Source organism: Metopolophium dirhodum, chromosome 8 (assembly GCF_019925205.1).
Source record: "Metopolophium dirhodum isolate CAU chromosome 8, ASM1992520v1, whole genome shotgun sequence".
Classification (NCBI taxonomy): domain Eukaryota; kingdom Metazoa; phylum Arthropoda; class Insecta; order Hemiptera; family Aphididae; genus Metopolophium; species Metopolophium dirhodum.
The window spans coordinates 35,763,960-35,836,048 of record NC_083567.1 but is presented as its reverse complement, the minus strand read 5'-3'; the positions used below and the strand labels follow the sequence as shown (position 1 = coordinate 35,836,048).

The following is a 72,089-nucleotide window of genomic DNA, read 5'->3' as shown; positions in this document are numbered from 1 at the left end:
TATATTTGCTCGGGGTTGACCTTTTACTTTTCAGAAGGACGAGAACTTGGTAAAATTACGATATTCCTATTTACTGGCTGATATATCTATGATACATCTACACTGATAATCGTTTGGTGATCATAATAATATTCAATATAATTACTTAAGTCTATAAATTACAATGTTACTATACATAATATATAAATTAAATAAAAAATTAAAATTTATATTTCAAACTTAATTGATGTGTTTGTTACAAAAATTAAATATTTAGCAAAAAAAAAAAAAATCTACTCTGCATCTATTATGGTATTGGTATATAGGTAGGTATAATAATTTATTGCCATGATCAACTGTCATAAATAATATATATATGACCAGAACCCACAGGAAGATGTAAATTAAGTATTAACTAACTTAGTTATCGGTAACTATTGATTTTACTTAAGCAAACATCCGGACACGTTTCGTCACCGAGCGGCGAGCTTAAGTATACTACATTATTGCATATAATATAATAATGAGCTTTAAATGACATTTGTTGATGTTCATCGGATATTATTTAGATAGATTGTCTTATAATAAATAATGAATTATATATGTATAGGTATTCGAAAATAGGTAGTATAATAATGTATTAAATACAAATAACGAATAGCATGGATTTGAGATTTAAAAATAAAAATAAAAACAAACACCCATATTTTTATTTCAAGTATCAAAATCTTGTTTGTATAATACAGGGTGACTCAAAATTCTTCACCCGAATTCAAAAATTCATATTTATTTTAATATTTACAAATATATACACTACATTTTTACTAAAAGAAACTAATTTTTACTAATTTTATCGCAATGATTCTTAGATTTTCAAATTGCTTTTGTATTAGATATTAGATTATATACTCATCTAAATAAGAGCCAAGTTCAATTATTAGTATAGTGGACTAATGTAACTTTTTCGATGATATGCCCGCTTTAATTTACTTAATTCGCTTAGTTTTAGAGTCTATTATCTATCGAAAACTATCTTATAAACAGCGTGTTATACTTCTGGTTATAAATTAAAAAAAATGTTTGTCATTTGTCAAAATTAATACATTTTAAAGTTCATTATATTAAAAAAAATATGGATGTCTTTTAGATTACTGAACACTATAGATATTATGTGTATGTAATAATAATAATAGTTTAACTGCAGAAAGAAGATTTATTTTCACAAACGTATCATTATCATCAACGAAACTATAGTGAATATCCTGCAGCAGTAAACAAATGGATCATCCCATATGCGTGGTATAAACTCGTACAGGTAGATCTGTGGGGTTGCCGGAGGATGGGGTGGACCGATCAGAGCTTACATATACTATAATAATATATACACGCACAGTGTGCGTCATTGACCCGCGTACCTGGGAGCTTAAAAGCAGTTGTGGGGGGGGGGGAGAGAGGAGAGGGTCGAGTCGGTCGAACGCTGCCGTGGTGGCGATTGGGGTGGTGGTACGTACGCGTGAGCCTGCGGGGAGGGTTGACGGACGATGCTCGCCGGGACGAGCGAGGCAGACGGGACGGGACGGGACATGACGGACGGAAGTGCTACCTGTTTGTGCAGTGTCGTTGTTCGCGGTGTTGACGCGTTGATCGGCCAGCGCGCACGCGCACAACAAACACATCCATCGGATCCGTCTGGCGGCCAACTGCATCTCATGTCGTCGGCTCGTCGTGGTGATTGCCGCCGCTGCGACGTCCGCGTCGTCGGCGGGATATCGTACGGGCACGGGCGATTCGATATAAATGTAAAATTATATATTCACCTAGTCTGAGTGTAAGTTATAATACAACGTAAATTGTGGCGGTCAGTCGGCGATCTGGCCGTCAGAGCGACAATATGGGGTCAGCTCGTCAACGTGCAGAGACCTGCAGCCCCGACGTCCGGTGTTATAATATAATACAGTGGAATTGGCGGATAGGCGAATTACAAAATATATGTCGTACTAAAACAATGTGTTAGTGAACTGATAAAAATCAAACAAGACTGCTGCAGACGAGATGCGTAGCTTGCAGACAGCGCCGGAGACGTGTCGGCGAAGAACTGCTGCCGTCGGTGGCGGCGGTGTGCCGCGGAAAAGCGCGCGCACGGCTGATTCGCTGGCCGAGTGGATGCGCTTCGGAATTTCGCACCGACACCGCCGACGCTGAACCCGCTGCTGTCCCGTCGCAATAACCGGCGCGTGTACATCGTCCCGCTACCCGTCGGCGGCGAGAAAACACGAGCACGTCCGCCGAGAATATAATATAATAATTCAATAATAATCCGATAACGTTTGGCCGTGGCATACGACGCACATATTATAACTGTATAATATTATTATAATATCAGTGCTGCGACATTGTGGGGCGACAAGACGGGGAAAATACATATCGCCATGACGGTTGGCGGGAGGGGGGGGTGGGGGAGAATCGCAGACTTCTTAAATTGCGCCTATTATATACCTATAAATATAGCACAGCAGCTGTCTAATAGTGCCGGTCTAATAAGGCTCTTACAATCGAGTGTACTTGAAAATCACACACTTTTATTTTTTTGTGGAGACCGTGACGTCCCCAAAGAAGAGGTGTCCCCTAATTCAGCTATTTTTACAACTATATAGATTCTCATTTCTGGGTATATGGTAGGTACCTATACGTTTATAGTTTTCAAAATTGAATTCCAGTTATGCATTTCATTTTTTTTTCCATTTCAAATGGTTTCATCGGAAATTGTCATCAAAGCTGAAATTTATGAAAATGGAGTTTCGTTCTCATTCGTCGGGAACGTTGAATTATGTATCTTCCCACGTACTTAAACATCTGCAGCTTAACAGGTCTTATAAGAACATTCTGTTAAATTATACGGGGCGTTTAATATTATCGGTAAAAAAAACTCCTTGTGGCATAACATTATCATTTATCTCAGAGGTTTATCACAATTCTATTAAAGTTTGCCACCCCTGATCTATACCTATAGGTACATATTATATCATATACAGGCGTTAGATAATAAGGTGGATATTATTTTCTAAACTGTAATAATAAATTATGAAATAATATAGAATTATTATTATATTTTTCAATTCTATACAAAAATTAATTTAAAAAATGTTGTCCCCCTGGCCCCACCAAGTTTTTGCCATCACGCCACTGCGTATTATATAATATTATACATTTATATTTTATGATGTGAGTACCAAACAAACGTCTTTGGAAATCAACAAACCGTAATTACTATAATGTTTGCTGCTGCCTACGAGGCTACGAATTCAACACGACGTTTCGTGATAAAACAAATATAACATATGACATAATACTACTGCACTGCGTCTGAAGCTGCACCTACCACGATCACCGCATTTCGTGAACCATTGTTAACCCTATTACTTATATATGTATAATGTATATGAGTGGATGTAGGCATGTAGCGACTTCACGTTGAATTAATAATTACACTGCCGTCGTATAAAATAAAAATAATATTGCGCTGATCGACTCTTAAATCTTAACTAATTTATTTTAAAAACCTTTGCAGACTTTTTTCCCGTTAAACGGACTGATTTTAAAAGCTTTACGACGAATAAGTTGAAAACAGTAAATTCAAAAATAATTATGACTGAAAATACAGTATAATATTGTTGAAAAATATTGTTGAGATTATATTATAAATTTATATACGTCATTGTGGCCTACTTAGATATATTGTGTTACACTCATATATACTATGTACAGGGTATTCGCAAAGCATGGCATTGGTCGACCCCATTTTTCCATAAATATTTGATTTATTCAAATTCTGATTTTTGAAATTTTAAATTCTGAGTGGAACGATGAATATATTGATTTTACAATGAAGTGTGTGTTTTTTTTTATTTTTTTATTTTTTTATTTTTGTGTCTGTCATCACCTTTTAGTACAGTAAAAGTGCTAGGATTTTCTTCAACAGTAACTTTTCTGATAGGAAAGTGGATCTAGTTGGTACTTTGGGTGGTCAAAAGTAAAAATTTCCCAGTAGTTTTCAAAAGCGACGTGAAAAACAAAAGAAAAATTAAGGAAAAACGGAAGTTTTTACGTAAAATCTGTTTTCGAGAAAATCGATTTTGGTTTTTGGTGCAACTTTTAAACAAATTACCGTAAGTACATGAAGTTTCGACTGAATGTTTATATTAACATTTTCTATACACCATAACATTTTCCAAATATTTTGACTTATTTTGAACTGTTGACGGACATTTTCAGTTTCCATTTTTTTTAGTTTTTTTGCTATGGATGGCAATAAAACTTTATTTGTTAAGTAAAAAAGCTTGAAAATTTAATACAAGGCTCCTGATATATTGTTACAATAGCAGTAGAAAAATATTAAATATTCATAAGCACAATTTTTTTTATAACCATTTAAAGTTCTAATTTTGACCAACATTTATCAAATTTAAAATTTAATAATTATTTTGTAGTTAAAAATGTAAAAAAAAACTCAACTTTTATAGCTAAGGATTAAATATTTAAAACAAGGTTCTACGTAATTAGGTAAATATATAAATTACTTTATTCACAATAATATCATTTAAACACATAGTAACACGAACTACTACATAGTAGTTCGTACTTAGTAATATCATAGACTGATATCAGAATCGTTTTTCTTATACAATGATATTATATCATTAAATTCAAATTTAACACCATCCATTGCAGTGACCCACTTGTAACCTACTGTACAGCAGAGCGACACCCACTTTTTTAAGTATACATTTGAACATATCTTTAAACAAATATTTTGATTTTTATATCATTCAAAAAATTCCTAGTAGCGATTTAAATGAGAACCACCTATTTTTACTATTATAATTGTTAAGCAGATAATTGTTTTTTTTTAAATATATAAATCTGAAAAAAATTCGTTCAAGTAGTTATTAAAATGTATAGGTATATATATTAAGGATAATATTTTTAAAAACTGTAAAAGGAAAAATTGGGGTGTACAATGTACATGCTTAGGAAATCAACCTATATAGGTTAATCACCCACAAAAATTCAAAATAGCATGATATCTAAATTCAATATTCCCGGTCGTGAACTGTTTTAATAAAAGTTCAAAAATATAAATAGGTTTTCACGTTTATTTTTCTGTTTAAAATAAAAAATATATATACATACCATCATATTCAAATCCAAAGTATCCGTATAATAACGTTTAAAGTATAGAAAAACAATTGATTTTCTCCCCTCTCTCTTACCACCAAAAAATACACAAAAGTATATACAATTTTTTTATATTAAACTAAGTTAATACACTGAGTAGTAAATATACCAACCTAATTTTATTTACTGTCTCATAAAATGTATAAACTTGTGAATATAGTAAAAATAAATTTAACTGAAAGGTTAGGAATAAGTATTGTATTATAATTATTAATACATTATGCATACGGGTACAACCTCTAAAATAATAAGTTTAAAAGTTATGTACATGACCCTAATATATTACTTATACATTGAAATATTTTTAACATACTAACATATTACATTTTCAACAATTAAAAAATAGTTTATTTTTATGAAAAATTTATGTATATATAATATATAGGTATATAGGTATATTACCAACCTATTACCTATATTAAATTTAACAAAATTAAGTGAAAAAATTCGCGATATAGAAACATATTATGCATATTATGAAATACACTCCCATTGTTGTACGTTTATATTTATATATACATTTACACAGAAAAAAAATAACTAAAATTAATACATTATATTAATATTATATCTCATTTATAATCTTCATCTCAGACACTGAGAATATTAAATGTGAATAAATAAACCAAATACTTATATTCTTACTATGCATATTTCATACAATTTAAAAAAAATGTTCGAATCAAATGTTGTACTTTAATATTATCAACTATTTTGCAAATATTGAGATTAAAAATAATTAATTACATTTTTAAAGAAAACTCTTTGACTATAATAGACTTTTTCAGATTTAATTACATGCAATTAGATATATTTCAATATTAAAATATATACTTTTAAAATACTTTTTTAGGTACCAGCAAGGTACCTAACGTATAAACATATATATTATATAACTTGGTTTAATTATGATTGAAGCATACTTTATTGTTTCATTTTCAATGTTCATTCAAATTGAGATCATATATAATTATCAAATGGAAATTTAAATTTAATTTGCCAGAATACTGATGAAAAGCTATACCTATACTAGCTATAATATATTATAATGATTTAAGTACTAAAGTACATATACTTATAAAGTCAATAAAGTACCTAATGAACATTTCAAAACAATTGATTTTTAGTTTGTAGGTATGTATTTGTTATCATCAAGCTAACGATGTTATATAGGTAGTATTTGTATCATTATATGTATGTACCTAACCTATGTAAATTATTTATTTTTAGATATTCTATTTTAAGAAATAAAACATAAAATAATGTTTCATATTATAACCACAATGTTTACGAAAATTCATTAAAATACACCTCCACAATACACAAATGTAGTATGAAATACATAATATGTATATAATATTACTAAATATATATATATTATATATTATATTAATATAAACAATATAGGTAGTAGGTACTCAGCATTATATTATTCAGAAATTATTTAATGAAACTCATACCATAGAACATTATAATGTTTTATAATCTATGCTCAAACCTATAAATAATTATATATTATGTAATATTCTAGTATTCTCCAGACTTTTATATTATTTTATATGCATTTCACAAATATGTATATTGTATACGCAATTTAACAACGCCATTAAAGGTATATCATTTGGTATCAACTCGTCGGACGTTTGTTATATAAAAGTGCTGAACATATGTTTTACAACAAAAGTGTATACGTGTCAAAGGAATTTAAGTATTTACTACCCGCCCTTCTTCATTTCATGTTTACTATGATAAAAATGATTGACATTTTAATTATGTGAGTAGTATTTCAATTATTCTCAATTTGATCCTCCTTCTCAGAAAATACAGCGTAGGTTACGTTTATTTGTATTTAGTTACTTTGTACAATATATGATAGTGATTAGTATATTATATAATATATGTAGGTACTATGGTGAATAAACACTTATATACCTTTCATGATAAAAAGCTTGTAATTTAAAAGTGTTTTTTTTCACCAATATTTATTCATTATTTTTTCATTTACTTTCAAAATGTTCATATATTTAAATTCACATGCGAACATTGACATAAGTAAACACTATATAGAACACAAAAAAAATAAAAGGTTCTTCGGTAAAGTCGAACACTCAACACCTCATCGCGCATTTGCTCGTGTAAAATATCGTATTAATGCAAAAACAAATTTTTGTCATAGTATGCGTAGGTAAGCCAGCTGCAAAATGCAAAAATAGACTTATTAAAAATGTTAACTACACCAATAATTACGTACAAAAAAAACAATATATTAAATTTAAGAAATGTTATACTATAGTCTGTTTCATCGATACAATATACACAACTCGGGGAGATTATTATATTGTAGTTATATAGTAGGTACCTACTTTACAATAATTTCAAAGGGGGGACGAGGTGGCCGAGCGGTCTAACGCGACGGATTCGGCACAGCCGGTCCGAGTTCGATCCTCGACCACTGGGCGGCATTTTTCTCCGTGCAAGTCACGGTGTCCGGAGAACAAGTGCCGCCATCCCCCCACCCCGGGGCACGGCACAAACCTACGGGTGCCCCATTAGAAATTCTGCCAAACACAACACACACGTGTACCAACCTACCCAATATAAAACCTACCAAACCTACCCAATATAAAACCTACAGTGCCCTCCCCACACCCAATGGCCTATGTTGCCGCGGGTTACCCAATAAAAAAAAAAAAAAAAAAATAATTTCAAAATATACCTACTTTCAATAAGATAATAGGTCAAAGAATTTATATTTTTAGAAAATCTACTTTTTTTTATAAAATTATAGTTTACTATAAATATTTGTTTAACATGTATATAAATAAATCGCAATAAAAAATTTACTTTATAAAAAATATTATGCATATATAAGTTTACATATTATATTATACTTGTATAATGATCTCAGTAAGAAAATCTATAATATATGATTCACCAATACAAATCATAAAAAGGTGGGTAAGTGGATGTCGCTCTACTGTACATTAGGTTACAAGTGGGTCACTGTAATGGATGGTGTTAAATTTGAATTCAATGATATAATATCATTGTATAAGAAAAACGATTCTGAGCGAAAACGGTCGGTCGGCCTATGATGTTACCAAGTATATTTGATGATATTACTGTGAATAAAGTAATTTATATATAACCTATTTACGTGGAGCCTTGTTTTCAATTTTCAATCCTTAACTATAAAAGTTGAACATTTTATAAATTTTTAACTACAAAAAAATTATTTAACTTTGAATTTCATACATTTTGTTAAAATTTGAACTTTAAATGCTTATAAAAAAAAATGTTGCTTATGTATTTTTAATATTTTTCAACTGTTATTAGAACGATATATCAGGAGCCTTATATTAAATTTTCACGCTTTTTTACCCAACAAATAACATTTTATTGATATTTATAGAAAAAAAAATTAAAAAAATTGAAAACTGACAATGTCTGTAAACAGCTCAAAAAGAGTCAAATTATTTTCAACATTTTATCGTGTATAGAAAATGCTAATACAAACATTCAGTGAAATTTTCAAGTATCTATAGTCATACGTTTTTTAATTACAACAAAATAAGAAAATCGTTACATGAGAAATCAATTGAATATCAAATGTTGTAAAAATATAAATTTCAGACGCTCATAAAAATGTAATTTAAGTTTCTTGTATACAATTTTATTTTGATAAAGGTAGACAAACTTATGAGTAACCTTATATTACATTTTCAAATCTTAGATTTAAAAAGAAAATTTTTTATGAATTCTCAACTTAAAATAATTTGGTAATTTTCGTGACTTTTCCGTATTTTGTCAAGATTTGAACTTTAAATGCTTATAAATAAAAACTGTGTCTAAAGATTTTTAATTTTTTTCATCTGCCTTTGAAACAATAACCTAGGAGCCTTCTATTAAATTTTCAAGCCTTTTTATTTAACAGATAAAATTTTATTGATATTTATACAAAAAAAAAAAACTAAAAAAATGGAACCCGAAAATGTCCGTAAACAGCTCAAAATAAGTCGAAATATTTGGAAAATGTTATGGTGTATAGAAAATGCTAATATAAACATTCAGTAAAAATTTCATGTACCTATGGTCATTTGTTTTAGAACTGCACCAAAAACCAAAATCGATTTTCTCAAAAACAGATTTTGTGTAAAAATTCCCGTTTTCCTTAATTTTTCTTTTGTTTTTCACGTCGCTTTTGAAAACTACTGGGAAGTTTTTACTTTTGACCACCCAAAGTACCAACTAGATTCACTTTCCTATCAGAAAAGTTACTGTTGAAGAAAATCCAAGCACTTTTACTGTCCTAAAATGTGATGACAGACACAATAATAAAAAATAAATAAATAAATAATAAATAAAAAAAAAACACACATCATTGTAAAATCAATAATGTAAAATCGTTCCACTCAGAATCTAAAATTAGACTATTTAATATAATATTATTAAATTTTTTAAATTGACAATAGCTTATTAATTTTATACACATTGGTATTCTGTATTATAAAGTTGGTATAGTTGGTATACTATAATAACATAATTATAAAATAACAAAATAAGTTCTATATAAAATATAAATGTACCTACCTTGTGGCTTGTACACTATTATACATCGTATATGAGTACCTACTACCTAATATAGGTTTGTGTGAAGAGAAATAATATATGGCTGGAATTTAATGGTTACGGCATAATGAAATCATTATAAGACCGCATATTATATAGTTACTTACCTAACAAATAAGTAGGTATAGCGAAAACTAAAATAATGCCAATAACTTATTAGTCCTTGAAAATAAGTACAGATTTTCCAGACTATGTAAATTATATTGATTTGGATTTTGATTTTTGCCAAGAATTATGGTTAAACGTTATGGTAAGTTTTAAAACCTGACAACATCCCAAGGACAACAAACAGAGCCGAAAACTTTAACATGCAGATCAATAATCAATTTTACCCTCCTCACCTACATACTCACTAAATTAATCAAATAATAACGGAATTTCAAGTCAATGCTCATTTGAAAATTAATTTAAATTAAAGTTTATTAAACAAAGAAAATACTCGATAAATATAAAATTATTAATAAATCAACCAAAAAAAAAGTTACAAATCTAAAAAAATTATTAACTTTTTTTATGCAAGCATGTTCTTAGTATGACCTATCGTAGAAAATATACAGAAAAATAATAGAAAGTCCTAAGTCTTGTGAAGGGTGACAATTCATGTCGTATGAAAGCACATTTCAATGATTGGTAATTAGTATCAATATTATGACAATTACTGATTTATTTAATGTTATTTCTCTGTTGGTTCTTAACATTTATTGATATAAAATGCTGTAAATAAATCTTAGAGGTTATGTGCACCCTATGATTTATAAGGGAAAATATCTTTGATGAAAGGTTTCTATTGTTTAAAAATTGTGCGCAAATGAGTCGTGTTATGTAGGCAAACAAGTTTTGTCTTTTAAGCAAATGGGTGCAAAGTGGTTTTAACCAATGTAGGGTTTTTGTTTGCCCATTAATTGGGTAGGTATCTAATACACGAATTAGTATAATTTTAACATCTACACGACACTGAATTATTATTATAACTAGGTAGATGGTATTACGCAACCTAACTGCGTCCACCGTAAAAATAAAAAAAACTCATTTCGAAAACCGACGAGTAGGAAACAGATCGTATCGGAAAACGCGACGAACGACGGCCGTACAACACCATAATAATATAATGGTTATTAAACCGTATTAACGGCACGGAAAAAACGAATTTAGTTAAACGACCATAGATGTTTGCGATAAAGACGTATATTGCCATTATAGTGGGCCCCGAACACTTTTCGTGCCACGCCGGCCGCTGAGGCCTGAGGGCTGAGACAATAATATTATTAAATAAGATACCAAGTTCTACGGTAAAGCCTCCTTATAACGGACCCTTTATAAAACGGAAAATAACAAAAGTCTTGTATAATATTTTAGTTTATCTCCATAACAGAAACTCCTTCATAGTTGGTCCCGAGCGATTCGGTTATTAGGAGGGTTTACTGTATTTGCGATGTACATAATATTATGCAGGAAAAAGACCAAGCTCATGCTCAGTTCTCCGACAACCAATTTATCTGCAAAAAACAAAGTTTTTAATGATTTTTTTTTTAAACAAAATACCCAATTAGCCGAACACTTCCTGACATTCGATATATTATTATAAATACATGATTTATAATAATAATTTTAATTTTAATTATTAAACAATAATACAATCGTAATTTCTGATCTTGTATATTATCACAAGTATACGATATCACAAGTTAATGAAAATAATTAACTAGTAAAGTTAAGCATACACTAAAGCATACTTAGGACATCGTAACATTGTTACATTAATACATTATGACCTACTTTCATTATAGTTTCAATAGATAGGCAACTATAATCAATTCTTTATACTTTCAATTATTTACTGACCATCGTCCATCTTTATGACTTTGAAACTATCACAAACTTTACTTTTAAAGTTCAAATTCTGTATTTCTGTAACGCACTGTATCATGATATTTTATAACACGATCAATATTGAAATTAAATATTAATAATTAATAAATTAAAGTGTACAGTTTAGTTTTGTTATGTTGACGTTTTATAACAGACAATAGTCTCCAGGATCAAGTGAGAAATTCAACTGTGTCTTAACTTTTAATAAATAAAAAGCTGTTATTTTTAAGAAGGAATGTATTAAATATTAAAGTAGAAAGTGTTTGTTTAAGAATAAACTATTGATTATATCTACCATATTATTAGATTCTGAGCGATGCGAATTAATGTACCTATTGTATTTACAATGATATTTTCAGTTTCCAATTTTATTATTTTTTTTTCTATGGAGGTCAATAAAACTTTATTTGTGAGAATAAAAAAGCTTGAAAATTTAATACAAGGTTCCTACTATATTGTTACAATGACATTTGAAAAAAATTAAAAATCCTTGGTCACAGTATTTTCATAACCATTTAAAGTTTAAAAATTGACAAAATATGGAAAAATAACGAAAATTAGCAAATTATTTTGAGTTAAGAATTCGTAAAAATTTTCTTTTTAAATCTAAGGTTTGAAAATGTAATACAAGATTATTCATAAGTTTGTCTACCTTACCTAACTCTTTTTGAGCATTTTACGGACCATTTGAAATTTTAATTTTTTTAGTTTTTTTTCTATGAATATTAATAAAATTTTATTTGTTTGGTAAAAAAGCGTGAAAATGTAATGCAAGGCTACTGATATATTTTTACAATAGTAGTTGAAAAATATTAAAATACATAAGCAACATTTTTTTTTTAAGGATTTAAAATTCGAATTTCGACAAAATTTTTCAAATTTCAAATTTAATAATTATTTTGTAGTTAAAAATTTATAAAATGTTCAACTTTTATAGCTAAGAATTGAAAATTGAAAACAAGGCTCCACATAAATAGGTTATATATAAATTACTTTATTCACAGTAATATCATCAAATATACTTGGTAATATCATAGGCTGACTGACCGTTTTTGCTCAGAATCGTTTTTCTTATGCAATGATATTATATCATTGAATTCAAATTTAACACCATCCATTACAGTGACCCACTTGTAACCTACTGTACAGCAGAGCGACATCCACATACCCACATTTTTAAAAATTAAATCTAGACAGTTTCACAAACGTACATATAACTTTTATATACACAGATAATACATTAATATTACACATATCAAAGTTTATATTATTATAGGTATGCATTTAAAATATACAAATATCAAGGATTGTGTATTGTAATTTATATTGTACTTAATATTATAAGCAAGCTGTATGTCATTATATTTAAAAATAAATAAACGTGTAGCCATAGAAAATTATAAGTTATAATAGGTATAACCAAATTTTAATCAAAACTTGGTAATTACATTTTCGGTGAAACGAGTCTTTAATAATAAATTGTATATTCACGAGCCCCATAATTCCACTCGGATGAAACGCTTTGCCGGTTTCCTGAGAATTACCCCGAGAGCGGTGCATCAAGGTAAAATGCACATCAGTCACAACTCGCAAGCATGTATATATGTATTATATTCACAGGTTTCTCCTACTAAGACGCCTCCATACCACCGTTATTTATAATTTATTATAGTAGTTATATATCTGTACACGTAATGTAGTGTGTGATCCAAATAAAACCTTAATAAAGTAATTGCATGACCCTCCAAGTCCTTAAATTCGAATAAAAATTGCTTTAATGGTCTCTCGACACTTTAAGCGTTCCAAAAATCAGAATTATTGCATGGTTTAAACGTAAAAAATGGGTTGAAAATACTTCGATATCAATCTGTGTATTTCACAAGGACAAGAGATATATTTATGAACACCATTTTATTATATGGCCTGGCATATATTGCCATATTGGTTTGTAATTCGATATAACTTATAACTTGCAAGTTGCAACAAATATTATCTTCTTGGAAAATTTTTTTTATTAATCTCGAAATTTGTCAAAAATTTACATTTGTAAATGTACCTATAGCGGAGGGATAAGGGTGGTAGTCAATAATAATACTTGTGATAAAGATAATAAACATATAATAACGTATTTAAATGTTAAGCTTTATTTAAAAATAAATAACTCTAACTCCCCTAAAGTCATAAATCAACGCCCATTAATACAACTGTTATACGGTTTATATTTCTGTTCTTATATACTTTTTTTTTCATATTTATTTATCGTCCATACTAATAATAACTGCCATGCATACTATCTGTACCTATATAAATTATAGAATATGATATATATAATATATATATATAACTATATTTATATATACAGAGTCCAACGACCAACGTACAATTTATATTCCTCTTTAGTCTTGACAAAAACGTTTCCCTCTGTACCTTCAATGTTGCAGTAATATAATAATTTACAGAATATGTGTATATAATTATTACACCAAGGCAGTGATGAAGTTGAAATAGTTAACGACTTGGCACTTGCGGGCTATCAAAGAAACTGCGACTACATATTTTTTTTAATTTACAATACTAATAGAGCATCGACGTATCTGAGTTTCGATTAGGTCTAGGCAGGCTCACCTTCCATTTTTTAATTTATTAATGAATATATTAGAATTCTGATTTTTGGAAATTTTAAATATATTTAAAGACCATTTTGTAATTCTCAAGATTTTTTTGCTCCTTATTATAAGGAATGTTCTGTGGTGATACAAACTTCTGTTTTTCAAATGAGAACCTCCCTTTTTAACTTGTAAATTATTTAGTGGATAATTTTTTTTTTTTAATGTACCAGTAATTAATTACACCAGTTACTAATTCAAAATTCGAACGAGTGGTTTCTTAGTTATTCAATTATTTATACTAAGGATAATAGTTATAACTGTTATAAGAAATAGTTTTACAAAAATATGGTAATATTTTAAGTTATAAAATAGGTGTAATATTGGATCCAGTATTTGCTGTAGTTGGACCATGTTTATAAATTAATTATATTGATAGGTTAATATATAAATTACTAAATTTTTCAAATTACAATAGTCCCCTAATCATCCAAATCCATAATCGTGGATCTACATATCATTCTCAATAGGTGCACGAAATTAAATAAATCGAAAACTACTCATTCAAATTTTGATTTTGATACGTCAACATGTTTATTAAGAATATCCCACTAAACAATTTACAGCAGAAAGGGGGTTGTCATTTGAAAAAAAAAAGTTTGTAACTTCACAGGACATATTTTGTAGAAGGTACAAAAAAATCTCAAGAATTTTAGAATTTAGTCGGTGAGTAATTTTCGGTGAAATGTTGACTAAATATAGACTAAAATATAGAGTTGCTAATTACAATAACATAATAATATTGACTAAAATTTGATATAAAATAGGTACATTAAAATGATAATAACGGAAGGTGGCTTTTTTTTTGTAGACAATTTTTTGATATTCCTCCCTATCCCCCAACAACAGAGCTACCAGAAATTTTAATAAATATTCGTTATACAGTTTTATAATTTTTGATATGAAGTAAATTGTTCAGAAAATAGGAATCTTTAAAAATAATAACTTACATTTTTTTTTTCATAATTTAATTAAATATTAACCGATGGTCTACTTTCAAGGGTCGATAATAATTGTGCTATACTAGTAGTAAAACGTTTAAAAAATAACTGGTTTTGTTAGGACTGATTTTTGACACTAGTAAATTAACACTTTCCTTCCGGTAATTTCATTTTAAAGTATTTACCGATACTTAGCGTTGCGGTGAGTCATGACAATTATATACGTATGATTATTTTTCACATAATTTGTAACGAGTTTTTTATAATGTTCAGTTCCGTTTCGTGAGTAGTGTAACAATGGTCGGAATGAATAGGTAGTCTACATCAGCTGTCACCCAATTAACGCTGAAAAATATACATTTTCACATGTGTTTGTAAATATCATCAAATTGTATCAAGGTAAATCAAATGTAACAATAATAATATTAGTAATCAAACCTAATGACTCTTTCGCGTCGCTGTGCATCATATATAAATAAAATGTTTGTTTTGTTTAGAGGCAAACTTCAAAAAAGTAGAAAGAAAGAATAATAGATATATGTTAATTTTAATTTTTTTGTTTTTACTAACGAAATAAATATTTTTAATAGCGTTAAATGCCATTTAAGCATTTTTAAATATTAATAGAGCATGGGAAATTTTTAGAGTATACTGCAAAAGTCATATATTAATGTTTTTTATAACATGATATAAATATATATAGCTATACATAATATTATTTTTTCTATTCTAGAGTTCAAAGCTATAACTTTTTTGATTAATTTTATAAAAATTAATAAATATAATAAATACAATAAATACAAAAATAAATGTAGGTAGTTATAGTTAAATGCGAAAGTAAGACATCAAACTAAAAACCAAAAATTGATACTATATAATATAAAAAAAAATATATAACTATATAAAAAAATGTGTATGGTGTTTAACTTACCCTCTCTCTCCCCCCCCCCCCCCACAATGTACATGGTGTTTCTAGTGTTTAAGCCATATGACCATATAAAAAAACTGAATAAAATATGAAAGGCATCCCTCCACGTATTTTAAGTCTTTTTTGATCTAAATTAACTTTACTATATATTGATAGATTAACTGTACTTAGCCTGTTATATAGATACCTTAGGTTTTACTGTACAGTATATATTTTATACTGTATTATAGTATATTAGTATATCAATTGTGTGGGCGCATATATCAATTATTTACTTTTAATAGGTATATCGTATATTATTATACATTAGTGATTATTCCATTACACATTTATACATAATAATATGTACCATGCCACCACAGGGCTTATAAAATATATAATAATATATGTTATGTAGTTTCAGCTTACCGCAAACACGGTCTGTGGGTGACAACCATGGTATTGTTGTACCTACGACCTTTCTATATACATTTAAGAATAAAAATTTCCTTCGGGTCATTCGGCGATGGCATATAGGCATGGTATTGTGCATAATATGCATAGTCAACTATATGTACAATATATTATTATTATTTATTTAAATTGTACACAGTTTTCGTACGGTTAGGTTACCTACTCAATGCACTATGCACCTTACCGTACGAAAACTATGTAATAATAATGTATACGTTTACAGCTAACGTTTGTTGTTAAAAATTTAGTACTTATATATTATTACCTATGAGTACACGATTCACGAAATACCAGTATTATAATATATTATTGTACTTCCTATGTTGCATTATTGTTCCTACTACTTATTAGCAAACCTAAATAATTATAATTTCATGCACTATCAATGCTATTATAGTAATTAATTTGTGTATGAGTAATAACTAATAAGGTAGTTTGAACTAATTTTTGCAGAAAACAATAAATTCGCTTATAATATAATAATACTCATTCCATGTACCTAATATAACTAAATTTATCTGTTATTAACTATTATATATTTACATGTCAAATGCCAATACCGTAGAACAGTGTTGGTCGTTCTATAGGTAATTGTATAAATAGCTGAAAATTATTCTAAATATTTAAAAACAAAGTAACAAAAAGTTTCAAGTCCCTACAAATACTATTTCTTAAACTAAAACATTATTTTTGTTTAATATTAGTTTTTTTTTTCAAAATTTGAACTTTGTGAAGAAACATTATGCATTTCTATATTTATGATTTTTAGGTTTCTGTAAGAACAACTCATGAGGAACCTTATTGTATCAAATTATCAAACTTAACTATTAAAATTTAAAGTTGCATTTCAAAATCCTATACATTTTTAAATGATTGAGCAATATTCGGTCAATGTGGTACCTATCTACATGGCTATATTATATATAGTATAAATCATAGGTATAATGTATATTGTATATGTACATCGTTTATATTATTATAGACGTGGTGAGTTTTGTAACGTTCAAAAGCGGTCCGTATGTTAACCACATCCTATACCGTATAGGTACATCATTTGACATTTGTGTACGTAATGTGAAATCATGTTCTAATGATCGATTTTATTTTAGTGCACAAATGTGTTTTTACACTGCAAATCTCTCTGCGTATAATTTGTTGTGTAATTTATTTTTATCTTATTATATTAGTAGACGTATTTAGATCCAGACTAAAATTTAGCCACTATAATCACTATAACCTTTTAAATTTTAAAAAATTTTAATTGTTAGCAGTTGTAGCACAATTGATAACCATTAGGTAACTGAAACCGCACGACGACGTTGGAAAGTTTTCAACTTTATGGTATAACCTAGCAACATGGTATATCAAAAAAGATAACCACAGCGTTCAGCTAATTAGAACAATGAGATTTTAATTTTTAACACAACGTGTCAAATTATGAACGAGTAACTACACGATAGAGTGTACTTAAAGGCACCTTAAGTGTGGACAAGAAAACATGATATTTCACGCGAAGACGACGGCGTTACATTAATTATCAGGAAGAAAAAATTCTAAGCACATAAAAGCCCGGGTTTTGTGCGGGTCGCCTTATTATTTATTGTTATTACGTATTATATTATTATTGCGAGTGAGATAGAATCACGGGGTTTTAGCGAGAGGTTAGTGCGTGTACAACAGGTTGTAAAAACCCATTTTAGCAAAACGGTTTTGGGGTGAAGAAATTTATACACATACCTACCTACCTATAATGTTGCAGAGCGACGAAGTATAACGAAAAGCGATGTTTAGGCGACGGAGAAACTACGTCAACAGAATATTTAATTTTCGTTTCACTTCCGTCGGAATACGGTAGGTAGGTATATGTTTTCTGTATCGTAATAATTGATTTAAACCGTGCGAGTAACAACGTTTCCGCCCGGAAGTCGATCGGTGCGTCGACGAGTATTGGCAGTTATTGCCAGGGGCAAGCTTTGTATATATTTTTATTTATTATTGCTTGTACGATTTAATTTTTTCTACAAATAATAAATATCTATCGCTTTGCTTTTAGTCGCCGCTCGTCCAATTGAATATTTTCATGCACATTGGTTGTGCAGAGATCTCGCACAGTTTCTTTTCTTCCTTTTAACCACAGTTATTGTAATCAGGTAATCTCAGACCTAGTTGTTTTGTATAAATGTATCAAAATATATTGTATATTTATATCGTATTATCACGATGTATGTATAGGACCTACATTGTGGGTCCTAATGTATAATCTATCATTTTGTATACCTATTACCTGATAATATTATGTTATATAGTATATGCTATATACTATAAATTATAATACATTATCGTCATAATTAAGTCGTGTGTCGAATGTGATGGATTAGGTTTTAAATATACCACTGTGAAATATATAAATTTATAGTAGGTACCTACGTATTTTAGTATTTATAACACAAACATACTTTTTTTTAAATTTAATTGTATATAACGTCATAACGATATCTTATTTACGATGAGATGCCTTTGTTTGATAGGCTCAATAATGTTTTAATACAGATCAATGGAGGTAGGTAAACTTGTACTATTAATAGCCAACAGGTACATGTTTCACAAATCGAATAACTTTTAAAAATGTATCTATGCCGTTTTAAATTCTTCTCCACTTATATCACGTCTTTACAAATGCGATGATTTACATTTATTTAAAGTAAATAATATTCACATCACTATAAAATTATAGCAGGTAAATGCTGTGCCAAAATGAACGATTTTACATCAACTTTCCATAGGTAATAATTACTGTATTATACTATTACACACACTTATGCAATAAACATATTAGGTATAATATTTACAGTAATTCTATAGTATTCAGTTTTTAGCTCAATTTGCTTGTATAGCAATATTCATAACACACCAAAATAATATAGCACATTATACTAATAGGCACTAGGTATCTATCAGGTATAATACAATGTAGATCTATAATAAGTATCTCGATACGAATACAATTTTTACCCATAAATAATTTAATACTTTTAATATACCTAAATTATATTATATTATGATGGTTCTGTACTTCTGTCATTACAAAATCGAAAACAGATCGGTAAAGCAAAAGGTTAGGTATGTGTCGTATGTAATATGTATAATACATAATATATTATTATTATGTAGGTACCCTCGCCCATACATGAAAAAAACACATGGATTTATTCACCGAGAATAGCAATCTACTCGTATAATTGAATACATTTTATATACGACATTATACGTTATTGATACCCACAAATCGTGATGATCGTAAAATTTTATTGGCCCAACGAAATATTTCTACAAAAATCGAGGTTCTAATGCTTTACTGGGGTCCTAACAGAAAAAAAATGTCATTGGATTGCACGTATAGTGAAGACCACTGTCTTCTCATTTTTGTTTGTATGCCTAAATAAATAGTTTCACGGTATTGTTGTGTACATTGTTGATAAATCAGCTATATATAATGTAGACTATTCAATTGAAATTTTCTCCAGACTTTTTTTATTTCCTGAAGTAATAAAATGGGTACACTTTTCGATGATGTTTGAACTATCGGAATGAATAAAATACACACTATACATAAAAACTTCTTTCGATCCATTGTCTGGAATTAAATTTTTTGTTATGGAGGTGAACTTAAAATAAAATATATAATAGTAAAGGATAAACGCTAAATATTATTTCTTTATAATTGAATGAGTATAACTATTAAACATTTGTTTTAAACTTCTGCAGATGCCAAATAGTACCTACATTAGTTTTAATAAATTTGAATTCTAAAAAGAAGATTTCTAAAAGACTTAAACTATAGAAATGTTTACCAACAATTTAAATTAAATGTGTTTAAATTTACTACACTGATTTTACTTTTATAGCCATATAGATATATAAATATGAGTAACGATACGCATTTCTCATATCCGTAAATGACAGATATATATTTATCTACCTAATGATTATACGCATAGAATATTTTAGTCTGGAGTATAGTAAGGAAAAAAATTATATACTATCAGAAATTCTTAATTTATAAATATAACCGACTATGAAGTTTTAATTTATATAGTTCAATGCTATATACCATAAAATCAAATACCTATAAAAGGTATTAGGTACAGTTGAATCTATACAATACAATAACTTTTTAAAAAAAAACTGAATAATTGTCGGAAAATTGTTTACGACATATTTAATTTACAATTTACTGAGATTTTCTGGAGTAAATACCTTCAGATTTGTCTAACAAGATTATTTTAAAAATGTTCTATTTGTAATAGATTGATGTATAGCAATTAACTTTAAACTAAATTTAACATAACTAAAAATGTTAATATTAAAATGTATAATTTGTTTGAATCGATTATAACTTTCACAGATTAAATTTTAAGTGTGACTACTGACCACTCATTACATTTTTATACAAATTAATACTATGCGTTTGAAAAAAAGTCTGAGGTACACTCATATGTCTCCATAGTCCAATAGAAAAAAATGTAATTTCAATGATATCCATTTTTATAACTCTTAAAATAGAAAAGACAACGTTTGATGTTAGTGTTAAAGTTTAAGACTGATACTAAAATGGAAATTACGATATAATATGATTATGTATGTTTTTGCGTGTGTCCTCGAGTTTCAAGGTTTCAGGGTTTCAAGTAAGTCTATAAATTCATTATTTTAGTCCCACGTTGGCCTCCTGTTGAAAATCGTGTTTTTGAGAGAACTGAACGCTAATTTATTCCGCTATCTGGGCGCTACCCGTCCGTGACATTGATTTATCCTTTCGACCTACTCGGTAATAATAAAATATCCTATTTCGTTAAAAGCTCTCTTTTTCTCACTCCCACATCTCCATTGTCTGTCTCTCTCGCATAGAAAATGGTATATTTGTTTGTTTGTCAATGAAAAGCCAATCAAAAAGGTATACAATATAATATATATATATATCAGATTTGTTTTGTACTGCCAAAGTACTAAAACTCAATCTCGTGGTATACAATTACTTCAAAACAAACTAACATTTGACGGTCAGATTTCCAAAATAGAAATACTGTTTTCATATTTTCTGTTTGAAGGAACTGTAATTTGATAACTAATTTCTCATTCCCTCCCAGATGTCAACAAAACAAACAAAACAAAAACAAAGAAATATATAATAGGTATTGAATAGTTTAATTCTTTTTAAGCGGAATATTGTGGATTTCGTTCCTGGAACTTGGTCATAAATTCAACTAGAATTTTCACTTCATCTATAGTCATGGCATTATACATGGCTGCTCGAACACCTCCCACCAATCTGTAAACAAACAAATAATTAATGAGTTGCTCATAATCTCACTTGAAACAATATGAAACACAAATACAGTATAATATGAATACCTGTGTCCTTTAAGCTGTAAAAACCCTAAGTCTTGTGCTTCTTTTAGAAACTGCTTGTCAGCTTCAGCTCCTGCACTAAGGCAGAACGGCACGGTTATGCGGCTTCTGGAGTCCTTAGCCACCGGACATGAATAAAAGTCTCGAGAGTTTTCTATGACATTGTATAAAAGTTCGCTTTTTGCCTTTGAGTTAGCTTCCATAGCAACAAGTCCTCCTTGATTTTTCACCCATTGTAATACGAGCGAAAAAATATAAACTCTATTCGAATCGTTGAAATTATAAAAAATGCTTTCATATTAACATGCTCAAAATTAACAAACTCACATTAATGTTGGAGGTGTGTTAAGCAATGAATTTTCTTGAGTGAACAATGTGTAGTCGAAAACTTGTGGGCAAAGAGGGCTTGGTTTTCCTAGAAGGTCTTCACGTATAATAATTGCAGTTATACCCGCGGGACCGAGGTTTTTCTGCGCACAAGCTATCACCACACCAAACTTTAAGTGAAATGACAAAATTAATAGGATTACGTGTCTTCAATCGAAAAGGTAATACATCATCATTGAAAAAAATAAGTCTGTCGTATTCAATTACATATTATATCGAAGTAGTTTACCTTGGTCACGTCAAATACCTTCGTCATAATGTTGGATGACATGTCACATACCAATGGTACACCATTTGTCTCGGGAATGAAAGGAAATTCAACTCCTATGGAAGTTTAAAAAAAACATTTATTTTAGACGTTATTTCTCAAAATTACAGTTACAAATTAACCTATAATTGTAATAAAATATGTTCGTATGCATATTTCGTTGAGCTAATTACAGATTTATTTCAAAAGCGCGTTAACATTAATAATATGCACAATTGAAATAAGTAACTTGTTATTAATCCACCTAACATCAATAACCCAAAATGTATAATAATATATAATATTACAAAATAAATAATAAATGTTTACCGTTCACGGTTTCATTATCACAATAATACACGTATGCAGCTTCTGCGTCAAGTTTCCATGTAGATTGATCGGGAATACCATTAAATTTCTCCGGTTTTGGAAACACATGATTTACCTTTAAGTATTTAGATGCTTCTTTAGCAGCTTTAGTGGACCAAACGCCTGTCGAAGAAAATATCAGATTATAAACATATATTCATAAAATTAAAATTAAATCAATAACCTGTCAAAATGTAGTCAGCTTTTGCACCTCTATGCAATAAGTTCAACGCTACTGAAGCAAAAGCACCGGTTCCTCCTCCTTGCATCAATAATATTTTATAGTTTTCTGGGATGTCACTGTAATATTAAATTTTATATTTATATACATTTTATGTAAAATTGATAATATGAGATTACTTAAGAATAACAATTCGGTATAAATAATTAATAATAAATTAAGACATAGTTTTGGTAATAATTAAAAATGTATTTATTGTTGCCAAAGAAATAATGCGCACATTTAAACTTTCATTAAAATATACAACACAGTTAATTATTAACTTTTTAATCCTTCTCATGGTATTGGAAGGAGGTAAGTCATCATGACAATAAACAAAATCGAGAAGTTCTGCATAAAAAATAACTTTTTCCTTCTCCTATAAGTAAGAATCACCCAAATTAGTAATATAATAATATATTCCATACAATTTTGCAAAAATATTTAAGGAAAAATAATCACTGTCACAAAATGTTTAAATGAAGTTGTAGGTATATAAATAATAAAATATGCTTTATTGGTATGGGAAATCACTTCAATTAGTGTATAAGATGTAGTTTTATTTTTATCTCATAATTATTAAGAAAGATATAATTAAAAAAGTAGTAGAGCCAATTTTAATTGTAAGTCAATTAAGATTAAATATCACAAATTAATAATATAAAAATAAATATTATTTCTAGGAATGTGCAAATGATTTGAGTGATAAAAAAAAATCAATTTGCTAATAAGAGTAAGTAGGTATTTACAATTTTCTGATATTTGAAAATTTTCTCAAACATTCATATTAGTTATTATATAATATAGTAGGTACCTACTGCGGTTTAAAAACATTTATATTAAATTTGGAAAATGTATTACAAATATATTTATTTTTATATTGTACCACAAGAAGTGGATCTAGGAATGTATTACGATGATGTTTTTTTTTCTTACGACACTTTTATGCACAACAAAATACATTATAATGTTCTACATTGATGATGGTTTCTGTCAACAAATTTGTTCTAGTCGGTACTTTTGAGGTTCAAAATTAAAAAATAATTATATGAGAAGTATTCTCAATAGGTATTGTTTTTAATAACTGGAAATACTTTTAAAAAACAAAGAAACGGAAATATTAATGTAACATCAGTATTAGCCAAAACGAGGTTGTTAAATAAATAGCAATTAAAAAATATCGAAAATAAATAATCATAATTTCTTTGATGGACATATCAAGTGTAAATTATTAGATATTTACCCAATTATTTTGTTTAAATTCAAAAAAATATTAATCGTAGAAACAAACGTTATAATATAGTAATATATTGTAATTTGTTATTTTCCAAATAAATGATATCTAATATTAAAAATATTTTGACATATCTTAACAAAATCAAAAAGCTCAATTTAGATATATTTTGTTACCGGAAGGCAGAGACCAACTCCGGCGTATAAGGCTTTATAATTTTATAGCTCCAAAATAAAAAACCAACACATCATTGTAAAACCAACAGCTCATTTTAGCTCAATTCATCGCTCAGAATTTAAAATGTATTATTATTGATTTATCGAAATTTCAATGATTCAAACTAAATATTGAAATAATATTACTTAAAACTCTGAACCTAATTTAGCAATTATTTTGTAATCATAATTAGAAATATAATAATAAGAATAACTTCATTGAAATTAAAAATAATAATTGATGAAATATTTGAATCTCATAAGTTCAGTTTTTATAATAGAATTATAATAAAATAACTTAAATCAATATCGTGGAAAACAGTCGTGCCCGTAATTTAATCTTCTCTCATCTTATACAGTTGTTCGACTATATCGTATCTTATTAAACGTTTAAAAAATAGCCTTCTTAAAAGTATAATTCATATGACCAATTCTTAATCCATATATCCGTGTAGATAAAACCAAAATTTTTGGAGAACTTTTTGTACAAAAATTGTTGGTGGATTGTAACTTGTAGTTATATATGTACATATATAATTGTTATAATCTCTATTAAGACCATAATATGTATACATTTTTAAATACCAAGATAACAGTTCTTAAGCCATCATTATAGGTGTTAAATACAAATTAAACAAATAGATAAAATATGTATTTACTATTAATTAGGATAATACAGTCACAATTTTTTTTAACGGTGTATGCATTTATGACGTATGTACCTATTCATTGCATTTAATGTATTTATAATATATTATTATTAGGATACTCGCTGTATTACTACTAATTCATCACTTATATTTGTATAGATATATTTAGCATTATTTTAGTTGATGCAATAACTATTAAAAACTATATTATCTGTTTAATACCTAAATCACTCAATAATATACCTAGCATAACTCAGATTTGTTTTACTATTACTGTTTTTTTTAAATAGTTAGAAAAAAAATGTGGTTAAGTGGGAAACGCTTTCCTAGTGTACCTAGGTGTCTAGAGAAGTCACTGTAATGGATTGTATTAAATTTGAAGTCAATGATATAAAACCATTGTTAAACGAAAAACGATTCTGAGCGAAGACTCGAAACGGTCTGTCAGCCTATGATATTAATAAGTATATTTTATTATATTATTGTGATTAAAGTGATTTATTAGACAACCGTACTACAGTAGATGAAATCAATTTTTGCTGAAAAAAATTTCATTTTTAAAAATCTAAATTTTCTTATGCCAATAAATAATTTAAAAAGAGTTAAATTGTATGATGTACAAAAAATGCTAATATAAATATTAGGTGAAAATTTCATGAATCTACGGTTATTTTTTATATTTTTTTTAGTTATACCATAAATCGAAATCGATTTTGTTGAAAACTGGCTTTGCGTAAAAATCTTCGTTTTTAGGGTTCCGTACGGTGAAATGGGACCCTATTACTAAGGCTCCTCTGTCAGTCTGTCACCAGGCTGTGTCTCATGAACCATGAAATTCAGAAAGTTGAAATGTTCACAGATTAGGTATTTCTGTTGCCGCTTTAACAACAAATACTAATAATCCTAGAATATATAGTATAGGCAGTGTTTCAAACATGATTATAGATGATGGTACGGAACCCTTCGTACGCGAGTCCGACTCGCACTTGGTCAGTTTTTTTCTTATTTCTATTTTTTTACCGGCGCGACGCTTTTGAAAACTATTGGGAATTCTTTGCTTTTGATTATATTAATTTATTTATTCACGGAGATAACTTATACTTAAGGACATGGTTTACCCACAATGACGCAATAAAATCAGACATCAGTACCTTATTAAACCCATTTCACTAACACGTGGCATATCATACGCGTGGCTGTGAAATTAGCCTAATACGCCTACGTTATTTAAAATATTTTGATAAACAAAAATAAATTATAGTTCATGTTTTCATAATCAGCAAACCGTACGAAACTATGAATACCTAATATAAAAAGAATAATAAGTAATAACATAAGGTTTATATTTACAGTAGTTCTCTGTACAAGTCAATAGCTCGGTTGTTGATGGCTGTGTACTCGGATGACCGGTGACTGAGTTCCATAACGCTGATACCACAACCACAATCCAAGAGTTCATCTCTAACCTGTTCCAGGACCTAAATTCGGAAATAAAAATGCAACTATCGTACAACTTCTTTCCATACTGGCGGATGGGGTGCGAAACTGCTCACGTGGGAAAATAGAATATTATACGGGGACACCGAGTGATTGACTTATCTTTTATTACAAAACAACAAGGCTGAGTAAGTTAATAATTTTTAATTAAAACTTAATCATCAAGTTAACTTAATATAGAAAAATGTAGTTAAGTATTAAGTCGAAACTTGTTAATTTAATTGTTTTAATTTGTAAAAGTTACAAGTTGAATAGAAAAAATGTGGACAAGTGGGTCCACTTTACTGTACATGCACTGCAGTAGGCGCCGAGTGGGTCAAATTACAATTTTGTAAAAATTTGAACTTTAAATGCTTACGAAAAAATCATACCTATTCGTATCTTTAATATTTTTGGACTGATATACAAACTTATGAGAAACCTTGTATTAAATTTTCAATCTGTTAGACACATTTTTTATTGATAATTATAGAACAAAAACTAAAAAAAAATAATATGTCTATTAATAGCTCAAAAAGAATCTAAATATCTTATAAACTATACCATGTATAAAAAAAGTTAATATAAATATTTGGACAACATTTCAAGTACTTACGGTTAATTGTTTTGAATTACAACAAAAAAACGAATTTGTTCCATGAGAAATAGTTAGTTCACATCGTAATTAATTTTGAAAAAAATTGAATATCAAAAACTTATAAAAATTAATTTGACTTTCCTATAATTTTTTTTATTTATTTAAGGTGAAAACTCATGAGGAGTCTTGTGTTCCATTTTCAAATCTTAGATATAAAAGGACAATTTTTATGAATTTTTAACTCAAAATAATTTGAAAATGTTCGTAAATTTGACGATAAAAATGTATGTATTATGAATTTACGCTCAACTTTTTAAATTTCACGAATAAAAATTTATGAGAAACCTTGTATTAAATTATCAATTTTTTTTACCTATTATATGCATTTACATTTTAAATGAGTGGAGTTTCACAGAGGTACCCAGAAAGCTGACAGAAAATTATATCGATAAAAAGTAGTAAAATAGTATTTCTATTTTTTTTCTAAAACGCTATGTTGTAATGATTTTAAATTTCAAAATATTAATTAATTAATTAATTTTTTTCATAAACACGTAAAGTTTTCAAGAAAATTACTGTTTCGTGACTGGAGAATCGCCCATTATATAAACATGCGTTTTCAGTGACGGGTATAATGTCAACCTAGGTACCTGTTTGGGGATCTTAGCCGGTCCAGCTCCGAAGTTGATCACTTGCTTCAACGAAGACTGCGCCATATCACGTCCTATAATTAAGTACACATGTATGATTGTACAAATCGGTATTTACACAGGCGCTTCCAATAAACTGAAGTGGGTTAGGTGCAGGGTGTGTTACCTGCTATATTATTCGTACGGAAGATAGAAGACGAACAGATTTGTAGACGCGGACGAGCGGCAATATTAGTTGAGTCCACAAAATACGAAAATAATATTTTATTGTTGTTATAAGAAATAACGACGACGGTCGTGGTGCGGTTCGACGAGCGCGCGACCGTAGTGACACCGACTGAATGAACGTCCGATCGAACTAACCTAACCGAACCGGTTGAAAAAATATAACCGTCCGATGTGTGTGTACATGTGTGTATGTGTGTGTGTGTGTGTGTGTGTGTGTGTGTGTTGGATCTGCTGAGTCGTATATAATATATAGGTATATTATTATTGTAACACAGACGCGTTCCCCGGAGGAGGAGGATAAATAAATTGGTTGTTTTTTTTTTTTGTAGGTACTGTTGTCCCACTACCACTACTACTACCACTATATTGTGTAAGTATACTACATAGGCGTCGCCACTACACGACGATAATCTTTCGTCGATCGTTTTCGACGATTATTTGCCCCAGGGATTAATCGCATCGCACGGTCGACAGCAAATAATCTATGCTACGCGTATAGCGAGATAACATATGCATTGTCGTAGACCCACTACAACAAGTCTGCATGAGCATACACATTACACATTTTACACTCATGACGAGTATAAAATACTATTATTTTTAACAGTACCTATTTGTCGTAGACCGTATAGTATTTAAGTATTTGTAATAATTTGACTGGGTATTAAAACGCGGCGATATGAGAATAATTAATCATCGTGGGATGATGAAACCATTTACAGAAAAATGATAATTATTATATTAATGTCATACGAAAATCGTAATCGATTCGTGGAAAATAAGACCACTATAACACGTGATAATCTCAGTCGGATCATGTAATTAAGACCGTTAAATAAATTGTGATTGGCGGTTTATATGATTAATGATTATATTGTCTATTAAAATAGCGTTTAAGAAGTAGTTATAATTAATTATAATATAATTCAAATAATTTAAAGAACACTTTCTTCGGGCCTTGTAAAACGTTTAAATAAAAGTTTGTAGAATATGTGTATAATAGATAGTAGCGGCTATCTCGTCATATCGAACCTCGATAGAAAGTCCGATTTGAAAATAGTTGGATGAAAATCCCGTCACGTAAAATACCTATAATTAATTATATTTTTATAAATACAAATATAATGAATTATTAAAATAAAAATTACAATATTATAAAACATAATTATTCACTGAACAGTTTATTGTAGGTACCTACACTACGATTCATACACATTTACGATTTACTAGTTTTATGCCGTATATGGGCATTGGGCATGGGTCATAATTACATTTTTATGTTTTATCAACATTTAAGAGGAAGTAATTCAATAAATGTATGAACTTAAACTTCCAATTAATGACCTAGGTAGTATGGTATAGTATATTGCAAGACGCATGGCTATAGCATATAATTTTATAGATAATTGATCTTAGAGTTAAATGTGGTAATTATTAGAATAAAATATGGCATAGAAAAGTAAATTCTAAGATACGCCTTCAAATTCCATCTTAATTTAAAGTACTTATATTAATTTTAAATTGTGTGATGATAATAGTACTCGTAGGTCCTTACTATTTACTACAATTATCACCAACCACTACTAGTAAGACAAAATACAATATGTAATATTATAAATTTATTTTTACTTTATTTGCCATTAATGCGTATGTTCACTCGTTTATATTAAAATCTAATAACCTGACAAAAATAAAAATTATAACAGCTAATTAATAGTATTTCCAGAAACGAACAAACTACCTACTCAAAAATAAACATAGTATGATCATATCCAAAGACATTAAATGTATTTTCTTTTATCTAGGTACACCAAAATATTATAATTTTAGCAATTTATTAGACATGTGTTTTAATATAATATTGAACTCATTACTCAGGAATCGATAAATGTGGAGAAACCCTGGCCGAATAGTAAAATAAGTTGCTTAGACCTAATTAGCAAATTAAGTAATTAATTTTTTTTGTTTGTAATTAATAATTTGGTAATTCATTGAATGGGTTGAAAAACATGTCAACATTTAAAAAAAAAATTTTCTTGGCTTGGCACTTGGCAGCGTACTACAATTTAAAAGTGCTTGACGACGAAAAGGTCACCACACGTGAATAGTTAATACACAAATACAGCGTGGCGCTGATGACCTATACTACCTACATATAGTGCGGTAACGCGGACACGTGGTGTATCATTTGCACCGTTTAAATTATTAGCTGCTCAGTATTTCATCTGGAGGTAAATTCCGAGTGGAGTTTTACTTGATGTATAATATTTACATATAGATTATAGATTCAGCGTACATTCAGAATTAAATTAATGTATAGCATTTTACCCCGTTTGTGTTATGGGATCGGTGTATCTAAGTTTATGTCACTCGAATCACTTAGGTATCCAAACTTTATTAGCACCACTCGACAGAAATTTCCTTTCTGAGTCCTTAATAATTTGAGAGCCACCAACAAGCTGTGGTGAAACGAAGGAACTGGAAAATTAAAAAGCTTAAGAAAAATAATTGAATACCTCTGGTACTCATATAATATCATTAAGAAATAAAAATATATTTTTTATTTTAGATTCTGAAGGTAGTAATTAATGTATTGATTTTATAATGATTTGTATTTTTTTTATGTCTCATCACATTTTGGACTGAAAAATGATTTAATTTTCTACTTTAGCATTTTTCCTGAAAGGAAAATGAATCTAGTCGGTACTTTGGGAGGTAAAAAGTAAAAAATTGCAAACAGTTTTCAAAAGCGCTAAAGGAAAAAATTGAGAAAAGACCAAGAATTTACACAAAACCAGTTTTTGACAAAATCGATTTTAGTGTAAATGACTTTAAAGCCCCAAAATAATATTGCGTGCATAATATTATAATAGTTTAAATAGGTATGTAGTTTAAACGACGTCGGCAGTAGTCAATAAATAATCTAAACTATAAATTAAACTATTATTAACTCTAATAATATTGAAAAATATTTATATCTATAAATTAATTTAATTTTCAGTTACGATCGACTGAACAATTTTATTATTGTATAATAGTACATTTTTTTTATCATAAATAATATAAGTATATAATACCTATATAAATTATTATTTAGGATAAAAAAAATGTAGTTAGAAGTTATATATAGGACAGATTAGGTACAGTAAATAATAAATATAGATCAATGACGATTTATTTAGATACTGCAGTTTAGAATAATAATTAAATCCCCCTACCACCAACCAAATTGATTAACCGTTATTATTACCGTTCGACGTTTACAATTACCAATTTAATATCAGATTCTTTCTAACTTAGAAGTTCCTTCTCCTGTAGGTCTCCAGCATCAGCTATTTAGACTTCCTATCAAAAAATATAATATGCAGGTGTCTGATCGATATTTGTGTAATTAACGTCTTTTTTTCGACATAACTTTGAAAATTTGCATTTGCAACAGCTTCATACGTTTGAAAAACAAACGTCTTTCAACATCATCATTAAAATTTGTATCCCTGCTTTGGAATTGTAAGAGATATTTTATAGCCTAAAAACAATACTTGCGGGTGATTCTATTGTAATTTGTAATGGACAAAACCAAAATTGATGTTATTAAAATGTATAGTTAATATTTTAAAAAGAAGAACAATAATATTAGTGTATTATTATTTATTACGTTAAACGTGCAAATCTTATATAGTATATAATAAGCTATATAAGTATATCTTGGTCTGAGTATATCTCAGTTTTAGTGTACCTCAGTTCACGAGCAAATCGGCGTCAGTGTACCTAGCTTTAAGAAATAATTCGACCTAGATGGGGCAACCACAATAAGTTGCGGATTGGATTTAGCTCTTGGTATATTCTTTAACGTGGTTTAAAATGCTTACTCTCTAAACTGACTAAACTATATAGATTATAGATATCTCTAAAAATAATCTCTGAGATTTTCGTAAAATTAAATTTTGATTATAATTTATATAAGCTACACACAATATACATTTGGCTTTAAGATATGGTTTTTTTTTTATTCGAGGCCATAATAAGCGCGATAATTTTACCATTTAAATAAAAAAAAAAAGCGTGTACTTAAGTGGGAGTCACTCATTGCTATATAGCAGGTTACAATTATAGAGGGTCACTGTAATGGATGGTATTAAATTTTAAGTCAATGATATAAAATCATTGTACACGAAAAATGATTCTGAGCGAAGACGGTCTGTCAGGCTATAATATTATTACTAAGTATATTTGATGATATGATTGTGATTAAAGTAATTTATTTTACTATTATAGGAATTAGAATAACAGTAGGTTAAATTCATTTTTGCATAAAAATAACGTTTGAAAAATGTTATTGTGTGTATAAAATATAATAATAATATTATTCTCTAATATTTTTAAATTACAACAAAATAACTAAAAACGTTATTCTAGGGTTTAAATATGTAATTTTGTCCAAATTTGAATTTAAAATTTCTGTAAACAATAACTGTGTATGAACTATTTATGAGAATTTTTGTTTTCAATTTTAAATTCTAAGCTATTAAAATTGATCATTTTTAATTAGGTGCAATAGTTGATGATTTTCAAGCTTTTGATACATTTTGTCAATATTTGAACTTTAAATACTTATTAAAAAAAAGCATGCCTGTGGACCTTTAATATTTATCAAGTACTATTATAACAACTTATAAGGAACCTATTGTACACAATTTTAAAATATTTTGACCGAATAAAATTATATTGACATTTATAGAATAAAAAGCTAAAAAAAACTCGACATTTTCATATGCCTATAAATAGCTTAACATGAGTCAAAATATTTTTTAAATTCTGTGGTATATAAAAAATGCTAATATAAACATTCAGTGAAAATGTAATGTATTTACGGTCATTTATTTTAATGTAACACCAAAGACCATCAATTTTGTAAAAAAAACTTTTTTGCGTAAAAATTCCCGTTTTTCCTTAATTTTTTGTTTGTTCATCCTGATTATTAAGAAAAACACTGCGAATATTTTACTTTTGACTCCCCGATATCCCAACTAGATTCACTTTCCCATTGGACAAAAATACAAGATACTGAAGTTGAAAATCAAAGCATTTTTACGTCCCCATTAGGGACATACACACATTATTATAAAATCAATACATTCATCACTCCACTCAGAATCTAATAATATTAATTTCTTATATTACTATTATAATCTGAAACCAATGGCAACCATTTATAAACCATTTAAAAAAAGTTTCAATTTCCACCGTGAATCTCAAGATCCCTGTTTAACCACCTCTTTAAAATGTGGATATCGGAAAATCTTTTCTTATTGTACACCTAGATCATTAGAGGAACCACTATTCCAAATTTCAAGTTCATCCGTTTTGTAGTTTTTGAGATGTAGCGATGAATGAATGAGTGAGTAAGTGAGCGAGAGAGTGGTATTTGGAATATATATATATTATATAGATTACGTAACTAAATGTGGTAGTTGAATATAACTGTATTTCTTTTTGCAAAAATAACGGGTTCAAGCATTTAAAAACATGTTATCGCGCTTCTTATATTTGAAATAAAAAAACGATAACAAAGGTCATTCTAATTATTGTCAATGTACAGTGAAAACTTTACAAGTTGAAGACACAGATGAGATAACCCTACCTACTTAATTATATATAATATTTATTTTATAATTTATATGATGTTGATAGTTCGCTTGGTGAAAATGTTCATCAGTGTAATACAAATATAATATTTTTACAAACAACAACGGTTTTACTTAGGTATTATGTTAGATTATAATATGTTTTGATTAATATTGAAAAACCTTAACCTTTAATATTTTAATAAGTTTGAATTAATTATTTGATGAAAACTACTTTAAGAAAACAGCAGTGATTTTAATTTATAATATAGACTGAAGGCCAAATATGAAATATTTCAGCTGGTCCTAAATTAATAATTAATGAACTGCAGATATGCTCAGAATATTTGCAAATACAGTACGTAAGTTGTTTGAATTTAATTTAAGCAACCCTATACGAGTAAATAACATGCATTGATTGAAAATTAAAATGATAATTTTTTAGTCAAAATCCATATACTGCAAAGTGTTAAGTATAGCTTAACGGCGGTAAGCTTATACCGTAAAGTTATACCTATAATATAATAATATACCTAATCATACACGAATACAGTACCTATAATAAAGTAGGTACCTACCCACAAGCGACGCATGCAATGGTAATTTTTCAAGAACTATTTTCTTATATAACAACGTGTTGGCATAATGGTATCTGTCATCTTATCTTATATGTTAACATCATAGTCGATATCATTAACAAAACTGTCGTATGTAAAAGATAAGTAATCATCTCCCAAAGGGATAGTGTAGACAAATGGTTATGCATGGCTAGGTCGTCGGTGAATATGACAAACTGCCGGAAAGATGTTGTTCGGATTACGTGAAGGCTTCCAACAGATTGCAATTTGTCGAGTCCCCCTAACGAATACCTTTATTCTTGGATTTTCAATCCTAAATGTTTAAAATAATATAAATGATACCAATAGGTGTTTGCAAAACATTGCATTTTATCAGTAGCACCTTTTTATTACGAGTAGGTATTTTTGTTTTATCTGCCGCAATATACCTATCATAATATACAGTATTTACAAAACTTTAAATCAACTAGAACTAGTTAACAAAACAATGAATGAAATTTAATTTTAAAAGTACCAATTCGGCTTGTACATAAGATATGGATTTGTAATTAGACTGGCTAGTTATATAATACCTATATTCAAGTATTGAAAAATTAAATTATTTACTCATGTTTTCTTTTCATTTAAAAGTTTCTATCGCAAATATTATTATTATATCTTTAAATATATAGAATGTAATAGTATATTTATCTGACATCGTTTCCAATATTAAATATTTGTATCCAGTTATAATAAGCTAAAATTAAAAATTATACCTACCTACATATCATATTATCATAAGTCATAAACTTATAACCTTAGAGTTTGAGCATGACGAAGGTAAACAAAAGTCAAAAATAAATATTGTATTTATATATATTTATTTATATTTATATTGTATCTATTATAATTTAGACAAATTTTAATTTTTCATATATCTAAAGCTGTAAATTGTCATTAATATTTTAGCATAGAAATAATGAAAAATTAAAATTGAATATAATAATTTATAAAATATTATTATTTTCAAATATAATATAATTACCTAAGAAAATATTACTGTTATAAAATAATATGAAAATTCAAAGAATAGCCAATAGGTATATAATTACCTAGATACATTTATCAAACCAATTATTATTAGCTAAGTATTATAATATTTTATTATATAGGTACCTATTGTGGCTAGTATCTAATGTTTAAGATTGCAACATTATTTTTAACACGAAAAAAAAAACAAATAAAGGTAATATTTCTTTTTTTGAAAACTGTAGTAGGTACAGTTCAAAACATTATTTTCCTTATTAAAATTGATATATTAATAGGTAGTTTGCTGATGGATACAATATTGCCAATTTGTTATTTATGAAATCCTGCAAGACGGTGGAAGTTTGAAGGTTACATACGTTTCTACATTTTGGTGGATAGGTCATAGCTCGTATAGGTATATATAAACTTGAAACTTGTATATTATATCAAACTTCCTAAACTTTTCAGTTTTCACTGGAATATTTACTATTTAGGTAGGTACTATAAAACTGATACAATATGTGATTTATACTTTAAAGAATGAATATTATGTATTACTTTAGTGGTAAGGGGCCCGCATATTTTGAACGACTATCGTCTGTCCTTCCTCGCACACATTATAATATATTATCTAATAATTTACTATAGGAACCTGAATAATATAAAAAAAATTGAATATTTGAGTAGTTTAGATAAAATAGTTAACATAAGAAAATCTATGAAATAATAACATTAATTTAATGCTTGAATAGTTGAATTAATAATCCGCTCAAAAAAAATACATGATAATATGAAACAGCAACTCAAATAATTTTTAAGTTTAAAAAACCTTACACACTATAATATATAATAGATATTTGTGCATACAGGTACTAGCGTACAGTGTACTACTACACTTATATAATGATCATCACAAAAAATGAAACGACGAAAACATTGATAATAAATTATTGATACTCCGACCTCATTACTAAGATCTATGCAATAGATATAATTTAAAAGATAACATGTATAATATATTTATATTTTATACAAGTTCTGGCATCACGTCGATATGCGTCGTTTCATATTTAATACATTATGATAAAAATATATAATTTAAGTCTGTTCTTTAGCTAGGCCGTCAAGTCGACAATCATTCTTATTTGAATTACGAACTAAAATAGGCACTGCTGCAGTGAAGAAAATAGTTTAAGTTGGTTTCCGCCGTTTCCGGTACATAACATGAATGTTTACAATTGCTGTGGGAATGAAAAAAAGTGATTTTTTAATTTTTATAAAATATTACAAAAGTGAATACACGAATAATTAGAATTTTGATGTGTCAAAAATAAAGCTGTATGACATAAGCGCCAAAGGTACAAAAATGACTTATCATTTGCGCCAAAATGTGTATGACATAAGCGCCAATCTAATATTATATATCTGTTATACCCATCATATGACATAAGCGCCAAAGGTGCAAAAATTACATATAATTTGCGTCAAAATGAATATATTATATAAGTAGTTATTTAAAAATCGCTATAATATACATATAAATAATTTTATAAAAAAAATTTCAATAATAAATTATAATATGTTTACAATTAATAATTAATATAAATTTATAATAAATCGGTTGATTGCGATTTTATAAGAAAATTACGAACAATATAATATGTTATAAGTTATAACACAAAACTGCTCACACGCACTGTCATGTGACAATCTATTGTAATCAGATGATAAATTTGTCGATTAAGATTAAACGTTTGGAGTTTTTAAACGATTTAGTTCTAAATTTAATATCTATTAACCGAGGCACACAGGTATAGGTACCTAGGATTTTGGCGCTTTCGTACGGTACGATTTTGGGGCTTTAGTACGATACGACTTTTTTTTTCTTATCTCATTTTGGCGCTTATGTCTTCCACCGAAGAATAAAAGGTTGTTTTATAAATCAATAGTCAGAATAATACCCACCTATATGTGTAGGTAGTAGTACACCCGGCCAGCAAAGGGTGACAACTGACAATTAAAAACGCATCCGATGCAGTCCGCAACGCCAGATGCATGTGCTTATGCTATATATCGTGGTTACTGGTTAGGTTATATAGGTTATCGAGTCGTGGTTGGATACGCAACACAAATACTGAAATATACATAATTATATTCTGTGTACACAGTACAGTATTGAAATCGCTTCTCGTAAATTCAATGAAATGTATGGAAAGTTCAAAGGATAATACGATATTAACAATGTATCGTATACAATACCTACGTACGTTAAATATTATACTGATGTGCATTTTTGTTTCTTCGGATATACTACCTATAGTGAGTGGCTAGTAGTTAGTACCCTGCACCCATAGCCCATAATATATGTGTTCAAACTACGAAATTTAGGTCCAACTGTCCATTTAACCAATACATCTAACCTAACCTATAACTTTATAATGTTATATAGTTATCTAACTAAATGCATCTTACCAATGCACTTATTTTTATTTTCTTCTGTCGTTGTATTTTATACAGGTTTAAAAGGCTGGGCATTAACGAGTTAAAAAGTTAAAGTTAAGTTAAGAAGTTAATTTAATTTTAACTTTTTAATTTAACTAGTTACTTTTGGCTTTTCATTAATTTAACTGTTAACTTACTAAATTTCTTTTTTTAATCAACGTGAAATTAACGAGTTAAAATAAGTTAAGTTAATTTCTTTTCTTTTTAATTTAATTATATTTCACTATTTTAGTCTATTTCGTTTTTATGTCAAAAAATATTTACTGTGAATTGTTTAAAGTTTATATCATTCGAATCTAACTTATATGGAAATACTGTATAAAATATAAACACATTTAGTTTTGGGTTGGAAAAAAATTATAAGTACGCTAGCATTGTTTAATCAAATTAACTTTTTTTTAACTTAATAAAAAGTTAACAAAAAGTGTGTATTAACTTTTAACTTAACTGAGTTGACCTATAGTTAAATTAACTTTTAACTTTTAACTTTTTGTTATTGGTGCATATTAACTCAACTTAACTGAGTTAAAAAAAACATTAACTTGCCCAGCCTTACAGGTTATCCGCAATTTTAAACGTTATACCTACGCCTTGAGTGAGATTAATGTCTTGAAAACTTCAAGTGGCCTTTCGGTATCGTACTATATCAGCCACACTATATGTTCCTATGAATAGTATATTATATTAGTATAGATAGCATAATATTATAGTATAAGTACTCGAGATTATATATTTATATACGAAAATACGAAACTGTTCAAACAATAAAATTTAACTATATTGTACCATCGCATTGCACACTGGCTGAATTTTAAAATAATAATACCTACCTTTTTAAATATTAGATTAAAAATATATTGTGAAAGCTCATTACTTCAGAATAATAAAATAATGTAACTAACCCTTAGAAAATGTCCATCATATCTAACATGGATGTTTAAAACAATTGAGTACAATTATTACAATAATTTCCTATGTATATATCATTTTAATAATTTTTAATAATTTAAAATATTATAAAAGATAACCTAACCTAATCTATAACTTTATAATGTTATATAGTTATCTAACTATATAAATGTGAAATAAAAATCACTGTACAGGCTAAACTCTGGAACTACTTATTAGATCTTCTTAATTTTTTTTTTAAACAAAAGAGTATTTCACTGAAAAGGTTTCTATGAAAGAAAATTTTAGGAAAATCTACCGGAAAAGTAGGAAATCTGGATGTCAAAAATACATTAGTTGCGCCATCTGTCCAGAAAAAAATAAACTAAATAATGAAATAAAAATTTAGTTTATTGTTTCAGATTAAAATAAATATTGATTTGTATTATTATCTTTTGTCAATATATATATATATATATATATATATATATATATTAATGTTTGTAGATTAGACCTTTGAAAAGACGATAGACTAATTTAAAAAGGGTTGAATTTGGTTTTTTTTTATTCATCGGATTTTAGTACGGTTAGGTCAGGATAGGATTTTGTATTAATTGATTATATTAATCCACCGTAGGTGGAATTAAGTAAAAATGACAAACTTTGTATAACTTTGATCCTTTAGAGTTAAATCATACACTTTCGTACAAACAGCACGGTGTCCGCGATCTACTGCAGGTAGATTGCCTACCTCATAATGTACTGCTGCGAATCAGAATTTTTATTCCGAGAAACAGAAATGTTAAGATAAATTTTGAACACCATACACCGAATATTAAATAACCAACTGAACAAAGTTTGAGTCATATAGAGATAGTACATTTATCGGACAACGAAGTGCACGGGATCAGCTAGTATGATATAACATTTAAAAAAGATGTCATAATTTAATCATTATTTTAATGTATGCGTATTGTGTACCTAAATACTTACACACTGACTTAGGTACCTATATTATAATAGAATCTGAATAGTGAAATAGTCATGAATACAGATTAAATCTAGATAAACATTATTAAAAGTAGGAACTTACATATATATAATTGTTACACAATTATTAAGTCAATTCAATTTAATCCTATCTATCTATACATTTTACGTATACTTGTTGTATAATGATGCGTATGATCATAATATCATTACACTACCTACTATAGGTAAACATGGGCTATAGCCTATTATTTTTTCGGCACACAACATATATTCTAAAAATGTAAATAAAATAATTTACGGGATGGGGGCTGAACATGGGCTATAGCCCCCTTAAGCCTCCCATTCTACGCCTATATAGGTAAATGTATATGTATATACACTTAACAGTATACCTAGCTATTTAAATTAGTTGTACAATACCTAACTAATAATCTAATACTCATATATATTTTTCATATTAAATTATTTAAATTGCAGTAGATCCTATGAATAATTTACTTCGCCTGGTCTAGAGTTATTAGCTACTTCTATCTTTCTTAAAACTAAAAACTCACAAAATCATTAAGTACCTAATATTTACATAATGATTTAAAAGAAAACAATTATTTAATATTATATTAGATTAGTGCAATTAATTAGGACCTTTGAACAAGTCACTCCCACTCTCTAGCTTTTTTTATTTATCGTTTAATTTAAGATACTTTAGACACTTAAACCATACATTATGTCATTATTTGACCACTTATATTTTATTGAGATAAATTAATTATTAAAACAGAACAAGTTCATTTATTTAATACCGGTACAAAAGTAACAAAAAATAAACAAAAATATTAAAATGCATTAAAAGCTACCATGTTGATATTTCAATTAATGATTTAACTTAATAATTACCAACTTAATGAACTGTCATTAAAAATTAATAATCTTTAGATTAAATATCTAGGTATTAACAATTAACATCCAAGCAAACGTAATTTATATAAATACATTACATTTAAATAACCGATTATTGATAAAACCCTCTCGTTGGTAGTTTTAAAATTAAAAACCGAGTAAGTCGCTCTGCTGTGTATCTATAGTAGGTTTTAAATTTTATTTTAATCAATCTTAATTTTGGACGGAAAATAATAATGTTATTGTCACACTGAATAATAATATGAATGTTATTATTTACTAATATTGTTCCATCAAAATGGTCGTATAAACGGGACTACGGGAGTCGGGTCGTCGGGACTTCAAGTAATTATGGATAAACGGAACACCGAAAAACATCATAGATACCTATTCCGAAGTACTTCAAGGACCTAGGCACCACTACACCAGTGCCGGATCCAGGGCTTAATTTGGGAGGGGGCAAAAGTACAAAAGTACAAAAATTGGCTTAACACAGTGTAAAACATGGGGAAACTACGGCGATTGGGGAGGGGGAAATGCCCCCTTTGCCCCCCCCCCCCAGGATCCGCCAATGCTAGGAACCGAACAAGCCTATATTATACTGAACAACCTCCTCTACGGCAGATAGATATTAATGTGTTCCATATAATTATGATCTATCTGTATATTATATAAAAGCCAAATATCACTCACTCACTCATCGCTACATCTCAAAAATTACAAAACGTATGAACTTGAAATTTGGAATAGTGGTTCCTCTCATAAGCGTGCGCACAGGGGGGGCCGGGTGGGCCATGGCCCAGCCTGCGAGACCTACCGAACTTTGTATACATAGTAATACTAATACATGATCTAAACATCACGATTGACGATTTTTTAAATCATAAAACATTAAATAAGTCGGTGAAAAATAACATTGATATTTGATACTCAATGATAATAAATAATAATAAATTATTGTCTTTAAAAATAAAATTGATAACATATTACCATTACAGATTGCGAAATTGTATTTATTTAAAATTTAAAAATGTGTTGACAATCAAAATATTTCTTATTTAATTTTTAAAAAATATGTATCTGTTTTTTATCATATGATTTATGCCGTAAATAGTGGGTGATTATGAGTAGGTAAATTAAAGTATGTAAAATTTTAATTGTTTCTTCCATCGGAGTTCCGGTTTCTTAATCTTTACTGACTTAGCCCACCCTGCCACAAATGTCTGCATACGCTTATGGTTGGTTCCTCTAATGAACTAGATGTGCGATAAGAAAGAATTTTTTGAAATTTGCATTTTAAAGAGGTGCACAAACCAGGAATTTAATCAAAAAATATAATTCCGTTTACAATTACCTAGGTATATAGATATTAAACGTTTTAATCGAATGATAATGTTCAACGTTATAAAGAATTTAAACGTTATTCAACATATGCGTTTAAACGTTTTACGTTTTTGTTTATAAATAACTAGCTGATCCCAAATTTAAATATTATATTATTGTATTACCTATATGGGCTATAACCGTGATTAAAACATCGCCAATAAAAAATTCCAAGGCTACACCAATGCTCTACCGTATACCGAAAAACCCTTATATTAGTTTAATAAAAGTTAAAACAACTTATACAATGTTAATTACAGTTGAACTTTGGTACTGAACTCGACTGTATCTATTTTTTAATAACAATTTTATTTGAAGCCGTAATATTCGATGGTCACTGGACGATGGGTGAGTGGAGGATAACGTACCAAAGTGTCGTCTTGTTGAAAAATCACGAATGTAGATGAAGTCATGAAGATGTAAAACACGATTTAAGATTAAGATACTTAAATCTTAATATCTTATTATTTTAATGAAAAGTCAAAAATATCGTTATCACTTATCAGTAACAGCCGGATGTTATCAGCAGCTGATTGGCATAATATTCGGTTTCGCGTACAATATGAACATACAGTCGGTATTTAGTATTTTCTATTTTGCGATTGTATTTTTACGCAATCGCGGTAACAACAACAACTACTAACAAGAGTCCTGTACTTTATACGTCTTGGAACGATAGCAATAATTATTATTATATATATTTATTAATATATTAATAGTTAATTGTATTGATTCACCGACGTCTCACCTTGATTGGGCCAACCGGGTTAATTAGATAACTTATCTGTGTTGTTGCCGTTCGAATACTATAGGCCACCGAAGCCAGCAAGTGAAGACTATTACTATATATATAGAAAAAAGCCGGTCACGCTTACAAAAATATCGCTGGAAACATCGAAAACGGAAATAGAAAAACGTTACCACATTCACTCAGTCAGCGGCGCTCCGGTACACACGGTCGATTTTTGTCCGGATTACTTTTGGGAACAACGCTGAACGCTCCTCTCGTTCACCCGCTACCCGATCGATCGAAATCGTTTTTCGTAAAACATAATAATATTAACGTACTTGATTATTATTTCCAATCGCCGGTGTATCTGTGTGTGCGCCAAGTTCCGTATCCCGTCAAACGTCCTTAACAATCGAAACCAACGTGAGTATCAGATGAAACTAATTTTATAATATTATTTTATATTACAGGTGATACCTAATTAATATAACATAATTTTTTTACGCACCGCTTGTCTCGCCTTGCTGCTGTCAAGTGGGCAATCTGCGTATAATATTATGCACGGTGCATCCGTGCCATCGTGGTGTATTGGTTTTGCTCCGTGACATTGCGGTAACCTTGAAACCCGCAAATGGTTTTCCACCCATTTAATATTGTAATATTTTCCGCGGATGCTAAATAGTAAATAGGCACTTATACGATCGTCACTAGCCATAGAATCAACGTGCACAGTGCACACTCAATCGCGTGTCAATATTCACTCGTTTTACAAATCGTTTTCAATTTTTTTTTTTTTTTTAATCGTCTGCACTTATCTTTTCTCTTCCCCCTGCCGGTCTCATCCGTGTTTAAATGCACCGTGTGTCGACAGTCATCTCGCGTTTCGTGACTGACAGCTGTACAAAAACTTCTCGAGCCGCAAGGGCCACAACAACGGTCTCCAGATTTGCTTGTTACCCGAAACGCATGCAATCCAACTACGTTGCACCACTCGAGGTGTATAATCCTGAATAAACTGTTTGATTCATAGCAAAAAAATGGGCATCTACTGATCCTACCTATGCTGTCCTCAGTATCGTATCTATTATAGCGGGTTGAAAATCTGCTATGAGAAACACAGCTCACGCTGTTCTGTGGTCTTAATTCTATTTTTTTTTTCATGCATTTTTCACCTTTTGTTCATTTTTGTATCTTTTATTGTTGTTTTTTGTTCTTGAGTAACCTACTCAGAATATGACTGTAGACTGACAGGTATCTACCAAATATAGGTAATACAATATATTATAGTACAATTCATTCAAGGAGAATTAAATTCGATCCTCGTAATTATTTTGTAAAACAGAATTTTGTTTTATGAAAGTTTTACTGTATAATATTATAATTTTATGTACCTATAGCTTGTCTCTATAATTATTATTAAATTAATATACCCACTGAAACCTGAATAAAGAACATAAATTAGGTACAAATATTAAAACTAATTAATTTCTATAGATTGCCTACCTACTTAACACCTCATAAAAATAAAGTTTTAATACAGACTTAATTGTTAGGTTTTAATATTCTAATAGCAATCATGGTATATAATAATTATATTTGTGTAATAGTTCATATTTTAATTTATGTATGTAAAAATGCACAATGTATAACATATTTGATATTACTGCTTATTAGAAACATTTTTACTCGAAGAAAAATGTTTAATATAAAAAAATTAGGTACCTATATAAGTTTTTCAAATTATATAAGGCTTTGAACTCAAATAATACCTACCTATATTATAATCTAATAAATAAATTAAGTTTTGACCTTGAATTCTAAGGTTGTACACTTGTACCTACCTATTAATTAATGATAATCGAGCTTGATCCTAGAAATATCAAGTGTACCCAGCTTATCTTTAGAACAATGTATTAAAATAATGCATTTTATGTTTGTATCTACAGATAATTTATTTATTGGTTTCGTGTGGTGTTCAAATTACCTGTGTCATAAACAGGGTTTGAGACTTGTTGCATTTGAATATTATTTTATTATGTCTGTAGAATATTCAATATTAGATTCAAATTTGTTTTGGTACAAACTTAAATACATAAATGTATTTTGCATATTTTGCCGTTTTTTTAGGCTTAACAGATTTTAGCAATTTAATTGTTATTTTAGCATATGTACAAGTTTATTTTAAGTAAATACATTTTGATAGTTAACATTATTTATATATTTTTACTGTTGAGCGACAACCAATATATACATATAGTACGATTCATAGCATAATGTTTCATTTGTTTTGTACCTTTGTAAAATTAAGTTTGGTGAAGTCAGGCAACATTGGGTTACCCAACGTTAACAATAAAACTATAAATTTAATAAATCAAGATTTTTTATTATTATTTAAAAAAAATGTTAGTTGCATTTGTGCATGCATATTTCCAACAATTTTAGTGCATTAAATCCCGAACCCTAGTCAAATTGCTTGACATGAATACATGATATACATTTCATATCTAGATTGTGCAGTCGGTATTTTTAAAACGTTAATCGCTTTATCATTAATTTATGTTGACAATATTGATCTCTTAGTTTTTATTTTTTATCCAACTGCAGAATGATTTATTGCCACATGCTAAATCTTTAAATATGTGTTATCTACCTATATTAGATATAAAAAGCAGGTAAGTGGATTTCGCTCTGCTGTACAGTAGGTTAAGAGTGGGTCAATGTATAATGGATTGTATTAAACTTGAATTCAATGATGTAATATTATTCTATGAGAAAAACGGTACCGTGCGGAGACGGTTTATCAGTCTGGATTTTTTATATTATTAATTATTATAGCCTATTAATTGAATTAATATTATTATTATTTTTTATTCGCTGATCTGGCGATAAACAAAGCGTTAGAAATTAAAATCCCATTTTTAGCCGCTTTTCGTAATTTGTCGGTGGTTTTTCCTGTGACATTAAATAACTATTCAGAAAATTGAAAAATGACCTCTCTAAAGTACTATCTTGGTCCAATTTTCTAAAAGATAAGGTACTATATGTTGAAATCGAAGCACTCCTTCTGGTAGACATTTTGTATACAGGATATAAAAAAAATAAAAATAAACTCCATTATGAAACCACTAGCTTCCTAGCTCCACTCAGAATATAAAATATTAAAAATGAATAAATATGTTTAAATTTAGTACTTATCAGTTACCTTCTTACCATTTGCTGGTATACAGATTACCTTGTTTATTACTTTTTCAGATTTTGAGCGGAGCTAGGAAGCTAGTGGTTTTACAATGGTGTTTATTTTTTTATTTTTTATATCCTGTATACAAAATTTCTACCAGAAGGAGTACTTCGATTTCAACATATAGTACCTTATCTTTTAGCAAATTGGACCAAGATAGTACTTTAGAGAGGTCATTTTTCAATTTTCTCAACAGTTATTTAATGCCACGGGAAAACCTACTGACAAATTCTAACACTTTGTTTATCACCGTAGCAACGAATAAAAAAATTATAATATTATAATATTAATTTAACTTAAAGGCTATAATAAATAATAAAAATTTAAAAAATCCAGACTGATAAACCGTCTCCGTTCAGAATTGTTTTTCATATACAATGATATTATATCATTGAATTCAATTTTAATACAATCCATTATACATTGACCCACTTATAACCTACTGTACAGTAGAGCAACATCCACTTACCTGCTTTTTTTTTATTTAAAATTGTAAAAATACAACATTCATTAAATGAAAAAAAATTATATGAATGTGTATGAGTCACATGGAAAACCCGGGTACTGACAAGTGGTGGGAAAATAACTGATACTATATGGTAGGCCTACCTTAAATTTAAATATTACAAAATATTACAATTTGTGTAGCCTGTAAAAAAAAGTAAAAAGTAAAATATTTATTTATTTATAAAGTATAAAAAGTTCTCTCATTATAGTTCAATAATCATGACTGTGATAGGTAGTTAATTTTATATTATTTAATCTATAATTTTCAAAATTTAAAGTATATTAAGCAAATTTTGCTAAATTGTGTGTTTAAAATGCCGACATAGAACCAATGAGTATATTTATGATCTCTCAACCTTGCACTTCATAAAATACATATTTGTTTTAGTTAATATAATTACATAATAATTAGTCTCAATAACTTTTGTCTGAGAACAAATTTAGTTTTAGATAGGTATAGAAAAATATTTAATTTAAATATAGAAACGAATGATAGGTACCTATCTTATTTTAATATTCTCCGTTAATAAAATAAATTCTGATTACTACCTAGGTATTTAACTATAGAATACAAACTGTCTGAACTTGTAAAAAAACAAATTAAAACTAACTTGTTTAACCTTACAATGTATGCCAAAATCCTAATGAAAAACCACGTGTTTTATTTTGGCATAGTTACAATAGATTTTTTTAATTTACCACTTATTCTGGCTAAAATACCATTTGCAAACAATCTGGCCTTGTGCTTGACATTTCTTCAATTAGACTTGATTGTTGTACCATGTTCATTCAATTTTATCTTATTGTTGGCCGTAATTCTATTCCGTTTAAAACCCACAGATTAAAATTATGCAATTTTTTTTTGAACAAAATAAGTTCTTTACATACTAGTTACAATAAGTTAACTTGGCCAGTTTTCTGCGATCAACCACACAGAGTCTGTTTAAGTTATTCAGTTAATTTAATTAATAATTTACTATTAAAATTGTTTTATTATAGATGGCTAACTCACAACTATTACATGATAACACTACTACTCACTTGGATTATATGAGCACCTTAGACATCGATGTTGAAGCACAATTTGTTCGCCTGTCTGGTATCATTTGTACTATTGGTAAGTTTTATTACTTCAAGGGTAGCATTAAAAAATATTAAACAACTTTGATTCTTCCAGGACCTGCTTCGGTTGCTGTGGAAACACTCGAGGACATGATTGACTCTGGCATGAATGTTGGTCGCTTGAACTTCTCTCATGGTTCACATGAATATCATGCAAACACAATTAAGAACTTAAGACAAGCTGCTGAAAACTATGGCAAGAAGATTGGTGTTTACAGCCCATTAGCTATTGCTCTAGATACCAAAGGACCTGAAATAAGAACTGGATTGTTAGAAGGCGTGAGTAAACTTAATTTTAAAACACATTTTTATATTATCTTATTTTTGCATGATAAAATTTTAGGGTGGATCAGCTGAAGTTGAACTGAAGAAAGGTGAACAAATCAGTTTATCTACAGACAAGGCATTTGAAAACAGTGGTAATGCCACTAAAGTGTATGTTGACTATCCTAACATAACCAAAGTGGTGAAACCAGGCAACCGAGTATATGTTGATGATGGTCTTATTTCCTTGATTGTCAAAGAAATTGGTAAAAAGATTAAATCAATAATTTACAATTATAACTCAAATGTAACCATGATAATTCAACTTTTTAGGTACCAACTTTATTGTGTGCACCATTGAAAATGGTGGTTCATTGGGCAGTCGTAAAGGTGTTAACTTACCTGGTGTACCTGTAGATCTACCAGCAGTATCTGAAAAGGACAAAAGTGATTTGAAATTTGGTGTTGAACAAGGTGTAGATATGATTTTTGCATCATTCATTAGAGAAGCTGCTGCTATTAAAGAAATTAGAGAGATATTGGGTAAATATTGACAACAATTAATAATTATAGCAACTAAATCAATGAAAATTAATTTAATTCAAATTTTATAGGAGAAAATGGTAAAAACATATTGATTATTTCAAAAATTGAAAACCACCAAGGCATGAAAAACTTGCAAGAAATCATTGAAGCTTCTGATGGTATTATGGTGGCTCGTGGTGATTTGGGTATTGAAATCCCGCCAGAAAAAGTGTTTTTGGCACAAAAAGCTATGATTGCACGTTGTAACAAGGTAATTACCATAAAAAAAGTGACTAGTAACTTATAAGTTATAGATAGAGTTGCCATTCATCCCAGTAAACTGGAACTGTCTCGGGTTTTTGATTCTGTTCCGGTGTCACCCAAAAAAAGGTTTGAGACGCCCCTATAAGTTGTGGTAAAAACAGAAATTATTTAATTTCAATGATTTTATTAAATAATAATTATTAATTATAATTTATCATCAACAAATAAGAGAAAAAGAATTGGTATTATAATCATTTTTTTTTTTTAAATGTTATAACCTATTAAATAATTGTTATTACAATGTTTGTTGCATTTTTATTATGTATTGCAACTTATATTGTATTAAATAATATGTAACCATAATATTTTTAATGTAATTTGCAATCCTCCTAATAGAAAGATTGAAAATTTACCTGTGCAAAAAAAAACTGCTTAAAAATTATTATACCTGCTATTGATAAACTAAACATTTTAAAATGTATTATTTTCACATCACTATTAAAATTAATATTTAAGTTATTGATTCTCTACAGATTGATTCAAATTTGAAATTGATTACTTATTTATAATTTTAGTTGTATTGGGTAATATACTACCACTTAATTCTCATATCTATTTGAATATATACAGGCTGGAAAACCAGCTATTTGTGCAACTCAAATGTTGGAGTCTATGATTAAGAAACCACGTGCTACCAGAGCAGAATCATCTGATGTAGCAAATGCCATCCTTGATGGAGCTGACTGTGTTATGTTATCTGGAGAAACAGCTAAAGGTGAATACCCATTGGAGTGTGTACGTACTATGGCTACCATCTGTAAAGAAGCTGAGACAGCTGTTTGGCAGAAACAACTCTTTGCTGACTTATCCTCTGCTGTGAGTTACTAGAAAAAGATAAAAATTTTAGTCCATTTTCTAATCATACATATTCAAATTATTTAAGGTTAATTTGCCTTTGGATGCTTCACATACAACTGCTATTGCTGCCGTAGATGCAGCTAATAAAAGCAAAGCTGCTGCCATTGTTGTTCTTACAACATCTGGCCATTCTGCACATCTCATTTCCAAATATCGCCCACGTAGTCCTATCATAGCATTGACCAGGAATGTCCAAGTTGCCCGTCAATGCCACATTTATCGTGGTATTCTACCTCTGTTTTATAATGGTAAGTACATAGATCTGCGATTAGTAATTACATATTAATTTCAACTGATACATAATACTATTATTATCATGTTTGTCTGAAAAATTATATTATTTTAGAACAACCATTAAGCGACTGGTTGAAGGATGTGGACACCCGTGTAGTGCACGCCATTAAGTTTGGTAAGGCCCGCGGATTCATTAAAACTGGAGATCCAGTGGTAGTCGTTACTGGATGGAAGAAAGGTTCTGGATACACCAACACTTTACGCATTGTGTATGTACCTGAACAAGAAGAATTTTGTTTTACACCTTAATAGTTTATATATTATAAAAAAAAACACGATGGGCAGGCACTAGGTTTTAATATTTAAAGAGATAATTAGACTAAACTATAAAAACTAAATTAGTTACAAACAAATGTATTCCATGGTTATTTATTGGTTATAACGTTATGTTAATAAGTTTCGTTGTTTATGTTGTGTCTCACCAGGGAGGTTTTTAATTTTATTACATTTTCTGATTTTATTGCAGTTAAAAATTTTTTGAAAAATATACTAAGCCCAAGTTCATCTTAAATTATGAATACATTGAATAATTGTGTGTATGGTTATTTAAAACTAAAACAGACACAAAGCGTGTAAATATATATTTCCATCACACAATGTATTCATTTTTAACTAGTATTTTAAATATTAATTACAATTTTGCTTGCTTTTTTGTATTCTGCTGGTATTTATTTAACTCTGTACTTTCGTTTTCAATGCCTACTTGTGTGATTTATATAAAATGGTGTTCAATCACTTGACATACAATTGTAATGTGCTTATGTTATCATTAAAACTATTTAATAATTTATTTGCTTTTGGCTGACGTTCATTTAATGAAATGCTGTGGCCTCTATAAAATATATACTATGCAAAAATGTATTTATATGCGACATTATAACATAACGCTTTTGTAATTAACTTTGTTGTGCTTATTATGAATTGTTTGATAGGTTCATAGGCTATTTTAGTCGATATAATATTATATCTGTGTCTGAACATAAATACATAATATCATATTAGGTCTGCTGATTGATTAATTAATTATATACAATGAACTTATTATTTGCCTTAAGTAATTTTGCAGGTATATGATATGTATTGAGTAACAGCTTTTAAGAACATCTGATCTCTTGGTTATTGAGTAAGAATAATTTTTTTGGTGAATCATTTTACAATGTAAATTACAAAATTATGCTAACCTTAAACCCTACAAAGAATAATATATTTTCCATATTATAACCATGTGTTATATTATATGTATTAGTATTTAAAAACATTTTTGTTTATTTTCTTTTGTAGTACCCTTGTAGACAAATAAATTTCTTTTAGATGATAATATTGCGTTATAGCTTTTCACATAAAATATTTGATATATCTTGTACTTACTGTTTATACTTTTAATTATTATAATAAAGCTTTGCAGTTTAAAAATTACTAATATTATTTAAGGAAATATTATACTAATATGGGCATCATACAATAAATGTTATAATTTAGTGACGTTAAGAACTTATTGTTTTTTTGTTTTCAGTAACGTGGAATGAGGTTCTCCAAAATTGGCTAGTATACTGCAATAAAAAAAAAATTAAAAAAACCGTTTTTTTTTTAAAGAAACATCATTCCGTGTTATGTTTAGAAGATCCCAATTTTTAATTCGTCTTATCATGACCAGTGCAATACATTCTAACACAAATACCATAGTAAATTATTAATGTACCTATCCTATTCTATTGTATACGATTTTTTTTTTTCTAAAAACTCAATTTTAGGAATGTGAATATAATATGATTGTATTGTTTTTATAATAATTAATAACATGGATACACCAAGGAACAAAAAAACTGTCTTTATTTATTTGTCCGCGCTTATCCTATTTTTTAGTATAAACAACTTGGTCTCTACTCTCTTAAAAAAGTCAATATGTTACCATAATAGTACCTACTAAAACATATTGTAGACTTTAGTATACTAGTGACTTAGGCAGTGAGACTACCACTTGGTTATCATGGAATGAGAACTTTAGGTAAAACTTCAATAATAATATTCTGTGGTAAAACCAAACATTAAATACATTATATTATAGTCTATAACGGGAGTAGCCACAACAAGGATCGCAAGCCGCATGAGGCTCTTGAGTTTTTTAAGTTTTTTTTATAAATAAATAAATGTTAGATAAATATTCCTTCATTTGTTATTTTGATATAAAATGAATAATGTGTCTTCATTTTATAAATATCTCATAACAATGTAGCTCGCTTTGAATTATATTCATAAATTTGCGGCTCCCAAAATTAAGATTAGTGGCTGGCCACTGCTGGTCTATAATATATTTAACCTATGATCAACCTTATTAAGTTTGTCAGTAGCAGTGGTATAATTTTAAGAAATTAATTCTAAAAACAACCATCAGAAACTTTGATGTAGATATATTACACATGGTATGGTCAATGAACTGGCATCTAAGGTGGATCTTTCTTAATAGATCGGTGAATCAACATCCACCTTGCTGGTATCAAAACTATCAGTGGCAGAAATTTTTTTTTTCATTACTTAACATGAATAATTTAATGTAAGAACCAATTTTTTTTCATTTACATTACTAGAATTAAATGTTCCAGAGTTAGTATATCATATTATAGTGATGTTTCAGCTGAATTAACATAAATCTAGCTAAATAAATAAAAATTTAAAAAAAAACATAAATCTATTTTTTCTTTGCATATTGTATACAATTTAAAATAAAAATGAAATGAAATGATAATATAATTATATAAATTCTTAAGTATTTGTATTTACATAATTACCATGATAATAATGTTAAATGTTAAATAGGTATATAACCTATTACCAATATAATAGTTGACAAAAACTAACCCAGCAGTGAAAAATAAATATTAATGTGTAATACCACAATTTATAATAGCTAGAAACCGGAAAAATAATTATAATATATTAATATGTATTTCCATATTCATACTAATTACTCAGTGTATACAGTATACACAACTTTTAAATCGTATTGATTTCATAGACCAAATTTTATTTTACATATTTGAAGAGTTAACGCGAATTTGGTTGTTATTCATATTTTCTAATTTTTACACCTATTATTATATTCAATGGTATGGCAAAAATAACGATAATTTGTAAATTGTTTTGTTGTTTTTAAATTTTAATTTCTAGTAAGACTTGAAAATGTAATACAAGGACACAATGTTTATAATTAAATTTTACTTGCAGCTATTGTAAGCATATAAGACAAGTCATAAGTTGTAATGTTGCATACACAGAGCGCTGTTCTAATTTTAACCTTTCTAAAAGTTCGAAAATCGGTAAAACGTTTAGTTATATACTCTATACTCATCGTAATATTATGTCAACCATAATACCATATCATATCATAATTTTAAGCAATTGATAATCAGCTTGTTTCAGGGGGCCCACGGCCCCCTCCCAATCCGAATTTCTAAAAATATGTTAACTGTTTGAAACAATATTGAAAGTTTTCAGAAATTATGACTTAGCCGGGGGGGGGGGCACCCATACCATTTCACTGGAGCCGCCCCTGGCATGCTTTACGCCGGTTGAACTTTAACTGTACAATAAATAACTATTCAAATAATATATATTATACTAAAATTAGGTACTCATAAGTAATAATAGTTACCAATACCTAATGATAAAATTTGGTTGAACTTTATTTGATAACAATAGGTACCAGGTTACAGGACACAAGTTTACCCATCATTAATTTTATTATATTTGGTGCTCATTTGCCGCCGGGTCCGATACTCCGAGACCGTAATATAACGCGTATACGTTAGCAGTACCATTAATTAATTATACAGCATATTTAAGCAATGGCATTACCTACATCAGTGTAATACAAATATTATATTACCTATGCCAAATTCAATCGGTAAAATTTTTAGAGACCCCAATATAGCGATATGAAACAAATAAAATCTGTCTAAAATTGTATTTTTAATTTCATAAAGCATATTTAAATATAACTCATTTCTAGGTACCTACCTAAAAAGTATTCGATTGAAAAATATTTTCTAGCTTTTTCTGAAGAAAATTTATTGTTGTAAGTGTTGTAACTATAAATAATAAACTAATTAGTACAAATATATTCAAAATACCAAGCTTGCATAATACATAGCAGGTTTATAACACGATAATATTAATATGTTGGGAAATATTTGGAGGAACTAATCTGCAGCCTCGAGTGTCCCCATTTTTACGCCGACAGCGCGTATACGAACGTAAATCGAAAAATGGCGCATACCTATCTACCACATATGGGCGAGTCAGTGAAGATGGTACTTTAGAGAGGTCATTTTTCGATTTAATCAATAGTTATTTAGTGCCACGGGTAAAACTACCGACAAATTACGAAAAACCGCTAAAAATGGGATTTTAATTTCTAACACTTTGTTTATCAGTGAATAATATAATAAATTATCACCATAGCAACGAATAAAAAATAATAATATTATTAATATTATAATATTAATTCAACTTACGGGCTATAATAAATAATAGGTAACTAGATAAAAATCCAGACTGACAAACCATCTCTGCTCAGAATCGTTTTTCTTATACAATGATATTATATCATTGAATTCAAGATTAATACAATCCATTATACTCACTTGTAACCTACTGTACAGCAGAGCGACATCCACTTACCCGCTTTTTTACCTTTTTTTTTCGCGACAAGGCCTATCTTCTTCCCCGAGGTCTAATCTATCTCAGTATCTCTACCAAATTTCATGAGCATGTATCAGTTGCCCCCAAATGTACCTTTTTCTATACAAATTTCCCCCAAACTACCAAGAGCAAAATGTACCAGTTGCCCCCATATACTCAACTACGATATATAGCCTGTAAAATAGGGGAGGTAAATATACAAATAATAAATATAATATATTATACAAATAATTTGGATAAAATGAAAATTGTATTTATAAATAATAGCTGCCTACTACTTGGTGCAAAGCGAGGACTTTACTAAAACGCGTAAATTTAGGCGCGTCCAAGTGGATAGCCGATTTATCGCGTGGGTAACGAGTAACGACAATTTATCATATTAGGCTTTATCAGAATACGCTAGTTATTATCATTTATTAAACCTATCTTTATTAGTATTTTTATGGTTGTTAGAAATTATTATATGATACGATGTATACTCACGTCTTTCATAGGTACATTTTAGTAGACGAAAAGCACTGACGTTGTTAACACGATAGAAAATATTACGCGAGTGTACAGTGTTTTGTTAGTTTTAAATAATTATACTTTTTATAAAGATCGCATTACACAAGCGGGTGTGAATGGCTATGTGCATTAAAGTCGTGTAAGTCAAAGCTGGTTGTGAGTGAAGATTAAACGGTGCTTTTAAAATCGGTTATCGAATCCAAACACAATTATTTTGTTGTAAAACTATAACATTGAATGCCACAAAATTATAATATTTATTATTTCATTGACTTTTTCATATTATTTTTTAAGTAATTATTATAAGCATATGAATTTTTTCTATCATTTATGCTATTTTTTTGTTAACAAATTATCATATTTATTGCCCCATAATTATAATATTTATTATTTTATTGACTATTGTATTGATATTATTTTGTTAGTAATTATTACAAAATACAATATTGTAATATTAATATACAATATTAAGTAGGTATATATAATTCCAAGCATATGCATTTTTTTCTTTCATTTTATACTATTTTACTACATTTTTATAAATAATTTTATTTATTATTTGTATATTTACCTCCCCTATTTTACAGACTATATATTGTAATCGTGTATATATCAGCATGTGAGGGCAACTGGTACATTCGGTTGGGGGCAACTGGTACATTCGGTTGGGGGCAACTGGTACATTTGGTCGAGGGCAACTGGTATATTTTTAAAATCCCGATAACAGCCGTGGGGGGTAACTGGTCAATCGGATGAACGGTTTAGGAATGCATAAAGGACATTGTCAGTCGTAAAAATTGTTTGACTTTTACATACATATCTAAGTAAGTACCGCTCTGCTGTAGAGTCGTTGTCGAGCATGTCGTTTAAATGAAAACGTTACATACTTTTCCCTGCAGGTTAGGTCTCGTCTTGAGTTTGGGTCAATTGCCTGGACACCGGCACAACGCACTATTTTTCGCATATAAATCTTATTGAAAATTGTCAGTATACATTTTCAAATAACTATTATATTTTAAATTAAATATACCCATTTCAAACGTGCAGATTACACGATTGGGAATTACCTAGGTAATGTGACTTCAGGATACATTTTTCAGGTATTATGTTCAAATATGACTTTTTAAAATATGGTCTTCATCCACCGGAATTACTATCTCTGATTGGTTTTAATATACTCACTCACTAATTAAAAAAATGCAACTTATTTCATGTTCCTCTTTATTAAAAGAAAAACAATTAGGTACACTTCCATCTAATTTTTTCTCAGAGCTGTCATTGGCGAACCGTAAACGGACCATGTTGATGATTTTTTTTTCCATGCCACGTAATTTATAATCATGTATTTAGAATTTTAGACAAAATGTTTATATGGCCTTAAATTTACTTGTTTAAATAAAATTAATGTTTTGAATTATTTAGTCACTTCTTGTTTATCACTGTCACTATTATTGTTATATTTATTGATTCATTACTATTATTATTATGCTGTTCCACTATTATTATTGTCATACTTTTTTTGTTAATTTTGCTATCCATAAATTATATTATATTAATTAAGCTATTTAGTTTTTATAATTATTAAATTAAGCAGAAAATGTACTCACAATTATTTTGTATTTTGCCAAAGGGTTTTAAACCCTGTTTAGGGTTTCAAATAAATATAAATAAAAATAATAAATAAATATGATATGGCGGCTAACGTGTAATTATTGGTAGCTATGACTATGTACCTATGTTATTACTTATTAGTAGTTATTATCACACAAAGAACACTTCGCTATTACTCCGTGTAAAAAAAAGCTAAGTTAAAAAAAAATCTAGTAATAATTAAATCTTTAAAAGACGTGATATAATATGGAAATTAAGTAAAATGCCATTTTATAATATTACAAATACCTATGATGACAAATAAGATCAATTTATTGTAATGTTAAATACTTAGTCAACACATTGTTTATACATTATTAATTACTGTAAATACTGTAGTGGTTACTTAATTGTATTTATTTAAGTATACTTCTACGTCCTGCCAAATCGTTAAACAATATGTTGACTAAATATTTAACATTACAATAATAATTACGTTATATCACATTGTTTACTATCTTGTGGACTATCTAACTATTCATATTCCGCTCTCTCTTATATTTTGTTTGTTCATATTCTATATATATATATATATAGACCTTATCTATCATTGTATGTTCAAACCACGATTAAAGATATTTTTAAAATAAACTCTGATTATATTATAGGTTAAACATAAGTATTCTACATTGATATTTTAATAGGTATTCAAATTAGATAGTCGTAGTACCTCCGCTGGGAGGCCTCTACAGTCTGTTTAATCTGCCTTTTTATTTTTTTTATTTTTATTTTAACCTATCTTCACCATCAATTCTTCTTATTGTTCTCTTTTTTGTAATAGATTGAAAAAAAACTTATAAACTAAAAAAAAAAAATTAATTAGACATAATAATAGCTTACTGTAAATGGGTTTGTTCCTTCACCTGACAACCATGCATTATTTATGTTTTCTTTATAAAAATGATTTGAACAAACCCGATTTGAATTTTTAAATAATACACCTACTTCCCATTTTTTTCTTCTTTGTCTTTAGGTATTCCAAATGTTATTTTTGAAACTTTGTGTGGTCATTTTATACGACGAGTCATCTTGTTGCTTATAGACTCATTGTGTCTTAAAGTAGACAATAGTACTACTGTTTTAATCACTATTAATGATATATCTTTGTTCTTTAACCGTGGTTTTAAATTTTTAATCTAAAAAAGTAAATAGTAATTATAGTACTTAGTAGATACCTAGTTTTCATAATTAATAAATTTACGTGGTTGAAATAAGTTAAGGAGACCTAGTATTATATAGTGCGAGTCAGTACATCAATCGCGCTTTTCGAGTCGTATTATACAGTCTCGATGTGTAACCAGTATATTATATATATATATATTAATGATATAAGAAAAACGATTCTGAGCGAAAACTGTCAGTCAGCCTATGATATTACCAAGTATATTTGATGATATTATTGTGAATAAAGTAATTTATATATAACCTATTTACGTGGAGCCTTGTTTTCAATTTTCAATCCTTAGCTATAAAAGTTGAACATTTTATACATTTTTAACTACAAAATAATTATTAAATTATAAATTTGATAAATGTTGTCAAAATTTGAACTTTAAATGCTTATAAAAAAAAATTGTGCCTATGTATTTTTAATACTTTTCAACTGCTATTGTAACAATATATCAGAAGCCTTGCATTAAATTTTCACGCATTTCTACCCAACAAATAAAATTGTAATGATATTTAAAGAAAAAAAAACTAAAAAAATTTAAAACAGATAATGTCCGTAAACAGCTCAAAAAGTGTCAAATTACTTTCAAAATTTTATCGTGTATAAAAAATGCTAATATAAACATTCAGTGAAATTTTCAAGTATTAACAGTCATAGTTTTTTAATTACAACAAAATAAGAAAATCGTTACACGAGAAATCGAGTGAATATCAAATGTTGTAAAAATATGAATTTCAAACGCTCATAAAAATTTAATTTGACTTTCTTGTACACATTTTTTTTTTGATAAAGGTAGACAAACTTATGGATAATCTTGTATTACATTTCCAAATCTTAGATTTAAAAAGAAAAATTTTTATGAATTCTCAACTCAAAATAATTTGCTAATTTTCGTGATTTTTCCGTATATTGTCAAGATTTGAACTTTAAATGCTTATAAATAAAAACTGTGACTAAGGATTTTTAATTTTTTTCATCTGCCTTTGAAACAATAACCTAGGAGCCTTCTATTAGATTTTCAAGCTTTTTAACCCAACAAATAAAATTGTATTGACATTCATAGAAAAAAAAAACTAAAAAATTGGAAACTGAAAATATCTGTAGACAGTTCAAAACAGATCAAAATATTTGGAAAATGTTATGGTGTATAGAAAATGCTTATATAAACATTCAGTCAAAATTGCATGTACCTACGATAATTTGTTTTAGAGTTACACCCAAAACCAAAATCGATTTTTTCCAAAACAGATTATGCGTAAAAATTCCCGTTCTTACTTAATTTTTCTTTTGTTTTTCACGTCGCTTTTGAAAACTACTGGGAATTTTTTACTTTTGATCCCCTAAAGTACCAATTAGATTCACTTTCCTATCAGAAAAGTTACTGTTTAAGAAAATCCAAGCACTTTTACTGTTCTAAAAGGTGATGACAGACAAAAAAAAAAAACACATCATTGTAAAATCAATACATCCATCGCTTTGCTCAGAATCTAAAATACATGGACATGTGATAATTACACTAATTAGCGTTTAATCATTGTTCAATCATTTTCATGTGGCTGTTAGTAATATTTTAATCTGAGGTTTTTTTCCCGAGGATTTTAATTTTGAAATTAAAAAATTACCCATACATATTAAGTTCCAAGGAATACTTTCTTTGTGTTATAAAATGTAGGTATAATATAGAGATACTTGAAAAGTTAAGTAGGTAGTAGGTACCTTTTTTAGGGACATTTTTGACATCATAGATCACAAAAAAAATTTTCCTGCGATGATCCAATCGTCCCAATCGCCTTATTAATATCTTAATCATGGACCATGGTGACGATTTAAGATAACAATATTGGAACAAATGTTTTGTGGAACAAAAAGTAGCAACGAGCGGGTCATATTAAATCCTGTTCACGGTTATCATTACAACAATAAGTGATAACCGGAAACTTTTTAACTATTATTTTTATATCATAATCATATTATATTCATATTATTTTCATTCAAATTTCGATGTTGAATCTTGAATTACATCGTTATGGTTCTTTTGCATTTTTATATTAATAATTTTCAGTTCTCATAAAATGTTTGTGTTTTATAGTGTAGTTCATTGAAATACAATAAAACATAGGTACTTAGTTTAAACATTGAAGAACTCTGAGTTGTTCAATTGTTAACATCTAATTTGCTACTTCTATTCAATGGCTAAGTATTTCAGTACCATTTTTCTTTCAATTGGCTTAAAACCAATTGCAGTACCGAACCGTGTTTATACATTATTGAAATGTAAGTATAGTTCAAACCCAGAACAATGTCTGAGCAACAGTGACAACCAAAACGAGAATGATTTAATAGAAATTAAGCGTCAGCGTCTGTTAAAAATAGCCATCATAGGTGTACCAAATGCCGGAAAGAGTTCTATAATCAATTCTATTGTCCAGAGAAATGTAAGTACTGTAAAAATTAATAGGTTTAAACAGGTGTTATAAACTTATAATACACAAGTATTTGGATACCTATTTAGATAAATTTAGTTAGTAAACTCAAAATCATATTATACTTGATAATTTGTACAACTGTGTTTTGTAGATATGTCCTTATTCTTGTAAAGTTCATACTACAAGATCTAGTGTCCGCGCAGTACGAAGTGTGGACGATACGCAATTAGTTTTTTTAGACACTCCTGGTCTTGTAGACTCTACAGAAATTGCAAAGTAATCATCATTTTTAAATGAAAACACTACTATTACAAACTATTAACTAATCATATTACCATACACACCTTACCATTGCTATAGGTATAATTTAGAAAGGACATTTGCTAATGATTCAGTAAACTCAATCGAAGAAGCAGATATAATTGGTGTTATTCATGATGTGTCTAATCGATACACAAGGAACCATTTAGATCCCAAAGTGTTGAGGCTTTTACATCTTTATCCTAACAAAGATTCATTTCTAGTACTAAATAAAGTAAGTAAATATTTATTTCAACTTAAAAAAATTGATAATGAACACATAGCTTTTCCTTTAGCAATAAAATATTCCTTGTACCTATGTTTACTTTATTAGTCTAGACCAGTGGTTTTTAATCTTTTTAGAACCACGAAACACTTATAATTTTATAAGAGTTTTGTGAATCACAGTCTTATTCATAATTTTGCAAGATAATTGTTTTTTAAAGTATTTCAGGCTTAACACTGTGTAGTTGTTGTGTACTCACAGTGTGTTAATTCCTGAAATAATTGTGTGATTCCAAAGAGGACTGGATAGACAAAATTCAGCATAAATTGTTACAAAATATTATGTATAAAAGTTTGTTTTGATAAGAATGTTCATTTCTGTGTTTTAAAATTGTGCAGCAGGAGGGGGGGGGGCTTTGCCTGCCAAATATCCCATCAGCCCCCCCCCCTAAATATACAGTTTTTAATCCAGAACAGCTCACAAATTCACATTAATGTTAAACATTTTAGCCCTCCCCGAAATTGTAATGGTTCTCCACCTATGGTGTTATTTTTCATGAAATACTTAGGGCCAGTTGTACCATCTTCTATTAAAGTTAACCGGAGTTTAATTGGCTAAATTTGCCCAGTTAAATATCTGTGGTCAGCTGATTAAGCGTAATCAAAGTTTAACCGTAGACGGTACAACTGGCTTTTAGATACTTCATAATTCATAATCAACCTGATAAAACATGTAAAATATAGATTAACTAGGTATTTTATGTGCCATTGCTCAGTTGCATTATGTACATTGAATTTGATAAAATAAGATGAGATGAGATTGACTTTTATACCAGAATACTCCTAAATTATAATCTTATAACTGTGTATTATTTTCAATAATTTTGTGAGTTTTGACATGGCTCGGGCTACCTATATTTTGACTCTTTTCAGGATACATAATATAGTCTATAAATACAGGTTTTTTTTAGGGTTTTAGGGTCTTTTAAGAACTTCACCATAATAGAACCAAATATATATATTCTATTCACCAAATTTCTCTATAATGCAATTTTTTTTGTCACACATGGGACTGTAATTTAAAGTTTGGAAGTTTCACTGTATATACTAAATAATTATATTGTATTCACTAATTTTTAAACAAAAAATTATTTTGTTTTAGATAGATCTTTTAAAATCTAAAAGCTATCTCTTAGATTTGGCACGGTCTTTAACATGCTTTAAACATAACAACATTCATATTCCTGAACCATACACTATGACACCTGAAAAAAGAAGAACCCATGAAAGCTTAAAAATTCAAGAGAGGATGTTAGGGAGAAAAATTACGCAGTCTATTGGTTGGGAAAACTTTAAAGATGTATTTATGGTATCTGCAATCCATAGTCTTGGTTCATCAGATATTGAGGTCAGTTGTTAAATATTTTTATTGATTATCAGATTGTGTGTATTACATCTATTGAACAATATTTTTTTAAAAACTAGTTCCAATGAATACTGTTAAAAAATTATAAAATATTATATTGCTTAGGTACAATCACTAACAGGGACGGATTGGACCACTGGGAATTTGGGGAATTCCCAATGGACCGTGTACTAACTAATTGACGGGGCCACCGCATGCACTTCAAAACTCAATGGCTATAATATGACAGTGGTCTGAAAGACAATTTTAGGTGGGCAATAGTACTATTTTCAAAACTTAAAGAACTTTGTTTTTTTTTCAATAGATTATCTCTATAATATATTGTAGCTAAATATAGAATTTCAGATGAATTAATTAACATAAACTTGAGAGCTGTCTATAATATATACATTACAATATACATTACTAGATTAGTATTTTTAAACTTTCATATATTTTTATATTATTTAATTAATCTCACAATAAAAATATAATTTATTTTTGTACAGTTATCATAATGTGTCCCGAATCTAATACTTTATGACATAATATTATTATTTTATTTTAATTAATTTTTTTTTTTTAGTATATATATATTAACCGTGGTTTTTACAATAGTATGTTATATTTATTTAAAGAAACCATTTTTATAAATTACTGTTGAAACTTAATGTAAAAAATTACAATATTTTTAATTAGCCATCAATTTCCTTTACAATATGCATACATTGAACAATTGGTAAAACTGCATAAATTTAAGTATCATTCCTCCAAAGTTCAAAAACCATTAATTAACAAGAAAAAATAATGTCATTATTACACTTAGGTCTTGGGACTATACATATAATACCTGCACAAAAATACTGCACAATATTTTTTTAGTTTTAAAAATAATTCTTTTGGCCACCTCATCTGTCATCAAATTGACCATCTTCAGACCACTGGCGGCTGTAGTTTGTTGGCTATTGAAAACTAACAACAATTAGGTATAGGCAGTTTTAAATTTTATTTTTAATTGGTATCTTGTAATTTTTTCTCATACAAGAATTTAAATTTACAAAACAACAAACTAGAGAACAATAGGCCAATGAGCAATAGCTAATATGAATAATAAATATTATTACATATAACAGTATAACAAAAACTGAAAATAAGAAATAAGAATGACATTTTATTGTTAAAGCCGTTAAAGGTTAATTTTATTAATCTGTTTCTTTTATACTAATATGTAATAGTATATTATTAATATTGTCTATTGGTAAGATATGTTTTAGTATGTAAGTAAATAGTCATATTGTAGTTTTTTTCAAATAGTACCTACACATATATTTAAGATAGGCCAAGTGATTTTTAACTAAAAATTACATCTAATTACAAGTAGGTATCTTATATCTGTCTTTGCAAACCTCACTAATATATTATAATATAATAATTTTTGTAGCAACAATGAATACTCCATAACAACTAACATTTAAAGGACTAAAAAAAAAAATTAACATCTTCAGTATGGTACACTTGCCCCTGAAAGCCCCCAACACCAATACATGACTGGCTAGTGGGTCGCTAAAAAGTTATTTTCCCGGGCCGGTCCGAAATTCCAATCTGTCCCTAATCACTAATCAGTGTTAAATTTCCAATTTTAGTTTTTTCTTATTAGTAGAGTGTATTAGTGATAATGATAGTTTTATTTTCAGTGTAGTACACTTGTCTAGTACCTACAACTTACATTTTATCAATGCACTCAGTAATAATTCACATGTATGTTTTTCTTTATAATCTTGTAAATGTCTATGAGGGAAATAAAAAATTACAATTTAAAAAAAAGGTGGATATGTGAGTACTGCTCTACTATACCTTAGGTGTTGTGCTTCACTGTAATTGATGTGTTACATTTGAATTCCATGATATAAAATCATTTTACCCAAAAAATGATTCTGAGTGAAGACGCAACTGCTAGTAGATTGCAATCTGTGGTAGAGCACGTACGACAAGATATTACAATTATTTATAATTCTAATTACAGATTAATTGAACGTACCATTAAATCTACCTGGTCTTGAAGGTACATAGAAGGGAGTTTTGATGGTAGCTTAGGATGATCAATAGAATTATTTATTAATTTAGAAATAAACATAATTATTGTTTGTTCCACCACAATCAGATAATGGTAGTACATTTTAAAACCTAAATTTGAACTTTTTACAGTTATTATTTGGGTCCTACTTGAGTAGTGTTATAGAAATATATTTGTTATTTTTAAGTAGGTACACAAAAACCATTTACAAGTTAATAATAATTTATTGTTTAATCTATAAAATTATGAGGATTGGGCAATCCAATTAATGAAAAATCATAAATACATAATGAATAATAATATTAAATACCTAATACTAATACTAATTATATAGTAAAATTGTATATATTTTGTTGCTTTTAGGATTACCTGTTACAAAAAAGCAAACCATCTCCTTGGATATTTCCCAAAGATGTATTGACTGATAAAGAAGACCACAAATTAGTACTACACATGATAGAGTCAACATTGTATGATTTTTTACCCAATGAAGTTCCGTACAACTTAAAAGTAGAAATGGAATATTATGAAGTTTCTAGGGAAGGTAAATTCTGGTTTTTTTCTAAACACGTGTATACTGTTAAGTATAGTAATAAAATAATATAACACTTATTTAATGATACATAGGAAATATACACATTGTTGTATTAATTCATTGCAATACACCAAGAATAGAGAAGCTGGTGATGGGAAAAAGAGGCAGTCGTATCAGGAACATTGCTATGAAATCTGAACAACACCTCAGGAATCTGTTTTTAACTGATGTTTTCCTCAAAATGGTCGTCACAGATAAACCAAAATATTCTGCACAACACATGGCAGATACTTTAAGCCAGTAACCGGACATATGCAATCACAACTATTACATCTGTTAAAGGCTTTTTTTATGTTCTTATTACAATGTTGTTAATTTTTTTGTTTCAATACAAAATTTATGAAAAAATTATTTTAATAATAAAAATAATATTATTATAAAATTATTTCACTGAGTCCCAGTGCGGTGTATTGAATGAAATTGAAACTGGTAGTTAATATTTAATCATTTGGTTGACCCACCCACCCCTTCAAACAACTGTTAAACGAGCTTGACAAATTATAATATATAAATAATTTTATGACATTTCTCTATTTAATAAAATTACAGCAAAAAGATTTGGCACTATATTCTATTATTTTACCTAACCATCCACCAATTTTCAAGTCAGTTCAATTAAACTACGTGTCGGTGCCACTGTTTGACGTCTGTGTACTACATGTGAGCACAAGATTCATACAACCACAGAGCTAACTATATAATATATTGTAATATTACTCTAGGCAAACAATTTTAAGTGCTGTGTTACTCCCATCTCATAAAATTTTGATTTAGTACCTACTCTTTGACTTCCAACATAAAATAGGTTTTTTCAACACTTTTTTATGAATTTAAAGTCAGTTGGGAGATTTTCCTCCCCCCCCCCATTTGTTGACAATTAGCTGGTATCCGGCCATGTATGGGTTAGTGTGGAGGTTTTTATGAGCTGGTATTGAGCTAGTTATAGGCAATGGCCGATGGGCCACTTCTTGCTGATATTTAAATAATTATAAACTAATAATGTCCTAAACTAGAGTCCCTGGATTGAAGTCTAGGATGTTACAACTCTTTTAATTTAAAGATAGCAAGATAAATCTTAAACTGTGATGTTAATTAATATTAAAATTATTATAGAATATGGATAGACGTCGATTTTTGGTCAACATTCTTCTCTCAAATATCGGGAAGTTTCCCTATGATAATAAATATATACAATGTAAATTGTTATTTAGTTAAAATATGTAAGTGTAAAAAGAAATAGTGTACTACCACTGCTACTGAAGCGAATGGTTTTTTTCTTCAGTTTAATAGGCCAGTAAAACTTTGTCTCCTTTCAAAAACTAAAATGACACCACTGTTCACAGTTTTATTCAAATTTGTTTCTCTTGTAACTAACCAGTCGTCATCTGTCCTTTTTCGGTTTACAATCGGACATGACTTTGAGAAAATTTTTATTAATTTCAAGTAGGTACAATACTTCTTTATAATATAAGAGACGCAACCAGATAGTTTTAGATTCTGAGCGGAGCGATGAATGTATTGATTTTACAACAATGTGTGTTTGTTTTATTTATTTATGTCTGTGTATACACGATAAGTAGTCGAAATAATGCTTCGATTTTCAACTTCATTACGTTTTCTGATGGGAAAGTGAATATAGTTTGTCCTTTCAAGAGGTTAAAATTGAAAGTTCTCAGTAGTTTCCATAGTTAAATGCTTTAAATGGGTGTACCTAAATGGCAGTCTTGTTAAGTATTCGAATACTTTTTTTGTATTTCAAATACTTATCAAATACTTTTTGACCAATGTATTTTAAATACTTAAAAAAGACTTTTTATTTGTATTTTTATTCTAGAATACAAAATACTTTTTTTCATTCTCGTCGTCTACTCCAAAGTCCAAATTCCAATTATTGTTAAGTGAACAGTATATTATTATCATGGAAGCAATCTACCTGGGTTAGATTACAAACACAGTGAAGTTATTGATAAGGCAAATGAATCAGTCAGGGCATCAGTCTATCAATTTTTTTACCTTTTTTACGACTTTTAACCCCTGTAGGATTGAATTTTGAAAAATCCTTTCTCAGTAGGTGTCTACATCACAAAACAAAACTACTGTCCATATTTCATACTCGTCGCTTAAGCTGCTCTGGCTAAGTAATTTTGTTCGTTCTTACCCCTTTTAAATTTTGAAAAATCCTTTCTTAGTGGGTGTCTACATCACTAAATAAAATTAATGTTCAAATTTCATACTCATAGCTTCAGCGGTTCTGGCTAGGCGATGATGAATCACACAGGAGTAAAGCAAGTCATTTTATATAATATAAGTAGATATTTACAAATGTGAATTTTATTTCATATTATAATTTATAAACATGATGTATGTTTCAATATTTATTAAAATTGGTTTTTCGTTGTACCTACTGTTATATAATTCTTAAAATAGATTAGATGTGCGCGATACGGCCATACGGGTCATTCCAAATGTGGTATTTTATCTAATTTAATTTTTTTTAATATAATATTTCAGTCAAAACTTTGGCCCCTTCTTGTTAAAAACCTGGAATGACGCCATCAGTGCACTGAACTGATCGAAATTAAATGTTCAGTGTACCTACGATGTTAATAATTATTAGGTAGGTATATTAATTAAACATTGCGTTGGCGGGCATATATAATAGCCGTCCCGGCGCTCTGGTCAAATATTATATTCTTCGTCCGTACTGGCTCGATAATAATAATAATATATACGACGCAGGTTATAGACCTGGACCGGTTGTGTTTGCACAATCTTATGCACAGAGTGGGGTATATTATGATGTTAATTCCACAACAACACTGAAAGAAGACGAATTTGTCGAGTTGTCTTGTGCGTGTGTCTGTTTACAATATTATATATTATATAAATCAGCTAAATGGTGATAAACTCATATGTAACGCTTTCACCTGCTACAGTATTACCTCTGCGGGAACAGCTTGTTCCAGTTCAAGGTCGGTTTGATGTCCAAACACGTTAGTGCGTTACAATTATTATTAGTTGTGGGAAATTATCGAATGATTCGTCCGAACAGCACCCAGTATTTCGCAGTTCAACCTATGTTGGATTTAAATATATATTATATTATATAACAATATTGATAACATATAGATGATATAATTCGCGTTATTTGTGCCCGATGCAGGGCCTACACACGATTATATAGAAATTGATTCATTTTATCAGCTCGTCGCTGGATTTCCGTCTTCGCTTTTTAACCCGACCAGAGGTGATTTCAAATCTCCACCACTTTACACTTATAATATTTTCTATCATATATAGTAGGACAGTAGGTATCGTGTGTCAAGGAAAACCACCTCTTATATCTTAACGAAGTGATTTTCGCGTTCCCGCTTATTATATAATATTATTGTACGTACAGGGTACAACCGATACACCATAGTCCATAGATCAGCGGTTCTCAAACTGTGCACCGCGGTACCCTGAGAGCACCACGAGCACTTTCTATGGGCATCACGGCCCAAATAATCACGGACTTCGAATAATTGAATGTTATAAAAATGCGAGTTACGATTATCGGCTTACACTGCAACTAAAACCAAGTGCCGCAACCGTCTCAATATAATATATTGAGTGTATACACAGAAGGCAGAACCTGACCTCCGACTGCTGCCGTCAATAATAAAACCAGACATTTCCAAACTTTACAAACATTAGCTGCTATTTACATCTCATTAGTTACAATGTTTTCTCTTTTAAAATATTTTTCATCATTTCTTATAAGCAGTTTTTAAATGTATTATTTTTAGGTTAGCTGCGTATAGGTATGCTTTGAATATGTTTATATATTGTATTATATTTAATACAATTACTCGTATTAAAACTGATTATCAATGAGAATAACTAGTGTTTGTTTAATATTTATGTTTCTCGTGCAGGTATTCACAGCAAGGCACCGTGGCTGAATTTGGTTAAAAAAATTGCATCTTTGAAAAAAAGTTTGGGAACCGCTGAGAATATGACGTATAGGTATACCTAGCTTATTACTCTATAGGGTAGGTACCTATAGTATGATGGTATACACTATACGGGATTGGGGTACTTGTACACCATACCAGATACACATATGGCCTATACCGTTAAGTGAGGTACTTAGGTACCTACCTAGATAGTAATATTAACAGCATCGCAGAACAGGACGGATAATGGACAGCACAAGACTCCAGGGCGGTGAGCTCAGGCCGGCCCGGGAAACTGACCAGTACGAGTAATCAAGGGCGGCGGACTCCGATCGGCCCACAAACATCACAACGACAAAAAATGTAAACAATTACAACCGTAAAGGGGTAAGTTGGGGCATGTCCCGTCGACCCTTATAATGGTCCTGTTGTGGCCAACGCCTTTGTAAAACTAAAATGTAATGTAGATTGATCTCAAAAAACGATGGCGGCGTCGCGGAAATAATACGAAAGTATACCTACCCGCGGCGTCGTCGGTTCAAACCTGAAATAAAAAAAAAAGGTAGTAATGTTTACGTATATGCTTTCGAAATAACCATGTTCAAATTCACGTTGCAGATAATTTTAGATTATTATAATTGCAACTACCTTAAACAAAAATGCATGATATTTTTGTTTGATTGAGTTATCAATAAGTATCTATCTACTATCTATATATTATTCTGATTTCTGAGACAAAGGTACTGTAGTAAAGTTGTAGAGTTATCTATACCTATCTTAGTTCATAATAGTAGACAGTGTAGTGCACAGCGCACATAGGATTTTTTTCGGAGGGGCTTGTCCTCTCATGTTGACAATACGTTTTCCGAAATTAAATTCTTCTGATACTAGAGAGTAGAAAGACATTTTGTAAAATACTTTTTCATAAAGCAAAACATTTTGAGGATGGGTCTTTTTTACACCTAACCTCCCTCTCCTCACCAATTCAATATAGGTACCTAATTATTGGTCTATAAGAACGCACTCATGACATCCCCATAAATCATAATATTATTGTAGCCTTGACGCCTTGTAGGAAACTTTAATAGGTACCGCTATTGTTGGTAGTAAAATTATGTTATTACTTATTATAATAAGGATAATATAATTGGTTATAATTATTTATAACTAGGTAGATACATATGAATAAGTAGGTAGTAGGTACATTATAAGTTTATAATTATAATATTTGACAGTTTAACTAAATAATATTATACAATACACTATCCAACTCAATTAATTTCTGTATGGTTATAAATATTTTCAAAAATTATAACCTGTTCAAATTTTTGAATTTTGAGTAATATTTTTTTAACCAAAATATAATCTTTACCTTTTTTTTTCCAAACAGAGACCTCCGGAAACCGGATACGTGTCCTTGGATTTACCTTACAATATTTTATTAGCAGATTTTTAAAATAACGAACAACATTAATTGTTTATAACTTATACGTTTTCAAGGAATCATATTATAATTTGTGCTAGAATGTTTTAAAAAAATCGCCTATAAAACTGAGAAAATTACGTGTAGTTTACAATTATAATTTACCTATTACTTATATGTGTGTAAGAAATTGGGTAAAGGAATACCTATCTATTTGATTGCAAGTATAAGTGATTTTCAATACGTTTATATTTGTTATGTTTTTTTTAATTTAACAATATTTATAAACAACCTTTAAAATGTATGTTGTTATTTAATATAACAATATTATGTTCTATGAAAACATTAAAATGAAGATTCTACACTTATCAGGTTAGGTTGTCACTTAGATACCTATACCTACCAGTATGTTCATAAGTTATACATCATAACAAAAAATATACTTCGGCCATATAATATTATTATTTATTATACAGGTTAAATAAACAATGCATTTAAAATAGGTAGTAGGTATACAGTATAATATTTTTAATTTCACAAGCACCAACTATAGAGGGTATAATATTTTAATTATTCGTATTTAATATTTTCTTTCTTACCAGGCAATTTCAGGCTTACCAGGCAGAAAACAATACGTCAAGACGTTACATAATTCCATATCTATACTCTCATATAGATGTATCATCTAGTGTCCCGCGGGGAGGCCATTTAAGTCCTCTGATTTTTATTTTATTCGTCAATTCTATAAAAAATAATGGACTACAAAGGCAAAATTCATACTTTTTTCCGGTGATAATATATTTAAAAATTGACGATCAGGAGACCTGTGTTACAATTATACAGTCTGAGATTAATATATTATCTTTTTTTCTTGAGTAGAACGTCTTGGTCTAGGGCTTAATATAGACAAATACCACGTCAAGACGACATGAATTTCTTTAGGCAACATAATCACATCTTCTACTTCTATTCCCACAACGGTTCTCTTCTCCAACGAATTTTCTTGTACAAGGATCTCGGTACCTATATATTTTACACCCTCTTTGAACTTTGAATATCACATTAATATTACTGCTCTCAAAGTGTTGTGTTTAATGAAACTCAAATACGTAATATGCATTAGGTAATGTTTAATTCCATATACACTGGCTCGTATTCTTATTTTGATTTAGTAAAGTCATATACAGGAGTATGGCGAACGAATAGGAAATTAATTAATTAAATATTATTTTATAGACGTATTTCCCCCCTCCCCCTGTCATATCGTGATTTTGGAAGTTTCACGAATAGTCATACAAATTCAAACAAATTTCGCACTAAATATTTTCATAGGAAAATTTTGTGCGGCTAAAATATTTTTAGTATGGTTTTTTGGTTGGAAGGAATTTAATTTTAAAAACACAATGTGGGGGTGCAGGGGAATTATTTATAGCCCATTCGAATTAAGTAACTTTACCGATCGAAGGTATTTTCTAATCTAGAGTCTAGACGGTAACACATATAAATTAAAACACTCGTATAGTAGGTATACTTGCCACAATGCCACATTCTCATTTCGTTTG

The 72,089-nt window shown here is 28.8% G+C and overlaps 4 protein-coding genes across 7 annotated transcripts in view; 2 read left to right on the top strand and 2 right to left on the bottom strand.

Moving 5' to 3' along the window:
• LOC132950206 (uncharacterized) overlaps positions 1 to 2,089 on the bottom strand; it is a 25,245-nt gene extending 23,156 nt beyond the window's left edge. Inside the window, exon 1 of one of the 2 annotated variants that reach the window (XM_061021509.1) lies at positions 1,583 to 2,089. In XM_061021509.1, coding sequence (XP_060877492.1) covers positions 1,583 to 1,685 — 103 coding nt within the window. In that variant the 5' untranslated portion in view covers positions 1,686 to 2,089. The remainder of the gene's footprint in view (positions 1 to 1,582) is intronic. The other variant, XM_061021508.1, reaches the window with a different exon arrangement.
• A 19,792-nt stretch (positions 2,090 to 21,881) lies between these two features.
• Positions 21,882 to 43,444, bottom strand: LOC132951295 (probable phosphoserine aminotransferase). 2 transcript variants are annotated; one of them, XM_061023113.1, is made up of 9 exons: positions 43,322 to 43,444; positions 28,153 to 28,226; positions 26,779 to 26,906; positions 23,294 to 23,409; positions 23,071 to 23,232; positions 22,723 to 22,817; positions 22,434 to 22,603; positions 22,110 to 22,367; positions 21,882 to 22,026 (listed from the first exon to the last, which is right to left on the bottom strand). In XM_061023113.1, exons 2-9 carry the CDS (start codon positions 28,216 to 28,218, stop codon positions 21,912 to 21,914), a joined length of 1,110 nt encoding a protein of 369 aa, XP_060879096.1. In that variant the 5' UTR covers positions 28,219 to 28,226; positions 43,322 to 43,444; the 3' UTR covers positions 21,882 to 21,911. The 2 variants fall into 2 exon arrangements, with proteins under 2 accessions (XP_060879096.1, XP_060879095.1); XM_061023112.1 differs by lacking the exon at positions 43,322 to 43,444 and adding an exon at positions 28,319 to 28,544.
• On the top strand, positions 43,026 to 51,701 carry LOC132951294 (pyruvate kinase-like). 2 transcript variants are annotated; one of them, XM_061023111.1, is made up of 10 exons: positions 43,026 to 43,406; positions 47,728 to 47,845; positions 47,906 to 48,129; positions 48,194 to 48,380; positions 48,448 to 48,657; positions 48,729 to 48,910; positions 49,534 to 49,779; positions 49,847 to 50,069; positions 50,168 to 50,324; positions 51,629 to 51,701. In XM_061023111.1, exons 2-10 carry the CDS (start codon positions 47,728 to 47,730, stop codon positions 51,639 to 51,641), a joined length of 1,560 nt encoding a protein of 519 aa, XP_060879094.1. In that variant the 5' UTR covers positions 43,026 to 43,406; the 3' UTR covers positions 51,642 to 51,701. The 2 variants fall into 2 exon arrangements, with proteins under 2 accessions (XP_060879094.1, XP_060879093.1); XM_061023110.1 differs by lacking the exon at positions 43,026 to 43,406 and adding an exon at positions 43,695 to 43,979.
• An 8,391-nt stretch (positions 51,702 to 60,092) lies between these two features.
• LOC132951089 (GTPase Era, mitochondrial) lies at positions 60,093 to 65,551 on the top strand. Its single transcript, XM_061022792.1, has 6 exons — positions 60,093 to 60,576; positions 60,719 to 60,843; positions 60,928 to 61,102; positions 62,255 to 62,500; positions 64,935 to 65,115; positions 65,199 to 65,551. The coding sequence occupies exons 1-6, from the start codon at positions 60,331 to 60,333 to the stop codon at positions 65,408 to 65,410; spliced, it is 1,185 nt and encodes a 394-aa protein (XP_060878775.1). The 5' UTR covers positions 60,093 to 60,330; the 3' UTR covers positions 65,411 to 65,551.
• Positions 65,552 to 72,089: the final 6,538 nt, after the last annotated feature.

Excerpts from the sequence above, each read along its gene's own strand:
- LOC132951294 (XM_061023110.1), top strand. The coding sequence starts at position 43,836 with ATGCACCGTGTGTCGACAGTCATCTCGCGTTTCGTGACTGACAGCTGT. Across the intron at positions 48,911-49,533 it reads TGATTGCACGTTGTAACAAG|GCTGGAAAACCAGCTATTTG; the intron begins GTAATTACCATA and ends GAATATATACAG. Across the intron at positions 49,780-49,846 it reads TTGCTGACTTATCCTCTGCT|GTTAATTTGCCTTTGGATGC; the intron begins GTGAGTTACTAG and ends AAATTATTTAAG.
- LOC132951295 (XM_061023113.1), bottom strand. The coding sequence starts at position 28,218 with ATGGCGCAGTCTTCGTTGAAGCAAGTGATCAACTTCGGAGCTGGACCG. Across the intron at positions 23,233-23,293 it reads AGCTGACTACATTTTGACAG|GCGTTTGGTCCACTAAAGCT; the intron begins GTTATTGATTTA and ends TTTCTTCGACAG. Across the intron at positions 22,818-23,070 it reads TGATAATGAAACCGTGAACG|GAGTTGAATTTCCTTTCATT; the intron begins GTAAACATTTAT and ends AAACTTCCATAG.
- LOC132951089 (XM_061022792.1), top strand. The coding sequence starts at position 60,331 with ATGGCTAAGTATTTCAGTACCATTTTTCTTTCAATTGGCTTAAAACCA. Across the intron at positions 60,577-60,718 it reads ATTCTATTGTCCAGAGAAAT|ATATGTCCTTATTCTTGTAA; the intron begins GTAAGTACTGTA and ends TGTGTTTTGTAG. Across the intron at positions 62,501-64,934 it reads TTGGTTCATCAGATATTGAG|GATTACCTGTTACAAAAAAG; the intron begins GTCAGTTGTTAA and ends TGTTGCTTTTAG.